This window comes from Pan troglodytes, chromosome 3 (assembly GCF_028858775.2).
Source record: "Pan troglodytes isolate AG18354 chromosome 3, NHGRI_mPanTro3-v2.0_pri, whole genome shotgun sequence".
NCBI classification, from domain to species: Eukaryota; Metazoa; Chordata; class Mammalia; order Primates; family Hominidae; genus Pan; species Pan troglodytes.
In genome coordinates, this window is record NC_072401.2 from 166362006 (window position 1) to 166434094 (window position 72089).

Genomic DNA, 72089 nt, shown 5'->3' on the forward strand with positions numbered 1-72089 from the left:
TAAAGGTGGAAAAATGAAATCAAATGACTTTAAAATAGTATCATCTAACATTCAATTCTCAATGTTGGGCTGCGAATTAAAGATGATACATTCAGCCTAATGTCTAGCACATAGTAAGTGCTCAGAAGATGTTTATCATCGTTATTCTTCCTCAATTTTTTTTTTTTAGAGATAGACTCTAGCTCTATCACCCAGACTGGAGTGCAAGTGGCATGATCATAGCACACTGCAGCCTGGAACTCCTGGACTCATGTGATCCTCCTGCCTTAGCCTCCCAAAGTGCTGGGATTCCAAGCATGTGCCATCATACCCAGCCAATCATCATCATTATTGTTATTAACATTCAAAGCATCACCCTACTGGAGAATCATTTGTATTCCCATCCTGTGAGTTCTCATTATCATTGGGTTCTTCAGAGGGAATGCATCATTATCTAAGTCCTTGATTCTTTATCAGTTTAAAATAAGACAGTAATAAAAATGCCCTCCCTTTAATCAACAGTGTTGATCAGCCAACAAGTGTGACAAATGACCTATTCCCCTGGATCTGCAAGGAGATGCCTCATGATTTAGGATCACTAACTTCAACACTGATTATTTTGGGTTCCCTGAATGAAGAATATTGATGTTTTATTGTTTTGTTTTTTAAAAGGTATATTGAATAAATTGGGATTGTTCTTTTATCTTAGTTGTTCAGAAGACTTTACAGTCAGCTATTGCAATTAAGACATAACATATATACATGTGCACACATACACACACACACACACACATTCACTAATACTTATGTATCCTAATTGGCATGTCTTCTAGGAGTCATTTATTCAAAGAAAGGGACTGAGGCAAACGTAAAATAAAAGAGTAAGAGTGCAAACCATCCAGAGATACCAGGAAAGATTGCAGTATGGCAAAGCTCTGGGTATTACCAGGCCCAGGCCAAGACAATGTCTGATGACTGGATTTAAAACTGGTAGCTGCTCTATGGCTTATCCTTCACCTGTTGGATAAAATCCCTGTCTGACCTGAAACGACTATGTTTATCATGGCATCATTCAAATGCCAATTCAAAGACTTCTCAAACCTAAGGGGTCATGTTACTACTTCTATAATACTGCCAAAATTTGTTTGGACATCCCTTTCTGAAATAACCATCAAAAATAACTTATGAGTCACAAGAAATAATCATTTTTTACTTTAAAGTCACATCTTTTTTCTATGTTTGTATTACCTAGATTGATCACTGACTTTGTTCATCTTTCTTGCTGTTTACAAAACAAATAAAAATTTACCACCAGTTAGTTGACTACAAGTATTTTGCAACCTTTCACAACAACTCAAAATAATAGTTCCAAAAAATATTTTAAATAATGACAACATGGCCAGGCATGGTGGTGCACACCTGTAGTCCTAGCTGCTTGGGAGGCTGAGGTGGGAGGATCACTTGGGCTTGGGAAGTCCAGGCTGCAGTAAGCCATGATTGCACCACTGCACAGCAGCCTGGACAATAGAGCAAGACCTTGTTTCATAAAAAAATAATAGTAATTTAAAAATAAAGATAAAAGTGACTACACTATTCTAATATTATACAGCCTATAAAGAATACAACTTTAGGCCAGTTGCAGTGGCTCATGCCTGTAATCCCAGCACTTTGGGAGGCTGAGGCGAGCAGATCACCTGAGGTCAGGAGTTCAAGACCAGCCTGGCCAAAATGATGAAACCCCATCTCTACAAAAATTAGCTGGGCATGATAGCAGGTGCCTGTAATCCCAGCTACTCAGGAGTCTAGGGCAGAAGAATCTCTTGAACCCAGAAGGCGGAGGTTGCAGTGAGCTGAAATCGTGCCATTGAACTCCAGCCTGGGTGGACAGAGCAAGACTCTGTCTCATAAAAAAAAAAACAAAGAATACAACTTTGGAGAAAAATGCACCCAACAGGGCTGTTAATAAAAATAATAGTTACTAAAATAGTCATATTACATCTCTTAAACACCTTGAATGACTTATTAAACAATAGTAAAATAAATTATACTTATTAGATTGGCTTTCTACTGGTGATTCTCTGTCATACTGTCTTCTAAGGTACCAATGAGTTGCATATGGAAACATAAGGCATCACAGAATGCAAAATAGAGCAGCTATTCCTAAATTTCTTTAACAGAATGCTAGTTCCTTGAGATGCTATAATGCTATAAGCATTGTGATGGCATATAAAATTTGGAAATACTGCCTATTATGTTCTCCTCTTGGAGAAATACAATGCATATAGGCATTTCTAAAGGCTCTGGGAAGTACTGCAATAAAGAACACTGCTATCTTTGTTTCACTAATATTTTACAGACTTATTTGGTAATAATTTCCTTAATTCGACGATTTTCTCCAAGATGGCCAAATAGGAACAGCTCCAGTCTACACCTCCCAGTGTGTGCGACGCAGAAGATGGGTGATTTCTGCATTTCCAACTGAGGTACCAGGTTCATCTCACTGGGACTTGTCGGACAGTGGGTGCAGCCCACAGGGCAGAGTGGGGCATTGCCTCACCCGGGAAGCACAATGGGTTGGGAAATTCCCTTTCCTAGCAAAGGGAAGCCGTGACAGATGGTACCTGGAAAACTGGGACACTCCCACCCTAATACTGCACATCTCCAACAATCTTAGCAAATGGCACACCAGGAGATTATATCCCACACCGGGCTCAGAGGGTCGCATGCCCACAGAGCCTCACTCACTGCTAGCACAGTGGTCTGAGATCGAACAGCAAGGTGGTAGCAAAGCTGGAGGAGGGGCATCCACCATTGCTGAGGCTTAAGTAGGTAACCAAAGTGGTGAGGAAGCTCGAACTGGGTGGAGCCCACCACAGCTCAAGGAGGCCTGCCTGCCTCTGTAGACTCCACCTCTGGGGGCAGGGCATAGCTGAACAAAAGGCAGCAGAAACTTCTGCAGACTTAAACGTCCCTGTCTGACAGCTTTGAAGAGAGCAGTGGTTCTCCCAGAATGGAGTTTCAGATCTGAGAATGGACAGACTGCCTCTTCAAGTGGGTCCCTGACCCCTGAGTAGACTAACTGGGAGACACCTCCCAGTAGGGGCAGACTGACACTCATACAGGCAGGTGCCACTCTGAGACAAAGCTTCCAGAGGAAGGATCAGGCAGCAACATCTGCCATTCTTCAATATTTGCTGTTCAGCAGCCTCCGCTGCTGATACCCAGGCAAACAGGATCTGGAGTGGACCTCCAGCAAACTCCAACAGACCTGCAGCTGAGGGTCCTGACTGTTAGAAGGAAAACTAACAAACAGAAAGGACATCCACACCAAAACCATCTGTACGTCACCATCATCAAAGACCAAAGGTAGATAAAACCACAAATATGAGGAGAAATCAGAGCAGAAAAGCTGAAAATTCTAAAAATCAGAGCACCTCTCCTCCTCCAAAGGAACACAGCTCCTCACCAGCAATGGAAAAAAGCTGGGTGGAGAATGACTTTGATGAACTGAGAGAAGAAGGCTTCAGATGATCAGTAATAACAAACTTCTCCAAGCTAAAGGAGGATGTTCAAACCCATCGCAAAGAAGCTAAAACCCTCGAAAAAAGATTAGATGAATGGCTAACTAGAATAAACAGTGTAGAGAAGTCCTTAAATGACCTGATGGAGCTGAAAACCATGGCACGAGAACTACATGATGCACGCACAAGCTTCAGTAGCCGATTTGATCAAGTGGAAGAAAGAGTATCAGTGATTGAAGATCAAATGAATGAAAGGAAGTGACAAGAGAAGTTTAGAGAAAAAAGAGTAAAAAGAAATGAACAAAGCCTCCAAGAAATATGGGACTATGTGAAAAGACCAAATCTACATCTGATTGGTGTACCTGAAAGTGACTGGGACAATGGAAACAAGTTGGAAAACACTCTGCAGGATATTATGCAAGAGAACTTCCCCAGCCTACCAAGGCAGGCCAACAATCAAATTCAGGAAATACAGAGAATGCCACAAAGATACTCCTCGAGAAGAACAACTCCAAGACACATAATTGTCAGATTCACCAAAGTTGAAATGAAGGAAAAAATGCTAAGGGCAGCCAGAGAGAAAGGTCAGGTTACCCAAAAAGGGAAGCCCATCAGACTAACAGCGGATCTCTCGGCAGAAACTCTACAAGCCAGAAGAGAGTGAGGGCCAATATTCAACATTCTTAAAGAAAAGAATATTCAACCCAGAATTTCATATCCAGCCAAACTAAGCTTCATAAGTGAAAGAGAAATAAAATCCTTTACAGACAAACAAATGCTGAGAGATTTTGTCACCACCAGGCCTGCCTTACAAGAGTTCCTAAAGGAAGCACTAAACATGGAAAGGAACAACCGGTACCAGCCACTGCAAAAACATGCCAAATTGTAAAGACCATCAATGGTAGGAAGAAACTGCATCAATTAATGAGCAAAATAACCAGCTAACATCATAATGACAGGATCAAATTCACATATAACAATATCAACTTCCAATGTAAATGGGCTAAATGCCCCAGTTAAAAGACACAGACATGGATAAATTCCTGGACACATACCCCCTCCCAAGACTAAACCAGGAGGAAGCTGAATCTCTGAATAGACCAATAACAGGCTTTGAAATTGAGGCAATAATTAATAGCCTACCGAAAAAAAGTCCAGGACCAGATGGATTCACAGCCAAATTCTACCAGAGCTACAAACAGCAGCTGGTACCATTCCTTCTGAAACTATTCCAATCAATAGAAAAAGTAGGAATGCTCCCTAACTCATCTTATGAGGCCAGCATCATCCTGATACCAAAGCCAGGCAGAGACACACACACAAAAAAGAGAATTTTAGACCAATATCCCTGATGAACATCGATGCAAAAATCCTCAATAAAATACTGGCAAACTGAATCCAGCAGCCCATCAAAAAGCTTATCCACCATGATCAAGTGGGATTCATCCCTGGGATGCAAGGCTGGTTCAACATACACAAATCAATAAACATAATCCATCATGTAAACAAAACCAAAGACAAAAACCACATGATTATCTCAAGAGATGCAGAAAAGGCCTTTGACAAAATTCAACAGCCCTTCATGCTAAAAACACTCAATAAACTAGGTATTCATGGGATGTATCTCAAAATAATAAGAGCTATTTATGACAAACCCACAGCCAATTTCATACTGAATGGGCAAAAACTGGGAGCATTCCCTTCGAAAACTGCCATAAGACAGGGATGCCCTCTCTCACCACTCCTATTCAACATAATGTTGGAAGTTCTGGCCAGGACAATCAGGCAAGAGAAAGAAATAAAGCGTATTCAATTAGGAAAAGAGGAAGTCAAATTGTTCCTGTTTACAGATGACACGATTGTATATTTAGAAAACCCCATTGTCTCAGCCCAAAATCTCCTTAAGCTGATAAGCAACTTCAGCAAAGTCTCAGGATACAAAATCAGTGTGCAAAAATCACAAGCATTCCTATACACCAATAAATAAAATACCTAGGAATCCAACTTACAAGGGGTGTGAAGGACCTCTTCAAGGAGAACTACAAACCACTGCTCAAGGAAATAAAAGAGGACACAAACTAATGGAAGAACATTAATGCTCATGGATAGGAAGAATCAATATTGTGAAAATGGCCATACTCCCCAAGGTAATTTATAGATTCAGTGCCATCCCCATCAAGCTACCAATGACTTTCTTCACAGAATTGGAAATAACTACTTTAAAGTTCAAATGGAACCAAAAAAAGAGCCCACATTGCCAAGACAATCCTAACCCAAAAGAACAAAGCTGGAGGCATCACGTTACCTGACTTCAAACTATACTACAAGGCTACAATAACCAAAACAGCATGGTACTGGTACCAAAACAGAGATATAAACCAATGGAACAGAACACAGCCCTTAGAATTAATACTACACATTTACAACCATCTGATCTTTGACAAACCTGACAAAAACAAGAAATGGGGAAAGGATTCCCTATTTAATAAATGGTGCTGGGAAAACTGCCTAGCCATATGTAGAAAGCTGAAACTGGATCCCTTCCTTACACCTTATACAAAAATTAATTCAAGATGGATTAAAGACTTACATGTTAGACCTAAAACCATAGAAGAAAACCTAGGCAGTACCATTCAGGACATAGGCATGGGCAAGAACTTCATGTCTAAAACACCAAAAGCAATGGCAACAAAAGCCAAAATTGACAAATGGGATCTAATTAAACTAAAGAGCTTCTGCACAGCAAAAGAAACTACCATCGGAGTGAACAGGCAACCTACAGAATGGGAGAAAAATTTTGCAATCTACTCATCTGACAAAGGGCTAATATCCAGAATCTATAAAGAACTCAGACAAATTTGCGAGAAAAAAACAAACAACCCCATCAACAAGTGGGCGAAGGATATGAACAGACACTTCTCAAAAGAAGACATTTCAGCAGCCAACAGACACATGAAAAAATACTCATCATCACTGGCTATCAGAGAAATGCAAATCAAAACCACAATGAGATACCATCTCACACCACTTAGAATGGCGATCATTAAAAAGTCAGGAAACAACGGGTGCTGGAGAGGATGTGGAGAAATAGGAACACTTTTACACTGTTGGTGGGACTGTAAACTAGTTTAACCACTGTGAAAGACAGTGTGGCAATTCCTCAAGGATCTAGAACTAGAAATACCATTTGACCCAGCCATCCCACTACTGGCTATATACCCAAAGGATTATAAATCATGTTGCTATAAAGACACATGCACACGTATGTTTGTTGCAGCACTATTCACAATAGCAAAGACTTGGAACCAATCCAAATGTCCAACAATGATAGACTGGATTAAGAAAATGTGGCACATATACTCCGTGGAATACTATGCAGCCATAAAAAATGATGAGTTCATGTCCTTTGTAGGGACATGGATGAAGCTGGAAACCATGATCCTGAGCAAATTATCGCAAGGACAGAAAACCAAACACCGCATATTCTCGCTCATAGATGGGAATTGAACAATGAGAACCCTTGGACACAGGGTGGGGAACATCACACACCAGGGCCTGTTGTGGGGTAGGGGAGAGGGGAGGGCTAGCATTAGGAGATATACCTAACATAAATGACGAGTTAATGGGTGAGGCATACCAACATGGCACACGTATACATATGTAACAAACCTGCACATTGTGCACATGTACCCTAGAACTTAAAGTATATAAAAAATAATAATAATAATTTCCTTATTTCAAGTAATAACAGTTGACTTCCCATAAAGCTAGTATTTTGTATAACACACTTTGGGAAACACTGGATCAGAATCTCTAACTTAAAAACTAGAGGTTGAAATAGCTCTGTATAGAAAACTAAGTAAACCTTTTCCTCTTCATCATACATCTCTCATCCCTATCACTTTTTGTCATCCATAAAAGGCATAATAATCACACCTCCCTTTGACTTCAAGTCACTGGTACTCTTGGTGGATATATGAAATTATTTTGGGAAAAAAGCTTATAATCTAAAAATTGTAAATGAAAAATAATTTCATTACTACCCTCTGGAGCATAGATTAGGCTTAGTGACTTGCTTCCAGGGAACATAACACGGAAAGTGGGAGGAAAGTACCTTTACAGTAGAGAAACCTCAGCCAGGTGATCCAGGTTAATAATGTCAGTAATAAGTCAGGTTGCTATCATGGACCCCTGGTATGAGATGATGAGAGCACTTCACCTCTGTAGTACTCTTCACCTCTGTAGTACTCTGTAGTACTGTCACAGATAGAGGGAGACTAAGGAGATAGGCTGACTAAACGTAAGGTGGCATCATGGATGGTATCCTGGCACAGAAAAAAACACTGGAGAAAAACTAGTAAAATCCAAATAAAGCCTGGAATTTAGTAATAGTGATGCACCAATGTTGGTTTCTAGTTTTTGCAAATGGTTACGTAGGATGATAAAACAGGGGAAACAGGGATGTGGAGCATATGAGAAATCTTTGTACTTCTTTGTAAGTTTCCAGCAAATCTAAAACTATTCTTAAATGTTTAATTAAAAATATCAGTAATTGCATCTACAATTTCTGAGTATATAAATCAGGTCACATTAAAAGGGTAACTACAAGATAAGAGCATGAATCTGAATCCAAACTTCCAACTTTGAATCCCCGTTCTACCACCTGCTGACTTCACAATCTTAAGCCATGTCTAAATGTACTCATTTTTAAGAATGAATAACATTCTTAATTCATAAAGACTAAAAGAGTTAATGATGCAAAGTACGTGAAGCAGAGCATGGCAGCTGTTAAGCATTCCATTAGCGATAAATGTTATGATTGTTTCTTTTTATCATAAGTTTAGAAAACCTAAGAGTGCTAGTTGACAGTAAACAACATAAAAATAAGTGATAACATGACAAAATAAACCAACTAATATAAATTAAACTACTATAGTAGAGTGTAAAAACAGTAGGGTAAAACAAAGGTAGAAAGTAAAATCTCTCCGCTTCATTAATCAGGCACTATTAAGAGTATTATACATGAGTCTGAGTGTTAACAAGAAAATTTCTTGAAGGACAATCAAGATGCTCAAAACTGTGCCATATAAAGAGACAGTTGGAAGACCTGGCAATGTTTAGGCTGGAAAAATAGAAAACTAAGGGAAAATGGGATACAACTTTACAACATGAAATACTGGCCTGGCACAGTGGCTCATGCCTGTAATCCCAGCACTTTGGGAGGCCAAGGCAGGTGGATCCCTTGGGCCCAGGAGTTTGAGACCAGACTGGGCAACATGGAGAGACATCATCTCTAAAAAAATTAATTAATTAATGTACCTGGGCCTGGTGGCACATACCTGCTGTCCCAGCTATTTGGGATGTTGAGGTGGGAGGATCACCTGAGTCTATGAGGTTGAGGCTGCAGTGAGCTGAGATGGTGCCCCTGCATTCCCGCCTAGGCTACAGAGTGAGACTCTGTCTCAAAGTAAATAAATTAATAAAATAAAACATAAAATATTTTCACATTAACACCGTTCAATATTTATGTAACAACTTTAAAGCCAAACTTGAAAGAAAATTAAATAACTTATTTATACAAAGCAACTACTAATACTTAACAGTAAGAAATATTGCCACTCAGATGATGCACATAAAGAACATAAAAAAATTAACAGATCTGCTTTCTCTGGAATATTATATTCTATTATAATAAATAAACTCACACTTATGTGCATATAATATGCATCTTTTGCTTTTTTTATTTATGTTACTCATTAACATACTAAGATGTCTTCAAGAGGATGGTACACAAGATGTATTAAAGTGATGACTTTTTAAAAATTGAATTTCTTAAGCTCTGCCTTTATTAAAAATAGAGCAACAAATGTTCCATATTTTAAAACCCTAAAGCATATTTAAAAACTGGGGTAAGATTATATTATAAAAATAACTGCAAAATTGTTCCCACAATTCTTCTCCTATGCTATAACCTTTTTCTTTTCTTGATATTACACCCAGCATGGTACTTCACTCAATTAGAAGTTAAATAAATATTTTCCATGAAGCTTTGAAACATTAGGATTTATCTGTAGCACATGGATGCAAGTATCTTAAATTCTCCTCTAGAAATGGGAATTTATCAAATAATGATGATAGATACAGAAAAAAGTAAACCCAGGATTCATCTCTATTTATTGTGCTTTATTAAAGCAGAAAGTATTATTGAAAATTGTCATCCTGCCAAACTAAGCTTCATATGTGAAGGAGAAATAAAATCCTTTACAGAAAAGCAAAGGCTGAAGGATTTTGTCACCACCAGGCATGCCTTACAAGAGCTCCTGAAGGAAGCATTAAACATGGAAAGGAAAAACTGGTACCAGCCCCTGCTAAAACAAACAAAAATGTAAAGACCATTGACACTATAAAGAACTACGTCAACTAATGGGCAAAATAACCAGTTAGCATCATAATGACAGAATCAAATTCATACATAACAATATTAACCTTAAATGTAAATGGGCTAAATGCCCCAATTAAAAGTCACAGACTGGCAAATTGGATAATGAGTCAAGACCCATCAGTGTGCTGTATTCAGAGGAGACCCATCTCATGGGGGAAGACACACATAAGCTCAAAATAAAGGGATGGAGGAAGATTTGCCAAGCAATTGTAAAGCAAAAAAAAAAAAAAAAAAAAGCAGGGGTTGCAATCCTAGTCTCTGATAAAAGAGACTTTAAACCAACAAAGATCAAAAAAAGACGAAGAAGGGCATTACATAATGGTAAAGGGATCAATGCAACAAGAAGAGCTAACTATCCTAAATATATATGCACCCAATACAGGAGCACCGAGATTCATAAAGCAAGTTCTTAGAGACCTACAAAGAGACTTGGACTCCCACACAATAATAGTGGGAGACTTTAACACCCCACTGTCAATATTATACAGATCAATGAGACAGAAAATTAACAAAGATATTCAGGACTTGAACTCAGCTCTGGACCAAGTGGACCTAATAGATATCTACAGAACTCTCCACCATAAATCAACAAAATATACGTTCTCCTCAGCACCACACCACACTTATTCTAAAATTGACCACATAATTGGAAGTAAAACACTCCTCAGCAAATGCAGAAGAACGGAAATCGTAACAAACAGTGTCTCAGGCCACAGTGCAATCAAATTAGAACCCAAGATTAAGAAACTCACTCAAGGAAGAATGTTAGTGCTGACAAAAGTTTCATGAGGTTGGGTGTGGTGGCTCATGCCTGTAATCACAGCACTTTGAGAGGCCAAGGTGGGCAGATCACTTGAGGCCAGGAGTTCGAGACAGGCCTGATCAACAGGGTCAAAGCCTGTCTTTACAAAAAATACAAAAATTAGTGGGGGAGGTTCAAAGATGGCTAGATAGGAACAGCTCCAGTCTACAGCTCCCGGCATGAGCGACGCAAAAGATGGATGATTTCTGCATTTCCAACCAACTTACCAGGTTCATCTCACTGGGGCTTGTCAGGCAGTGGGTGCAGCCCACAGAGCAGGGTGGGGCATCGCCTTACCTGGGAAGCACAAGGGGTCGGGGAATTCCCTTTCTAGCAAAGGGAAGCTGTGACAGACGGTACCTGGAAAATCGGGAAACTCCCACCCTAATACTGCGATTTTCCAACGGCCTTAGCAAACGGCACACCAGGAGATTATATCCCACGGCCTGGCTCGGAGGGTCCCACACCCATGGAGCCTTGCTCACTGCTAGCACAGCAGTCTGAGATTGAACTGCAAGGCAGCAGTGAAGCTGGGGGAGGGGCATCTGCCATTACTGAGGGTTGAGTAGTTAAGCAAAGCGTCCAGGAAGCTCTAAATGGGTGGAGCCCACCACAACTCAAGGAGGCCTGCCTGCCTCTGTAGACTCCACCTCTGGGGGCAGGGCATAGCTGAACAAAAGGCAGCAGAAACTTCTGCAGACTTAAACGTCCGTGTCTGACAGCTTTGAAGAGAGCAGTGTTTCTCCCAGCATGGAGTTTCAGATCTGAGAACCCACAGACTGCCTCCTCAAGTGGGTCCCTGACCCCTGAGTAGCCTAACTGGGAGACACCTCCCAGTAGGGGCCGACTGACACCTCATATAGCCAGGTGCCCTCTGAGACAAAGCTTCCAGAGGAAGGATCAGACAGCAACATCTGCCGTTCTGCAATATTTGCTGTTCTGCAGCCTCTGCTGGTGATACCCAGGCAAACAGGGTCTGGAGTGGACCTCCAGCAAACTCCAACAGACCTGCAGCTGAGGGTCCTGACTGTTAGAAGGAAAACTAACAAACAGAAAGGACATCCACACCAAAACCCCATCGGTACATCACCATCATCAAAGACCAAAGGTAGATAAAACCACAAAGATGGGGAGAAACCAGAGCAGAAAAGCTGAAAATTCTAAAAATCAGAGCGCCTCTTCTCCTCCAAAGGAATGCTGCTACTCGCCAGCAACGGAACAAAGCTGGACGGAGAATGACTTTGACGAGTTGAGAGAAGAAGGCTTCAGATGATCAGTAATAACAAACTTCTCCAAGCTAAAGGAGGATGTTCGAACCCATTACAAAGAAGCTAAAAACCTTGAGAAAAGATTAGACGACTGGCTAACTAGAATAAACAGTGTAGAGAAGTCCTTAAATGACCTGATGGAAGCTGAAAACCATGGCACGAGAAATACATGACGCATGCACAAGCTTCAGTAGCTGATTTGATCAAGTGGAAGAAAGAGTATCAGTGATTGAAGATCAAATGAATGAAAGGAAGCAACAAAAGAAGTTTAGAGAAAAAAGAGTAAAAAGAAATGAACGAAGCCTCCAAGAAATATGGGACTATGTGAAAAGACCAAATCTACATCTGATTGGTGTACCAGAAAGTGACTGGGAGAATGGAGCCAAGTTGGAAAACACTCTGCAGGATATTATACAGGAGAACTTCCCCAACCTACCAAGGCAGGCCAACAGTCAAATTCAGGAAATACAGAGAACGCCACAAAGATACTCCTCGAGAAGAGCAACTCTAAGACACATAATTATCAGATTCACCAAAGTTGAAATGAAGGAAAAAATGCTAAGGGCAGCCAGAGAGAAAGGTCAGGTTACCCACAAAGGGAAGCCCATCAGACTAACAGCAGATCTCTCGGCAGAAACTCTACAAGCCAGAAGAGAGTGGGGGCTGATATTCAACATTCTTAAAGAAAAGAATATTCAACCCAGAATTTCATATCCAGCCAAACTAAGCTTCATAAGTGAAGGAGAAATAAAATCCTTTACAGACAAACAAATGCTGAGAGATTTTGTCACAACCAGGCCTGCCTTACAAGAGCTCCTGAAGGAAGCACTAAACATGGAAAGGAACAACCAGTACCAGCCACTGCAAAAACATGCCAAATTGTAAAGACCATCAATGGTAGGAAGAAACTGCATCAACTAATGAGCATATTTTCTTCTTTCATTAGTTTCAATGAAGGGCAAGTCACCACTTTACCAGGATCATCCCCTTCCTCTGTGCTCAGATCCCATCCCCACCTGCCTCCTTACAGAGCTCAGGTCATTGCACTTTTTCTTTCCACCCTCTATCTTTGACCTCTATTGAATCTTACTGTATCCTCCTCATTAGCATTCAGGCTGGTTCTAGTCTCTTCTAGCTTTTTTCATAAAAGTGTCCCTTTGTCCATGTCATTCTCACTCAATAATTCATTCGTTCAATAAATATTTACTGAACCAACTATGATATACCAGACACCAGTGACCCAAACAGACAAAACCCTATCCTCATAGAGCTTATATCTTAAAAGGGGAAGACATATGGCTTGAATAAAATAAGCAAACAGGCCAGGCAAGGTGCCTCACACCTGTAATCCCAGCACTTTGGGAGGCCAAGGCGGGCAGATCACTTGAGGTCAGGAGTTTGAGACCAGCCTGGCCAACATGGTGCAACCCCCTCTCTACCAAAAATATAAAAAATTAGCTGGGTGTGGTGGTGCATCCCTGTAATCCCAGCTACTCAGAAGCTGAGGCAGGGGAATCTCTTGAACCTGGGAGGCAGAGGTTGCGGTGAGCCAAGATTGTGCCACTGAATTCCAGCGTGGGTGACACAGTGAGACTCTGTCTCAAAAAAAAAGCCAACAATCATATGGACTAGCAGATAATAGTACTGTGTTTAAAAATTAAGTAGCAGTAGGAGAAAAGGAATGGTATGAGAGAGCACAGTTTTAAATGGGGTGTTCCAGGAAGGTCCATTGAGAAATAATTGAGCAAAGCCCTGGAAGTTGTGAGGAGTGGAGACCTAGGAGACATGGAGACCAAGGAGAAGAGCGTTCCAGACAGAGGATCTTCCTCTTTATTCTTTACGTTCTCTCTTCCATTATCATGGTTTACATACTACCTAAACGCTGATACTTTAAAATATATATATCTGATTTCTCTTCTGAGCTCCAGATCTATATCTCTGCCGCCAACCTCCCATCTCAATTTGGATGTCCTCTCCTGTATTGGTGTCCTGTCACTTCCATAACCAATTACCACAAAATGAATGGCTTAAAGCAACAGAAATTTCCTCTCTCACAGTTCTGGAAGCCGAAAGTCGAAAATCAAGAGTTTGTCAGGCTGCACTCTCTCTGGAGCTCAGCAGAAAATCCATTATTTGCCTTTTCTAGTTTCTGGTGACTCCAGGTATTCCCTGGCTTGTGTCTGCAAAACTTCAGTCTCTGCCTCCATCTGCACATCACCTTCTCTTCTGTTTCTGTGTCTTCTCCTCTTCCATCCTTTTATAAGAACACTCGTCATTGGATTTAGGGCCTGCCGAGATAATCCAGGCTTTTGGCTTCTCAAGATCCCAAAGTTAATTACATCTGCAAAGACCCTTTCTCCAAATGAGGTCACATTCACAGATTCTAGGGATTAGGATGTGGATGTATCTTTTCGGGGGCGAGCTTTCAACTCATACATACTTAACATTTGTTACCATGTTTAAATATGAAAACTTGATCCCCACCACCCAGCCTGCCCTGCTCTCAATCTTCTCCTCCTCCAGTGCTCTCTCAGCAAATGGCTCTACCAGGTTCAGATGTTTATGCTAGCCACCTCTCGTTTATGATGTCTCTCTTTCCCTTACTGCCTCACTTCCAGTAACCTCTCTCCTTCTCCCCTTCCCTCCCTCCCCTGCTTCACTGCGGCTGTCCTATCCTAGATCACCATTTTCTCACAAAAGCATTCTATCTAGTCTTCTTGCTTCCAACTTTGCTGCTATTCCAAATCATCCTGATTTAGTGGCTTTTGCAGGACACATTCCTGCAGGTGGCTTATGAGACCCCACTCCCACCTGCTCCCCGCAGGGATCTGGAGACATCTACTTTCCCAGGCTCACTGCACAGCCCTCCCTTCCACCCATGGCTTTCAAATCCTCAAACCTGCCATTCCTAATATAACACCTTTGGCCCTTCATTTGTACCAATCTCTCCAACAGAAACACTCTTTCCAGCCTTTTTTCCAAAATTATTTCCTACCCATCTTTAGACTTCTCCTTCTGAAAAACTGATTATTTTCAATTCCACATTTAAGTGAAGCCATGCAGTATTTGTCTTTCTGCATCTGGTTTATTTTACTTAGCATAATGTCTCCCTGATCATATATATATATATATATATATATACACTTACATTTTTGTTTCCATATCTTGGCTATTGTAAATAATGCTGCAATGAACATAGGAGTGCAGATATTTCTTCAAGATCCTGATTTCATTTTCTTTGGATATATACCCAGAATTGGAATTTCTAGATCATCAGGTAGTTCTAGTTTTAATTTTTTGAGAAACCTTCATAATGTTTTCCATAAAAATTTTATCAGCTTAAATTCCCATCAGTAATGTACAAGGGTTCCCTTTTTTCTACACCCTTGCCAACGCTTGGTATGTCTTTTGTTTTTTATAATAGCCATCCTAACAGATGCGAAGTTATATCTTATATGGTTTTGATTTGCATTTTCCTGATAATTGGTGATGTGGAGCACCTTTTCATATGCCTGTTGGCCATTTGTATGTCTTCTTTGAAAAAATGTCTACTCAGATCTTTTATCCATTTTTTAATTGGGTTGGTTTTTTTCTATTCAGTTATATAAGTTTCTTATTTATTTTGGATATTAACCTTTTGTCTGATATATGGTTTGCAAATATTGCCTTCTATTCTGCAGATTGCCTTTTCACTCTATAGATTGTTACCTTTGCTGTGCTGAAGATTTTTAGTTTGATGCAATCTCATTTGTCTACTTTTGCTTATCTTGCCTGTGCTTTTGGTCTCATATTCAAAAAAAAAAAAAACACTGATCATTTATTACGTAAATGCAATATCCTTGGAGTGTTGCAACTCTTTATTTGTTGAAAACTTCATAAATCCAAATAAGTCTTTTCCTAGAAGCAGTACTGACATTCAATTTTTTTTTGTTATACTTTAAGTTTTAGGGTACATGTGCACAACGTGCAGGTTTCTTACATATGTATACATGTGCCATGTTGGTGTGCTGCACCCATTAACTCGTCACTTAACATTAGGTATATCTCCTAATGCTATCCCTCCCCCCTCCCCCCACCCCACAACAGGCCCCGGTGTGTGATGTTCCCCTTCCTGTGTCCATGTGTTCTCATTGTTCAATTCCCACCTGTGAGTGAGAACATGCGGTGTTTGGTTTTTTGTCCTTGCAATAGTTTGCTGAGAATGATATTCAGTTTTCAAGCACACAATTCTTTTTTGTTGCCATTAATGGAAGACATCCAAATCGCATCCCCTCAATGGGCTGTTGATGCCAGAAAGGCCTACAGACTAATAGGCCTACAACCTTCTTTTTACAAACAACGAAGACAGCTGAGAGGCAGAGTTTCTTGCCCCAGAGCACATAGTATTTTTCATTTCAGTGCCTGAATAAGATCTCTTGACTCTTAATATAGTGGCCTCCCAGTCTGCCTAGCTGTGTCTCATTTGAGAATGTGTGGGAAAAAATAGCCTACCAAAGAATTATGTTGCAAATTATGTAACTATTTGTGAATCATTACAGATTTTTCTCATAAAATATAAGCAGTAAGGAAAACTAGTATATAAAAAAAGAAAACTAGTATTTATTGAGCCCCATGTCTACAATCTTTCTAGGTGAATTTCGTGTGCTCTTTCACTTAATTCTTATAAGAATCCTGTAAGTCAAATATTATTACTCCCATATTACAGAAGAGGAACTAAGAACAGAAATTAAGAGAATATAGTAACTTCTCAAAGCAATACACCTTGTAAACGGCATAATTCCTATTAGAATCCAGCTCTGTCTCAAAGCAAAATGTAATCCCTTTCCTCTAAACTAAAACAACAAAAAAAATGTTTTTAATGTCCACAGCTACTGACAAACTCTTCTGCTGCACCACTTGTTACCAATGGCAGGTATCTGAGTTACTGGCAACGTACCCGTACGGGTCTGCAGTAACCTCAGTTCTTGCCTCCTCAGAAGAAAGAATTCAGCTGAGAAGCATAGGGCAGAAAAGGAGACCGAGGCAAGCTCCAGAGCAGGAATGGAAGCTTATTAAAAAGGCTTTAGAACAAGAAAGAAAGGAAAGAACACATGGAAGAGATCCAAGTGGGTGACTTGGAGAACAAGTGCGGTGTGTAACCGTGATCCTAGGACTTTATAGGCTGCCATCTTACACCCTTTTCCCATGATTCTTCCCTTAGGGTGGGCAGCCCATATATCCAGTGCCCTCCTTACCTTTAGGACGTGAGCACGCACGGTGTGTTTAGGAAGTTATATCCATTCCCATCTGAGGCTTTCTTCCCTCACCCGGCAATGTGCCCCCAGAAGGTCATACTCCACGATTTTGTCTCTTAACACGCATGCCCAGGAAGTTGCTCCTCCTTGGTGCCTGCATTCAATTAACACTTTAATGTTAACAGCTGTGGATCATCAGGAGCGTGTCTCTCCCTAGCTCCAGCTGCTGGCAATGTGGTAATTGTCAAACCATCACCTGGCATTCCTACTGAGTCGGGGAAAAGCACCCTCTCCTATCTCGCTCATGCCTACCTGTAACACACTGACTGGTCCAAAAGCGTAAGGCCTTTCTCCAAAAGACTTCTTTAATTTTTATACACAAGTAAAGTACAAGGACTTCCTGAATTGTTAAGTTTACTAAAATTTAGTGTTTATAAATTAAAGTGAATGCATTACTACAGTTTGCAGAGAGCTCTAATTCAGTGTTCTACTAAAGGTGAACTAGTATACCAAGCTCCGTCATGCACGCCCACATAAAAATAGGGAGAATTCCGACCATTTTATGTTATTGGTTTATTGGCAAATCATCTGCATAGTTTTCATATGATCATGATGCCTAGCTGCTGTTATTTTCACTTATGAACTCTTTATCATCTCTGGATGTTAGCAACAGAGGCTAGAGTATTGGCTCCAGAGTCAGACGACCTTCTCCTGTGCCCCTGGCCAACTTGCTCAACATTTTTATTTCCCAGTTTCCTTGCAGGGTTATCTCTCATAGAATCAAAGGAAGTACATATCAGGCACTTAGAGCAGTGGGTGGAACATAATGGTTTCTTAATAACTGTTAGTTATTATTTCAACTTAGTTTTGTGAGACTATTTGGTTAAGTCAATGGTCTCTAGTAACGCATATTTGCATAGTTTGGTCTTTCATTGTCTACTTACTGGAATTTAAGACCTGTATTATTAATCATCCATGACACCACTGTTAAACAGATGATTTTATAATCCCCTTAACATTTGCTTGTACACTGATATTATCATAAATGTGGTCTGTGAATTTGTACTATGTAATAATTTGTAACATGTTACCAAATGGAATTCAATAAAACCCTTGTCATTTTTTGTTTTATATAGAACTGTTTTTTAAAATGTAAAGGCATAAACTTATTTTCTCTTAAATATAAATAATAATGAATAATTTACATATTTTGGTATGAAAAGTTTTTACCTAGTTCTTTCTTGTTTTATTTGTTTTTTAACATTTCTCTTTCTTTTGGAAAGTGTCAATCAGTGCTCTAGGTGAGCCATAAAGAATTTTGCCCCAATAAGTGAAGGAGAGTCAAAAAAATTTGCAAATCAAAAAAAAAATCTATCACATCAAACTTCCAAAATTATCATACTATCACTCGGCCTTGTACTGTAGGTGTCTTCCCACATGCATCTTAACTCCTCAACAAGATTATATTTGCTGGAGGGCAGAACCCCTGCATGAATTGTGTTGATGGATGGCCTCTTGTGCCATTGAGTGAAGAGTCTTGCATTTAGGAGTTTCTCCATAAGAAGTAAGAAGGAGGATTGGAGCTACTCCTTGAGCGTATCCTTTAATCACACTCCATTAGATATGAAAATGATTTCTTTCATGATTGGGCTTTGGTTGGAAAATTGCTGGAATCAAAACACTGTTATAGACTTTTAGATATGCTATGTGTTTGAACTATTTCTCTGATAATAGCAGCAGCACTGGAAATTTAACTATGAATTATAAACAGTTTTCCAACACCGGAACTTAATAAGACTTCTTAAATGGCACAAGTCCAAAGTTAAAGGTCACAGAGAAAATGAGAGTCTGACAGGTACTAATGCCCACGAAGGTGGACTAGCATCATAAGATGTCACTGCCTTTCACTATACCAATAGCACACTCCACCACTGATTGGCAGGAGTTCTTCCACTACTGGGAATTGATTTAAGTCACTCGAGATCTTTATTTTGACGATGATTGACATCTAAAGTGCCTCTCTAGCAAAAAGTGTTCCTACTCTGACCTTCAAAAATTTATGTCACAAGCTCCAAGAAAATGTGCCAGATGGTGAGGACCCACAGAGAATTTAAGGCAGCTAAGCTCATCCCTCCCCTTATTAAATGAGCATTCAAAATTTGGGAGGGAGGGAAACACCTGCCAAAGATCAAGACTGCATATTACATAAGCATAAGAAATAACTCTTTGACTTTCTTTTACACAAACCACAGTCATGTTTGATAAGGACAATCACATGAGAAACTGGGGAGGACCAAAGCTAGGTAGCTGCTTCAGCTTTAAAAGAAAACAATGTACCATGAAGGAAGACTAGACAACATTACCTCTCATATTGCTATTTCACTTCATTCCAATATGTAGGAGGTCACTCATTCTTCCAAAGATGAATGTGGCCTTTATCTGTATCTATATGGGGAGGGGACAGTGACAGAAAAGATAAGAGCATTGTATGGAAGAAATAATTCTTTTTGTACAATATGGAATTATGTGTTTCCAGACAAATTTTTGCTTGTTACAAATACTTGGATTTTTTTATTTGTTCTACGTGCACAGAGTTATTACAATTGCCATTGAAAGAAGTTCAATTTAATTTGATAGGTTCATTCCTTAGTATATTAAGCACCACAGGGTACAGAGATGGGTAAGGGATGTTTATTTGTCAAAGAGTTTGTAATCAACAAGGAGGTGAGGAGTGTTGAAGAGTCATCATACTACAAGGTAGGCAGAGGAAAGTGTCCCTAGAGTCCAGCTGCCAGATGTTCTCGTTCCTGATCTGCAATTCACCAACCCTATAATCTTGGGTGGGTTATGGAATCTGGCAGTGTCTCCTTGTCTTCATCTGGAAATAGGACAACAATAGTTAGTGGAACACAGGTTTTGTCTGAGGATTAAATGAGTGAATACAGGCAAGTTCTTAATATGATGACTAGTACATGAGAAACACTGAATTCATGTCAGCTATTACTATAATTAGAGTTACTCAATTTAAGCACTATGGTGTTTCCTAGGAAAAGACATTGCATGTAATTTAGAGGATTAGAAAATGTTTGGGAAAACAAAATGTGGCATTTGGAATTAGTCTCTTAAAAATCAGCATCATTGGATGGGGAGCAAAGGGAGGGAGAGCATTAGAACAAATACCTAATGCATGCGGGGCTTAAAACCTAGAGGACAGGTTGATAGGTGCAGCAAACCACCATGGCACATGTATACCCATGTAACAAACCTGCACGTTCTGCACATGTATCCCTGAACTTAAAGTAAAATAAAATAAAAATTTTTTAAAATGGGTATAATTTTAAGAAGTGTGGAGGGAACTGCATAAAGAACAGTGTGGAAGTCGGAAACCTTGTAGCGTAGTATACAACAGCAGAGCAGCACTTATTCACAGGACTATGAGGTACTTGCACTGGAGGAAGGAGACATGAGTCTAAAGTGTTGAAAGTGTTAATGGAAGAGTCCACATTTCAGATGGCAGGATTTTAACAGAAAGTCAGTTGAGAGAGTGGGCTATTTTCAGGGCATATGAAGCACAGATATTAACAAGAGGTGAAAATCCCAGTGCCTCTTCCAAAGAGAAGGCAACAATGGCTCACTAATATAAGTCTACATTCGGTGTCAGGAGAGTGTGTCTTGGGAGATGAGGAAACTTGGACTTGAATGAGTGTGAGCTGTCAGTAAGAGAGCCACAAACGCAGTCAGAAATGTTCCAAGGTGACCCAAAACAGCTGACCTGAACACCAAATTGTAGTCAGAAAAATTCAGTTGGTAGTCCTTGCTTTTACAACTTTTAGGAAACTGAAGAGCTAGGTTGTTAAATAACTCTCCCATAATCACATATTTCATTGTTTATAATAGTGAAATCATAATTTGTGATTTCTGAATCATTTTTTCATAAGATTTCAAAGATTTCCTTCGTAAGAATAAAGTAAAAACTATTCACCAGTTTCTCCCCAGAATGTGATTTCCTACTTGAATATCACCACAGATGGGGTTCTTAGATACCTGAGTCACACTGTTTCTTGTTAACTGATTATTCCATGACACTTTTCACCTTTGAAGGGGCACTGTCCAAAGCAGAGGATAACTATAGCTGATCTGATTGGGTCCTAATACAGCTCTGTAACCCTCAGGATTACCACAGATGACAATAAATATATACCCTTTTTTATAAATGAAGAAATAAGTATAAAGAAAATAAATTGCCACTTAAGTCACACATCAAATTGATAGGCAAAGGGGCTGTGTGGCTTTGTTCAAGCTACCGAAGCCAAAAGCACCATCATTTATTTATCTGCAAAGCCAGGATAATAAGGATGTCTTCTTCATAGGGTAATTGTAAGGGTTAAATGAGATAGTCTACATAAATGCTAAGCACAGTGCCTGGCCATAAATATGCCCTGCTATTTTGACCTGTTATTTTGGTTTGATTTCTCTATGCAGTTGAGTAGAACATATGTGACACATAAAATTCTCACCAGAAAGAAGCACAAGCTAATTGTTTACCTACTAAAAAGAAACAAAAATGAGTACAAGCGCTGCAGAAATCTAGGAAAATTTATTTTCTAGTTCAGGCATTGATACGTTCTTACATTTGCATGTGCTACATCATAAGCAATCAAATCAAAAGGATTTTTCAGAAAAATAAAACTACTTTATAAATACAAAAAAACCTCTTCCTGATCTAAGAGTTTTGTAAGGTTGGATGATTCTATGTCGAGTGCATATTTGTGTACTATATTGTGACTAAAATTTACATAGGTTGTTGTCCACCTTCTTCATTCAAATCACTCTATATCACTTTGACTTTGGAATAAATATAACGCTAGAACTACATTTTCCCTCTATTTTAAAGCAGTCTCTTAGAAATAACTCTCAGTTTTGCATCATTCAAATTTGTGTCTTAACACTATTATAAATATAACTTAAAGTAAGATTTTCTCGCATACAATAACACTACTAGTGTTGTTGATCTATATAAAGTGAAGAATAAAAATGACAGAGTATTATCCAACTGAAAGTACCTCTAATTTAGAAATAAGGTGTGATAACATGTTATTTAACCATGCTAGGGTTTAGCTACAGATGAAATCATGTATATAAAGCTACTGTCTCCACCAGAATCAATATTGTTAAATGCCTGAGTTTCCCATCCTATATTTTCTCATACACATTGCTTTAACTGTAGGCAACATTTAACACAATTGCTCCCGCTATTTATAGCCAAAAAGTATGGGACCATCCTCAAGCAACTCACTCTACTTGGTGACATTTCCTCTTTCTTCACATTCTCCCAATATTATTAATTAAACATTTTATTTTGAGGTCATTTCTTACATAATTTGTAAGAAATAATACAGAGATCCCATGTAACCTTTACCCAATTTTCCCCAACAATAACATGTTGCAAAATCATAGTACAATGTCACAACCAGGATATTGACATTGGTATACGAAGACCCGGAACATTTCCATCTCCACAGGGACCCCTTATGTTGCCTTTTATAGCCACACCCACTCCTCTTCCACTCCCGTCCTCTCCTTAAGCCCGATAGCTACCAATTTGTTCTCCATTTCTGTAATTTTGTCATTTCAAGAATTTTATACAAATAGAATCCTATAGCATGTGACTTTGGTAGTTGACATTTTTACTCAAAAAAATTCCCTGGAGATTCATCCAAGTTGTTGTGTACACCACTAATCTATTCTTTTTTAAAAAAAATTTATTGATACATAATAATTATGCACATTTATGAGACACGTGATATTTTTATACATGCATACAACAAGTAATGATCAAATCAGGGTAACTAAGATATCCATCACCTCAAATATTAATCACTCTGTGTTGCAAACATTAGAAATCTTCTCTTCTAGATATTCTGAAATATACAACAAGTTATTATTAACTGTAGTTACCTTACCATACTATTAAACACTAGAACTTATTTCATCTATCTAGTTGTATTTTTGTACCCATTAGCCAAATTATCTTCATTCCCCCAGGTTCCAGAGGAAAAGAATATTAAAAATGGAGTTCTTTCAGTGATTTTGAGGATTCTGGAGTTGGCTGCTTAATGTGATTAGACTCAAAAATGCTAAGGACTGTATTTCTAATAGTATGGAGAACAATGGTAGTCCTTGGCATGAACTGTTTAGAGAGTTATGCAAAATAAATGCATTTGACCCTCCTGATTCACCACTCGCGAGAGGCAAGGAGTTTAGTGACTCTATACCTAATAAATTTGACCATATGTGGAGAACCAAGGAACATAATGAAACTGGTTGGTTGCTCCTAAGTTCACTGGACAAAGTGATGAAAGAAAATGATGAACTCAGGGATTCTGTCTCCCAGCTTCAGAAGTAGATACTGAGCCTTAAATCTGCCAAGATTGCTCTGAGTGTGAGTCTTATCATCTGTAGAGAAAAAGTTGAAATTGTGGAAAAACAGACAGAAGCTCTTATCATACGAGTAGTTGACCTGCAATGAAAGGTACATGCACAGCCTCGCCAGGTGTCTACTGTTAAAGTGAGGGCATTCATTGGAAAGAATGGGACCCTGCAACTTGAAATGGGGATGTGTGGGAGGACCCTGATGAAGCTGGGGACACTGAGTTTGTAAACTCTAATGAATCTTTTTTGCCAGAAGAAACAACATCCTCATTCCTATTAGTGGCAATATCCCTTCCCCGACCCACGCTGCCATCAGCCTTTGCACTTTTGTCTGAGGAGATAAACCCTAGGCTGCCTGAGGCAACAGTGATGGCCTCCCCTGAGGCAGTTGCCAGGCAAAATAATGTTGATTCTCCCTAGGAACTACCCCCAGCACCCCTGTTTGTTTCTAGAACTATAACTAGACTAAATCTGAGGTGAGGTTGACAGTGTGACCCACGAGGAGGTTCACTATACTCGAAAAGAACTGCTTGGGTTTTCTAATTTATATAAACAGAAATCTGGAGAACAGGCATGGGAATGAATATTAAAGATGTGAGATAATGGTGGACAGAACATAGAGTAGGATCAGGCTGAATTTATTGACTTGGGCCCACTAAGTAGGGACTCTGCATTTAATGTTTCAGCTTGGGAAGTTAAAAAAGGTTCTAATAGTTTATTTGCTTGGTTAGCTGAACTATGGATTAAAAGTTGGCCCACTGTGAGTGAGCTGGAAATGCCTCATCTCCCTTGGTTTAATGTAGAGGAAGGGATCCAAAGGCTTAGGGGGATTGGGATGGTGGAGTGGTTAGTCACTTTAGACCTACTTATTCCAGCTGGGAGTGTCCAGAAGATAAACCCTTGACCAAAGCCTTGCAAAATAGATTTGTGAGGGCAGCACCTGTATCTTCGAAGAGCCCTTCTCTGTAATTGCTCTTCTCAGTATGTCAGATTTAACGGTGGGAACAACAGTCACTCAACAGGGGCCAACTGGTAGTACTCAACCATCAAAGGCAAGGTGGGCATAACTACCATAATGGACGGCGGAGGCAAAGTGGCTATCAGAATAGTCTGACTCGTGTAGAGCTCTGGCATTGGCTAATTAATCACAGTGTTCCTAGAACTGAAAATGATAGGAAGCTTAGTACATTCCTACTTAATTTATACAAGCAGAAAACTTCTAGGTCAAATGGACAAAAGACTAATTTGAATTATAAAAACAGAGAATCATGGCCCATCAACCAAATTCCAGAATTGAGCCAGTTTACAGACCCAGAACCCCTTGAATGAAGCAGAGGCTGGGTCCCCTTGAGGAAGGACCCCACTACAGTACCAACAATTTATGCAGTGAATCTTTCTGCCATCCTTCCCCAAGGAGACCTTTGGCCTTTCACCTGGGTAACTGTATAATGGAGAAAAGGAAATGATCAGACATTTCAGAAACTACTGGACACTGGCTCTGAACTGACATTGATTCCAGGGGACCCAAAACGTCATTTTGATCCTCCAATTAAAGTAGGGGCTTATGGAAGTCCGCTAATTAATGGAATTTTAGCTCAGGTCTGACTTACAGTGGGTCCAGTGTGTCCCTGGACTCATCCTGTTGTCATTTTCCCAGTGCCAGAATGCATAATTTGCATAGACATGCTTAGCAGCTGGCAGAACCCCCATATTGGCTCCCTGACTGGTAGGGTGAGGGCTATTATGGTGGGAAAGGCCAAATGGAAGCCATTAGAGCTGCCTCTACCTAGAAAAATAGTAAATCAAAAACAATATTGCATCCCTGAAGGTATTGAGGAGATTAGTGCCACCATCAAGGACTTGAAAGATGCAGGGGTGGTGATTCCCACCACATCCCCATTCAACTCTTTCATTTGGCCTATGCAGAAGACAGATGGATCTTGGAGAATTACGGTAGATTATTGTAGGCTTGACCAAGTGGTGACTCCAATTGCAGCTACTGTACCAGATGTGGTTTCATTGCTTGAGCAAATTAACACATCTTCTGGTACCTCGTATGCAGCCATTGACTTGGCAAATGCGTTTTTCTCCATTCCTGTCCATAAGGCCCCCAGAAGCAATTTTCCTTCAGCTGGCAAGGCCAGCAATATACCTTTACTGTTTTACCTCAGGGGTATGTCAACTCTCTGGCTTTGTGTCATAATCTTATTTGGAGAGACACTGATCGCTTTTCACTTCTGCAAGATATCTCTCTGGCCCATTATTACATTGATGACATTATGCTAATTGGATCCAATGAGCAAGAAGTAGCAAACACACTTATTGGTGAGACATTTGCATGCCAGAGGATGGTAAATAAACCTGACTAAAATTCAGGGACCTTTTACCTTAGTAAAATTTCTAGGGGTCCAGTGGTGGGGAGCCTGTCAAGATATTCCTTCTAGGATGAAGGATAAGTTGCTGCATTTTGTACCTCCTACAACCAAGAAAAAGGCACAATGCCTAGTGGGCCTACTTTTATTTTGGAGGCAACACATTCCTCATTTGGGTGTGTTACTCTGGCCCATTTATCCAGTGACCCAAAAAGCTGCCAGTTTTGAGTTGGGTCCAGAACAGGAGAAGGCTCTGCAACAGGTCCAGACTGCTGTGCAAGCTGCTCTGCCACTTGGGCCGTATGACCCAGGAGATCCAGTGGTGCTTGAGGTGTCAGTGGGAAATAGGGATGTTGTTTGGAGCCTTTGGTAGGTCTTCATAGGTGAATCACAGTGGAGGTCTCTAGGATTTTAGAGCAAGGCCCTGCCATCTTCTGCAGATAACTACTCTCCTTTCGAGAGACAGCTCTTGGCCTCTTACTAGGCTTTGGTGGAAACTGAACGTTTGACTATGGGTCATCAAGTCATCATGTAACCTGACCTGCCTATCATGAACTGGCTGCTTTCTGACCCATCTGGCCATAAAGTGGTCATGCACAGCAGCATTCCATCATCAAATGGAAGTGATATATATGTGATTGGGCTCCAGCAGATCCTGAAGGCACAAGTAAGTTACATGAGGAAGTAGCTCAAATGCCCATGGTCTCCACTTCTGCCACCCTACAATCTCTCCCCCAGCCTGCACTGATGGCCTCATGGGGAGTTCCCTGTGATCAGTTGACAGAGGAAGGGAAGACTAGGGCCTGGTTCACAGATAGATCTGCACGATATGCAGGCACCACCTGAAAGTGAATAGCTGCAGTGCTACAGCTCCTTTCTAGGACATCCGTGAAGGACAGCAGAGAAGGGAAATCTTCCCAGTGGGCAGAACTTCCAGCAGTGCACCTGGTTGTGCACTTTGCATGGAAGGAGAAATAGCCAGATGTGCGATTATATATGGTTCATGCGATGTAGCCAATGGTTTGGCTGGATGGTCAGGGACTTGGAAGAAGCATGATTGGAAAATCGGTGACAAAGAAATTTGGGGAAGAGGTATGTGGAAGGACCTCTCTGAGTGGTCAAAAACTGTGAAGATATTTGTGCCCCGTGTGAGTGCTCACCAATGGGTGACCTCAGTAGAGGATGAGTTTAATAATCAAGTGGATAGGATGACCTGTTCTGTGGACACCACTCTGCCTCTTTCCCCAGCCACCCCTGTCATTGCCCAATGGGCCCAAGAACAAAGTGGCCATGGTGGCAGGGATGGAGGTTATGCATGGGCTCAGCAACATGGATTTCCACTCACCAGGGAAGACCTGGCTATAGCCACTGCTGAGTGCCCAATTTGCTAGCAGCAGAGACCAACACTGAGCCCTCAATATGGCTTAAAATAACAGAAATGTATTGTCTTACAGATCCGTAGGCAGAAGTTCAAAATCAAGGTGTTGGCAAGGCCCTGCTCCCTGCAGAGACTCTAGGGTGGATTCTTACTTGCCTCTTCCAGCTTCTGCTGATTCTGGGTATTTCCTGGCCTGTGTATGCATAACTCCAATCTCTGCCTTATCTTCACATTGTCTTCTCCTTTGGGTGTCTCTCTCAAATCTCCCTTGGCCATTCTCTTATAAAAACACTTGTCATTGGATTTAGGGCCCATGCAAACATCAGGATAATTTTATCATGAGATCTTTTACTTAATTATGTCCACAAAGACTATTTTCCATCTAAGGTCATGTTCATAGATTCTGGGTGTACAGGCATGGACATACCTTGTTGGAGGCCACCTTTCAACCCATTACAGAGGTTGAACAACATCCTCAAATCCACACAGATACTAAGAGTCAAATTCTAGGTGTCTCACCCCAGGGTACATGCTCTCAATCACTTCACTATGTTTACCGGCTCTCTGACAAGCCATGTGTTCATCAGTGAAAATATTTATGAGTTAGAAAAATACGTGCTATTTTTCTGTAAAACATAAAGCACCTAATATGTGATATGCACAAGGCATTATGAAAATGCTATTTTTAACTTTTGTTAAAATACACAAAGTTCAAAACCATTGAGTATAAATGATATATATTGTTTTTAAAGGGATTTATTTCATTTAGAAAATATTGAAATGACCACATCATCTTTCTCAGTTTTAGCATTTTATACTTCTGTTAACTCACTACTATCTAGTTGGTTTAAATACAAATGGACAACGCTGACAATTGCAGTAACTTATTCATCCCCATTCAGGTAGTTTGGTTTATCTCTATGGATTTAATTATTATAATGTCCAATCAGAATACTGCAATAGCCTATCCAAAAACTGGAATTGAGTTCCTGTGTAGGTGCTATTAAATGCTGTGGCCAAACTATACTCTGTGAAGAAGCAAAGAAGGAATGACTGACTGATAAATTTTCTCACCAAATCTTTTATCTTTTACTTTATTTTGGTTACAAATTAGATAAGAAGATACTCTGGCTGTTGAAACTGTTTCTTGAAGTTTTTTAAGATACTCTAGCCCAATGGCTCTTAAGTGATCCATTAGTTTGGAAAAATAAAGAAAACGTAATAGTCTTTTGACTCCATTTGTCTAGAGGAGAAATTCATTCTCTGCATGATTGCATAATGATAGAACATTATCAACCTCACTCTTTAATGGTCCATAACAAAATAAGCACTAAGAGGGCTGATAAGCATAAGACCCATCCCACCTCCCAAAAAAAAATTACAGCTACCTGCTCTGAGCACCACTAAAGCGAATGAGAAAAATAGCCCTTTTTTCCAGAGGAATAAATTTATGTGATAGACAGCCAACCAGAATTCTTTTGGCATGGGGTATCCTTCTTTTAAATATCTTGTTATTGCTTCGGACACAGAAAACATATTTGTATGCAGAAGGCATACAGTAAAAGAGTCAAAAACAAAGGGTAAGACTGAGAGATACTGTCAACTTTCAAATACAGATGCTGCAAATAAACTAAATACAGTTCAGATACAAATATAGAATCTTTTAATCAAATTAGGGAAGGTCATTATCTTTCTTACAAAACTGTAGAGCTTACCGAACCTTTGTTACTTTGCTTCAACGGGTGAGCCATTTTTTTTTTCTTTCCTGTGACAGATCAGAATATTCTTACCAGATGTCAAAATTTTAACTGCCTTTTTTTTCCCAGTGGTATGTGCCCAAAGCATCTTTTTTTAATTGTCCCCTTTGTCTACATAATAACTTGATACAGAGAAGAAAGCAATGCATTAGCAGCAGTTATCAAGAAATTTACATGGCCATAGATGAAGTAGGAGAGACACAGGAAGCATAGATAAGATATAATTAAATGCCTAATATGTGTTAAAGAAAACCTTCTAAGAAGCAGTAGTAAATAAAAGATTCATAAGGAAGAGGTGGACTTGAGCTTGGCCTTGCAGTTTTGGTAGAATAAATATAAGAAAAATGGAAGGCTTTCCAGCACAAGGAAGGGTACGAGGTGGAAATGTACATGTCTGTGTTTGCTCACTAATTTATCAGAATACCTAACATAAGGCCTGGCACACAGTTGGCACTCAGTAAATATTTGTGGATTGTTAAATGGTGAATAATGAATGCAGATAACATTGATGTTGGAATAGCCCTGCATCTTAAAGACTTCTTGAAGCTACTCTGAGTGCTTTAACATGACACAGTAAGCCACAAAGTGCACCGTTACTAACTTCCATATGTTCTCCAGCATACGTAGACCAGCTCATCCTCAAGAATGGTGGTGACATTGTGAGAATGTGGACACAGCCAGACTTTTCATTCTTAAGTTAAAATTATTACAAGTCTTCCGCTGGGTGTGGTGGCTCAAGCCTGTAATCCCAGCACTTTGGGAGGCCGAGGCTGGTGAATCACCTGAGGTCAGGAATTGGAGACCAGCCTGACCAGCATGGTGAAACCCCGTTTCTACAAAAAATACAAAAATTAGTTGGGCATGGTGGCCTGCGCCTGTAGTCCCACCACTCTCTCGGAAGGCTGAGACAGGAGAATTGCTCGAACCCGGGAGGCAGAGTTGCAGTGAGCCGAGATCGCACCACGGCACTCTAGCCCGGGCAACAGAGCGAGACTCGTCTCAAAAAAAAAAGAAAAAGAAAAAAAGTCTTCCACTGGGTAGCCCAGGTGGGACTGGAGCAAGCAGTCAGTCTGGAATTGGGTTAGGGGGGATTTTTTGGAGCATCCATATTCCAGCCTTCATCTTGAATTCCACTACCCTTAGCATGTGTCCAGTGAGGTAGTATTGCTATATTAAAATCACTGTATCCAACAGAGGCTTTCCATGAGTGATGGCCGACTGGAGCTATTCTCTTCAAACTAGCATTCAAGTTAAGGATAACATTAGTTAAAGAACTATGAGCATAGTTTAATGAGACAGCCGAAGTTTCTATCTGCACTGGTGCTAGGTAATGCTCAAGTTCCAAGCCAACCACCTGGAATGAAAGCATTGCTCATGGACTACCGCAAACATTGTGCCTGCTCTTCCTTTCTGATGCCATCTCTCACCTTTGGCAGGATCCACAGAGGAATGGAATGTGCTTTTGGCACTATTCCCAATTGAAAAGTCATGGAATCGACCTAGGTGTCTATCAGTGGTGGACTGGACAAGGAAATTTGTGGTATGTATACACCATAGAATACTATGCAGCCATCGGAAAGAATGATGTCATGTCCTTCACAGCAACATGGATAGAGCTGGAAGACATTAGTATAAGTGAAATAACTTAGAAACAGAAAACCAAATACCACATGTTCCCACTTATAAGTGGAAGCTAAACAATGGGTACACATGAACATGGGATGGAGATAGACATTGGGAAAGCCAAAAGGGGAGAGGGGGGGAAGGGAGTGAAGGTTGAAAAACTACCTACTGGGTACTGTGTTCACTATTTGGGTGATGTGCACATTAGAAGCCCAAACCTCATCATTATGCAACATATCCATGTAACAGACCTGCACATGTACCTCAGAACCTAAATTTTTTAATGTGCTTTTGAGCACTTATTGCATTTATTGGATAAAGGCTTGTATGTTTATGCTCCTTGATTTTAGAGCAGATGGTTAATGGATTTGTTAGTGTGTGTTATATGTAGGCTCAAATGGCTTTCCCTAAAAGTAAGCCAGAAACTGAATGGAATTCTTTTATTTATCTGTGGCTGTTGGTAGATAGCACTACTCATGTGCATCCATAGTTCCTGAAAGAAGTCTATGATCTCTCAGCTAGTTTGTAATTTCTCTAATACTTTTTAATTCTACTTTTTATACATGGTAAATATTACTTATATTAAAATATTATCCATTCTACTTGGCTTCCACAAAGTGCCATCCAGCAAAAGAATGACACCTAGCATGCTCTCTTGTCTTCTTCTTCCCATTCCTTTCACTATCCATGATCAACAGTGCTTTTCTAAAGATTTATTAGGCAAAAAATATAGGTAGGAAAACAGCATGACCTGTACACCTCCTTTCCCACCTGTGCCTATTGGTATGAGTCAAATTTACTATAGTATAATGCTTTTCAAGTGCTAGTATTGAGGACAGGATTAACATCAACACAATAGACTGTATTTTATCACTATATCCCCTTGAACCTAGTTCAGCCTACTGTATTTCTGATCTCATGAGCTACCAAACTTTTATGTGAAGTCCTGGCAAAAAATTGGGATAAAAACCTCAATGGAAAAAAACAAGAACATCCCTGGTGTCAAATAAAGGAGAGGAGTAATCAGTATTTATTTTATATTTAAATGTTTCAGTGTATATGACAGAATGGTACTCTCTTCCCAAATATTAATTTTACACTTAGGTATGCATACATTGTGGAATACATTTTGTCACACTTCAAAATTTTTTAGGATTATCACTGAGATGTATGTGGGTGGGGGAAAAGAATATATAGATAGTCTCATAGAAGATATGATGAGTAAGTTGGTCTGAAAAGAAGCACTTACCTGACAAGCAGCCTAGGAAGGATGTTTATGAGAGGCTTCTCATTATCATATCCTTGACCCAACCGCTTCATTTCTTACTTTGAAAACTCATCACCTACACGGCAAACATTTTCTGTTGAATTTTCTTGTCTATATTCTTCCCTAGGAGGCCCCAACCTGTGAGGGCTCTGTTCTTTTTGTGTTGCTTTTCCATAATTCATATTTTTATCTTGATAGCCCTCATCTGCAGTTTTTTAAAACCAATGGTGGGAAGCCACCCAGAAACAAAACACAGTAGACATCAGTAAGACATCTCATGAGCAAAGTAGCCCTAAAATGAATAAGTTCAACCACTCAAGGTCGCCATTGCTCCACTTAAGTGTGGAAGCATTTTTTTTTTTTGAGATGGAGTCTTGCTCTGTCGCCCAGGCTGGAGTGCTGTGGCACGATCTTGGCTCACTGCAAGCTCCACCTCCCAGGTTCATGCCATTCTCCTGCCTCAGCCTCCCGAGTAGCTGGGACTACAGGCGCCCGCCACCACCCCCGGCTAATTTTTTCTATTTTTAGTAGAGATGGGGTTTCACCAAATTACCTAGGATGGTCTCAATCTCCTGACCTCGTGATCCGCCCACCTTGGCCTCTCAAAGTGCTGGGATTACAGGTGTGAGCCACTGCGCCCAGAGGAAGCATTTTTTTAAGTACCTTTATGTATGGGAAAATATGCAACATCAGGTCATTTGGCATCCACAAATGAAACAAATTTACAATACAAAGTTATCCACCTCCTCAATTCATCAATTTACTGTTGTATCTCCAGATCAGTTCTTTCAATTATAACCAAATATCCATAAAGACTGGTATTACATATTGACAGCACTTCGAGTTTGCTGTCTTAAATTTGTAACGGACAAAGGTACAGGTAGAAACGACAAGAAGCTTCTTAACTCTAACATACGACATTTTAAAATTACTTCAATCAGCTGAAAACCAGTTTATAATGCCCAAGATATGACATATTTTAAATGCAAATTATTTAGAAATGACCTTCTGTTTTACTGTACTTTTAACCATTACTGGTCTTTGTAAGCAAGAAATGGATTAATAACTTCATTACAAAGATGGTAGGTACTACATCTTATTCATACTGATATCTCCAGCCTAGTCCAGGCCCTGATATTCAATAATACTTCATTGAGCAAAATCATAAATTAATGAATACATGAATGAATGAAGAACAAATGCATAAAATCACCTGCAGAAAATTAAATAAGATACACATTAATAGAAAGCTCTACATTTGCAATAATTTTAACATATTAAAGCGTTAAATTGCTTTTAACACTCTAGTAATATATTTATATCAAAGATCCCATCTAGGACTACAGATGGGGATCCTTGCCTTAAAAATAATTTCACTTACATTACTCAACAAATGTTTCTTCAAAAAGATGATGGCAGAAACATCACAAAATGGGGAATTTTGCACAATTGCACTGACACTGTGTAAGTAGTTAAGATATTTATCCAAGGCAAAAACAATTATCATTAGAGCAAAGAGAAATGTTCATGTTTAGGGAACTGGCTAGAATGAGCTAAGTTACACTAAGTAACAAACAATCCCAAATCTCAGTGGCTTAGAACGACAGAGGCTTATTTCTCACCTATATGCTATGTCTTTCCCAGAGTGGCTGAAGTTTCTGCTTTATAGCATCCCATTCTAAGACCTTGTTGATAGAGCAGCCACCATCTCCTATATATCCAGTCCTTGAGTCAAAGTGGAAAGACAGCTCTGAAGACTCTTGCACCAGCAATTAGATGCCAGTCACCTGATCCACAGGAAACCCAATCTTACAATCTGCCCAGAAGAGAAAGGTAGCTAAAATATTTCATAATGACTACCACATTTAGAATGTAAATTCTTGCTGATTACCATTCAAACTATAAAATCCTATATAATTCCTAGAAGAATAATGTACTAAAAATATGTATTTGAACACTGCCAACTTCATTTTCCTGGTTCGTAGGTAAGTAAAAGGAGCTTTATGGTTCAGGATAAAATCATGTGCCTTCTGGTGTGCCTCCAAGGTGGCAGACTGAGCCCAAGCAGGATCTCTGCACCCACCCAGGTACAGCTCACTGGAAATATCGCAGTTGTTTGCAGAACACCTAAAAGGAACACAGAACTGCGAACACTGTACTTAGGGGACATAACTTTTTGCAAGTTATAAGGAGCAGAGATACTAGAGGGCAAAGATTTAACAATAATGCAGATGTCAATGTTTTCCAAATGGGAGAATGATGTGTGTGTGTGTGTGTGTGTGTGTGTATGTGTGTGTGTGTGTGTGTCTGCTTACACTTCACCTGGCGGCACTTCCCAAGGAACCAAGAGAAATTGGGTATAACCCAGTAAAGAGAAAGAAGAATAAGGTGGTCTTAGGTTGTAAATTCCAGAACTTCTGAAAGATTTAAATATTGAATATCTGATCTCTTTGCAAGAACCAACAAAGATTTACGAGGAGAAAGTGTGAAGGGGACAGCATTTCTAATGAGTTAATGTTCTGAGCCGACCCGCCTACCCCCATGAAGAGAACAAGGGGCCCCATTTACTGCTCCTCCCACCTCTGCCTTCGGAGGAGATTCTGTCTCTGACCAACTAGTTCAAGGACTCTTGCAATCTGAAAAAGAAAATGGGCAGAAAACAATTGAACCTAAAAATATGAAAGAAAAGAGAGGGATGCCTAAGGAGAAATGGAAAAGTAAGTAGAAGAGAAGAAAACAAAAAGAGAGGCCAGTTAATGGAGAAAGAGAAAGAAACCGAGAGAAGAAAGTACGCTGTGGGATTCAAAATGATAAGAGGATTTATTTTGTGAGCTTCTGCTTATGTGTTGAGGGTGGAGGGTCACACACAGATGAGAGGCTCAAACAAAAATGATATGAAAGGGAATTGAGAAGAAGCGGGAAAAGGAGCATGAGAAATATTCCCTGGGTTTATGAATTGCATTCCCTTTATTGTTTTCCAGAGACTGAATGTTTTCATTACTTTTGGTTATTTGGATATGCTTAGATGAATAGGACTCTGTAAGGTTTTCATTTATCTTTAAATACACAGTTAAGAAACTGCTGTAATTTATTTAGAAATGTATGAATGAATACATCATAATACATTTAAGAAATATCAAAGAATGTTGGTCTTTGGTCAACTGAAAAAAAAAAAAGGTTGATTGTCAGCATCCTTTTAAAGGTCCTCTTTTCATAGACTGAAAATAGCTTCCAGGCTTTTTTGCGATGCTGTCATTGGCCTTCTTCACTGCTTTTGGACCCTGGGTCAGGTATCAATGTATTGTCATACGGGTGCAAACACACCCTTCAATACAGTGCGTTGTGACCAACCACCAATTCCTTTAAGCCTTTCTCCTTTTAAGTGAGCGTGATGTTAAACTGTGTCAGTAGAGGGCGCTGGAGGAAGAGTCCAAGAAAAAGAGGCTTTCATGATTTGCGGCGCAGGCAGAGGAGTTGAGTGTCAGCCATGCTGGAGCCTGACCAAACCACAGGACCAGGACACAATCCTCGGCAACCTTGCAGCCTTGGCCCGGGGATAACCTGTCCTCAGCCCTGAGCAGCTTTCCCCAGACCCCTGCCCCAGCGCATCCCATGCACTCTGAAGGCCCTCTTGTCCTGCAGCCACGTAGCACTGCACCCCCATTGCACCAGCTGCTGTTCACCTGTTCCCAGCTGCAATCCCGAGGGTTGCCTAGTGTTTGCACACAACTCCATACCAGCTAACTTTCTCTGCTACCGAATGGCCAAGGCAAACCTCATCCAAGAGCTCTGAACACCTTCCAAATGTTTCCTCCCTCAGCCCTAGGCTACTACCAGTAATTTTCTTAGATCTATGGTTACTTTTTTATTAGAGTTTGAAATTATTATACTAAACTTTCCCTGTTAAACCTACTATGTGGTTTCTCTAGAGCCCAGATTGCTACAGGCTCTGATGTAATTTGCTATACCAAACTCCACACCTAATACTGTTTCTTGTGCAAAGGTGTAACTGACTCATTCACTTGGAAACATCCATTTTGTGAATACTGAAAAATGAGCAGATAAAATAACTTACATCGAGCCACAGGAGTCTGCAGTCGATCCAAAACCAGATCTTCGATGACTAAAGAATTCCCTTTAGGCCGGATGTGGTGGCTCACATCTGTAATTCCAGCACTTTGAGAGGCCAAGGCAGGTGGATTACTTGAGGCCAGGAGTTCGAGACTAGCCTGGCCAACACGGTGAAACCCCATCTCAACCAAAAAATACAAAAATTAGCTGGGCATGGTAGCAGGTACCTGTAGTCCCAGCTACTTGGGAGGCTGAGGCAGGAGAATCACTTGAACCCAGGAGGCGGAGGTTGCAATGAGCTGAGATTGCGCCACTGCACTCCAGCCTGGGCAACAGAGTGAGTGAGATTCCGTCTCAAAAAAAAAATTTTTTTTCCTTTAATCCACTGCTGAGTAAACAGTTGAAAAATAGTTATAGATCTATGGGGAAACATGTTCTGTGGGAGGCAAGACATGGAGATGAAATGACATATCCAAAAATGTAATTGAGGGTGAGCTTCAGTCTAGATCTTGTGATTTTTCACTCGTCCTGGGCCTAGATAACACCAGCTACATCACGTGCAGGTCTGTTTATTAACATGCAGCAAGTTCTAAAGGAACACTCAAGATCTGTTTCTTCTCTAGACATCCTGCCCTACTGCTTCAGAGATGTAATGTTTCACTGTGAAAGTTAACCACTAAACAGTTAAAAGGGTTTTCCCTACCCACACCATGACCACACACACACACAGAAAAAAGTTTTGGTATATCTGACTTCTGAGTTGCATTTATTCCTATCTCCTATCATTTCATTTTTTTCTTCTTATTTGTAAATGCCACCACTGCTTTTGAAAAACCAGGTTATAATTTACTATATTTTTTAAAAGTCTTAATTATGGATCTTGCAGCCTTCTTAGTCCATATCTTGTGAGCAATTATTTGAGTTTTCTTTTTTTCTATTTGTCATGTCACATACCTAAGAGTAGAATTTACATTAGTAGTTCTCAAGCCCATGAGTCCCAAACTAAGAAAAGAGAATCTATGGGTTATATCAGCTTTTGACAGGTAAAATAACATCCTGTTGCAAATATCTTTAATTCAAATTTGTCATGTTCTGGAGGGCTCATCTCTTTCAAAAGTGCAGAACTCAGAAGGCCAAGAAATGGCAGTAGAAGGTGTGATCTTGAGTGTGAAATATCTGTGCAATTACTACATTAAATATTCATGCGTTTCAGAGCAAATGAAATTTCTCTCATAATCAACTTGCAGTCACAAACTAGCATGTATCTTATTAATCTCTTAACAGGAATGAGACCAAATATAAATTTGAACCATACTAGCAGTTATTGTCTGATCTGCTTTTCCTTAACTTACTAAAGAAAAAAAAAATCAACATATGAGAAAAAATGATATGAGACTTTGTTAGAAAACACTGGCTGAGTCAAACCTTGGAAGATACTATCAATTGAAAATATCTGAATGCATTTTCAGCAAGACTTAACGATATTACAAAATGACATCAAGTTACTTGAAATGCATCAGATGTAAAAGTTGAAAAACTTATTGCTAAGAATGTCAAAAACTGAAAAATAATATTAAACGAAGTGGAGCCATGCCTAATTCCTATGTTAATACATTTATCATCAATCACCAGTTTCAGATCAACTGCAAATCTTCTATTCTTTCAAAGGTCTCTATACTTCTGATATTTTTAACTTTCTGAAACTTTACTGTTGTAAGTTTCAATATAGCCTGTAGGTGGCCTGTTTTGAAGAAGTTTCTTTCTATTCGCTATCCTCTCTTTGGTATATTCATGTAATCTTTCTCCCCCAAAGCCTATTTCCTTACATCATTTTGAAGCAAAGATTTGGCATTCTTTCCAACTACCTTAAACTCCTCTTCAACCCCCACCCCCGACATTGCTATTATCATGATCCTAATACAAGCTCTTATCTTCTTTTGCTTGAATGACTCCAGTAGATTCCAGACTTGTCTTTCTGCTTCCCCTCTGATCTATTCTTCCATATTGCCTCTAAAGTTGTTTGCAGTTAATGATTCTGGAATAAGTATGTATTCATTTTGAAAATAATGACATTGCATCTTCACCTCACATTAAAGACTCAACACCTGATGTGTTATACACTTAATGTAAAAGACAAATCTGTAAAGCTTTCAGGGGGATATGGGAAACTATCGTCAAGGCCTTAGGATAAGAAAAGCTTTCTTTAGTAAGTCATCAAAAGCAGAAATTAGACATATCTTAGTTTATTAAAATTAATAACTCATCAAAAAGTACATATTAATAAAGTTTAAAAACACCCAAGAGTGGGGAAATCTATTGCAGCCCATAAAACCAGCCAACATTCAGGTCCAAAGTATGTAAAATCTTCTACAAAGCAATAAGAAAAGACATACACAACTTTTTTAATTAAAAAAAAGGACAGAAGACTTGAACAGGCACTTCATGAAAAAGAAATCCAATGGCTAAAAAATATGAAAGTGTGTTACATATTATATATAATGCATAGATTATGATATTTATTATAGAATCATATGTATGATTATAAATACCTCATTAGTAATCAGAAAATGGAAATTAAAATCATAAGGAGATTCTGTCACACACCCACAGATTGGCAAAAATTAAAAGTCTGACAATAACTAGTGCTAGCAAGGATATGGAGCATCAGGAACACTCAAATACAGCTTGTGTCAGGGTGAAATGGTTCCTGGCACTTTCGAAAATAATTTGGGTCTCTTTCACTTAATTTGAGGATATGTTTATTTTATGACCCTGAAAATTTGTGTTTCTAGAGAAACTTGAGTTTCTACTGATACATGTACCAATAGTAAATTGTATAAATACTGTACTTATAAAATGGAAACCTACCTGTCAATGAAAATGAATCAACTATAGCTATCCAAAGCAAGTAACAGCATTAATCAAAAGAAGCAAGACACAAAAGGACAAATATGGAATGACTTCATTTACATAAAGTTCAAAAACAGGCAAAACTAAACGATAGTGTTTAGAGGTACGCACCTCTGCAGAGGTGGTAAAACAATAGAGCTAATCAAGGACTTGATCATCATCATAAGGTCAGGATTATAGTTTGCATTAGGCTTAGAGGGGAGGGTATGAAGAGGAAGGAACTTCTGGCATGCAGGCAACATCCTGTCTCTGACCTGGGTGGTGGATATATGGGTATCTGTTTCATAATTCTTAAATAAACAGTACCTTTATGTTTTGTGAACTTTTCTCTATATGTGCTAGACTACAATAGAGTATAACCAAATTTTTAAAAATTTGTCTAGTAGACAAATGTGAATAGAAATATACAAACCTAGCTGGGCACGGTGGCTCACACCTGTAATCCCAGCACTTTGGGAGGCCAAGGCAGGTGGATCACCTGAGGTCAACAATTCGAGACCAGCCTGGCCATCATGGTGAAACCCCATCTCTACTAAAAATCCAAAAATTAGCCAGTGTGGTGGCAGGCACCTGTAGTCTCAACTACTTGAGAGGCCAAGGCAGGAGAATCACTTGAACCTGGGAAGCAGAAGTTGCAGTGAGCTAAGATTGCTCCACTGCACTCCAGCCTGGGCACAGAGCAAGACTCTGTCTCAAAAAAATAAAAATAAATATATATATACCTATTTTTAATAGGCCCAGTTGGGTCAAGTGTGTTTTCAGTTAAGGAAATATTTGTACCATTTTTAGTAGTCATTTGCTACCTTACAGTCCCTGTTGTCATGGACTGTGTCTGCTGCTTTTGTGGGTTGTGAAGGCTTCTTCCGTATCTCCAGATTTGGTTCTCAACAATTTTTTATTATGGACTCTATGACCATCCCCACTGAAAATGATATTTAGATCGAACCCACATATCCTAAGTATTTAAAAAAAGATGGATGAAAATCAAATAAGTGAGAAAAGTCTGATCATTTGAATTTTCAAACTCAAGGAGAGAGAATGCAATTGGCAATATCTTTCTGATCATAGTGGGAAACCCCAGACAAGTGCAGGCTGCCGCCCTGGCTGGGATGAGAGCTTCAGAGAAACCACTGGTCCTGTCTCCCAGCTGTTACTAACCCAGGTGACTCAGATCACCTGCTTCATTTTGTTCTTTTCAATTTTCTCTGGCACAGCTATTATAATGTTTAAAGAGAAAATGAAATATCTTACTTGGGGAATTTTACATATTTGGCTATTCTATTGCTCCAACTACTGTTACCTTGTACTTGTATAGCTTATTATTATTCACTTGTTCAGTGTACAACATTGAGTTGCTAGTGAGACACAGGTACTGTGCTGGGCACAGCTCTACAAGAAGTCACTTGTCATGCACAGCACTGCATTCTTTCATGGACTCTTCCAGCAATGTGATGGGGGAGGCAATGGATAAGTGGTTATTTTTATTATTACTAAAATTAGACTTTGTATCAGTTGTCTTTTGCTGTAAACAACCTACCCCAAAACTTAGGGGCTTAAAGCAGCATTTTTTTTTTCCAGCTCCAATTTTGTAAATCAGCTAAGCAGTCTCCTCTAATCTGGTCTAGCTGTGCTCATATTGGCCAGGCTCTTTAGTGATGCAGCTAGCACCTAGCGGACTTAGGATGGCCTTGCTTATATGCCTGGCCAGGATGATAGGGAAAATGGGTCACATGTATCTCATCATACTGTAGGCTCACCTGGGCTTCTTCACCTGGCAGAGTTCCAAGAGCAGCCAAAGGGCAAGCCAAACTGATAGAGACAGGAGGCAGAGAAATTCTAGGAGGGCAGGTCCCTGGTGAGGGCCTCATCCTCAAGCTGAAAAGCCCGGTACCGTGACCCAAAGTGAGAACTTACATACCTATTTTTTTGCTTGAATGTTGCCTTTTCCAAAACCACCCATGGCCAGCCATATTACTGTCCTCAATTTGTTTGTGTGAATTCATTTCTCCTGGCTGGACAAGAACTTGGGTGCCATGAGTGTGGGTGCAAAAGTCTGTCACATTGACCCTCCACTGAGCTGCTAATACTTAAGCCATCTGCAGATGGCAAAGCTATAAGAGCACTGTATCACTCCTTCTGGGGCTTCAGAGGTCATGGGCAACCCCGCTAGATGCTGCTACGGGGCAGACATGGAGTTTTGCTCCTGCTGGCATCCAAAAGCATTCGCCCTGGCTCCTGTGCCCACTCACCTGTGCTCCCCCTCCTGAGAGGGGTGGAACGCAGTGGGACAGAGCAAGTGAGTGGAGTCCAGCCCTGACAGCACTGAAGCAGCCGGCAATGTTGGCCAGGCTGGTCTCGGAATCCCGACCTTAGATGATCTGCCCATCTCAGCCTCCCGAAGTGCTGGGATTACAGGCGTGAGCCACACGCCCAGCCTACCCTGGTAAATCTTAAGCTCACAGGAGACAGGGTAGGAGGGCATGAACACAGGCAATGTAATATGACTCAGCTGGTAGTTAGGAACCATTCTCTAAGCCTCAACTTCCTCCTTTGTAAATTAGAAATAATTTTTTTTAGCTCATAGATTCACTGTGAGAATTGAATTCAATAATATGGTTGAAAAACTTTAATGTTTTATTCAAATGTAACAAATTAATAAATGGGTCCTAGAGGTGGGTGGCAGAGGGTCATAAGCACAAAATCTAACATGTATTAAGATGGGATAGGAGTGTTGATATAAGTAAATGAATACATAAATACATAATATAAGAAATGTCAGTTACTGAAGTTCTGCCTGAAATTACTTCTGAAAAAACAGTGTAGATATTGTATTCAAGGACATATTATAAAATAAGGATTAAAAATAAGACAAGTTGCTGCAGTAAACAAAGTTTCTCAAACGTGTTTCTGAAGAACCCTGGAGACATGAAAGTCAGTTTCTTTCCTTGATCTCTCCTTTATAAAAAAATAAAATAAAATAAAATAAAATAAAAGCAACTGCTAAAAAAAAAAAAAAAGTGGTAGATTTTTAAGCCCTGGAGTGCACAGATGCCCGTGAGATATGAAATGAGAAAGCTAACTGCTGAACCATATTCATATATAGATTCTATTATTTATATGTATGTTTGTAAATGCAGACAAAAAGATCTAGAAACCACACTAAACTTTTTTTTTGAGACGGAGTCTCGCTCTGTGGCCCAGGCTGGAGTGCAGTGGTGCAATCTTGGCTCACTGCAAGCTCCGCCTCCCGGGTTCACGCCATTCTCCTGCCTCAGCCTCCCGAGTAACTGGGACTACAGGTGCCCGCCACCACACCCAGCTAATTTTTTTTGTATTTTTAGTAGAGACAGGGTTTCACCATGTTAGCCAGGATGGTCTCAATCTTCTGACCTCGTGATCCACCCGTCTCGGCCTCCCAAAGTGCTGGGATTACAGGCGTGAGCCACCACACCCAGCCGAAACCACACTAAACTATTAATAGTGGTTACCTCTAAGGGGAAGAGTAGGGCTAGGGAAAGGTAGGAAGGAAGACTTTCTTTACATGTTTATATTATTGAAAAATTTTGCAATCAAACCCTTTAAGATTTCAAAAAAATTTTTCTTTTTCTTTTTTTTTTTTTTTTGAGACAGAGTCCCACTCTGTCACCCAGGCTGCAGTGCAGTGGTGCAGTCTAGGCTCACTGTAACCTCCACCTCCCAGACTCAAGTGATTCTCATACCTAAGCCTCCCAAGTAGCTAGGACTACAGGCATGTGCCACCACACTGGGCTAATTTTTGTATTTTTAGTAGGGACGGGGTTTTGCCATGTTGGCCAGGCTGGTCTTGAACTCCTGGCCTTAAGTGACCACCCACCTCGGCCTCCAAAAGTGTGGGATTACAGGTATGAGCCACTGTGCCTGGACTATGATTTCAAAAATTTACTATAACATATAGCCTTATAAATCACAGTTATAATTTTCTTACCATTGGGAAAGAATGGAGGGTAAAGCCTTGAAGACTAAGTGGGAGCTGGTCAGAACACCTATATGGCAGAGGTGTTCAAGTTTCACACGTAATGATGTAATCTGAATAGGAAAAACAGTGAAATGAGATATGAAGTTCTCACCATGGGATTTGGTATTAGTTCATCACATCAGTATGAAACCCCTCAAATCCCTTGCCATTCCAGCCACGGTTCATACTCTGCACTTCAAGAAATACGAGCTTCAACTATATCTGCAGGCTAGATAAACTTTGAGAATGCACAAGTTTAGATCAGGAAAAGCCCCAAAACAGAATCCTCATATTTAAGAGGTGAGCATAAAAAGAAAAGTTAGCGAAGGAGTCTAGGACACCACACCTGGTCTGAACTGAGAAGGACACTCTAAAGTTGCAGGAGAAAAGTTCAATGCAATTGCCATTGAAACCAAGGGAGAAAAAAAATTAGAAAGAGAAAGCACCAGTTAAGAAAGAAGAACTAGGCCAGGCGCCATGGCTCACACCTGAAATTCCAGCACTTTGGGAGGCTGAGGCAAGAAGTTTGCTTCAGCTCAAGAGTTGGAGACCAGCCTGGGCAACATAGTGAGCCCTCGTCTCTATTAAAATTTTAAAAAAGGCATAATCACAAGGATCTGCCTTCCAATTGGCTCCAAATCCCAAGCAATGACATAAAATAACAACTTTGTAAAAGGACTATCAGTAGAACCATAATTTTAAGAAATTCCTGAGAACAATTAGATTGACATCAAATGCATGGAGAAACAAAACCATGCCCCATGTGCACACTGAAGATGATTTAACAGATTTAACAAGGGTTAACAGATTAATCAAGGTCGAATAGGGATTATTTCCAGGAAGCAAGCATAATAGATGCCTCCCCCTTTTCTTATCTATATTATCTTAGTTCCATAATAAATAAGCAGCATTTTGTGATATTAAGCTATATTTTTAATTAAAGGAATGTATTCATTATCTGTTGCTGAGTATAAAATTACTCTAAAACAGAGTAGGTTAAAACAATACTTATTTATTATCTCATAATTTCTGTAGGGCAGGAATCTGGTCATGACTTCTCTGGGTCCCCTGGTTCATGGTCTCTCACAAGGCTGTAATCAAAGTGTGGGACCAGGGGTTGTGGTCTCATCTGCAGTCTCAACTAGGGAAGGAGGTGCTTCCTGGTCACTCAGTGGCTGTTGGCAGCATTCATCTCTTTGTAGGCTGCTGGACTGATGGTTTTAATTCTTTACTAGTTCTTTTCTAAAGGCAGCTCTCAGTTCCTTGCTTGGGGGCCCCTACAACATAACATCACGCTTTATCAAAGTGTGCAAGCCAAGAAGGCAACAGAGAGCATCTGCTAGCAAGAAAAAAGTACCAATATTTTATAACCTAATTATGGAAGTGACATTCCCTCAATGTTGCCATGAATAGCAGAGGCAGGAATCATTGGCAGCTATCATAGAGACTGCCTACCACAAGGAGTCCTTCTTGCCCAAATTATTACATTTAGATCCATCTGACTCTAAAACTATACCCAAGTGCTTCAGTTTACAGATGAGAAAACTGTGACTCAAGCAATTCCTTTACTCACCCAAGGTCAAGTCTAGAGTGAGAACCAAGATGTCCTCAGCTCCATTTTAATTTTCATTACCTATATTTCAGCTGCTTCTAAATCCAAGCACAGATCCTACATCCCAAGAGAAGGAGGGTTTGCCTGTGGACAACCCTCCTTCTGAAGATTCACCAACAGCATGAAGTCTCTATGTTACTGACATCGTATTGAATCACATAGTAGCTAAGTGACTGTTTAAGGTTTTAGAGTAGCTCCCTTACCTCCCCAAAAATGTACCTCCCAAGTAAAAATAATATTTCGTGCATCTTTATTTTCCTTTAAATCCTAGGAGCTTCCTACCCACAGGAAGAATTTAGTGAACAGTTTGCTGACTGACAAAAGTTTAAAACTTCAAGGAAGCATAAATGTTAGAGAAAGAAACATGGTATAGCTTGCTACTGAGGGTCATATAACATCCTCAAATTGTCAAATAAAAATTTCCTTAAGTAATTTTTATGGGATAATATGTGGTCAGTGAATTAATAAGAGCAAGGGTCAGCATTGCACACATAGTAAAGTTCAGTATGAGGAAATGTAAAGACCTAAACTAATTCCCACCTCTCAGTCTCTGGCCCTGGGCTAGTTAGCATTTCTACTCCTTGGGGCCTTCATTTGCATGAGGAGGGCCTCAGCTCAACTTTTAAGAGTGTCAAAGATATATAAATGACAGTGAAACATTTGGAATGTACAGACCAATGAAAATTTGTAGTAAACATTCAATGTTTGAGAAGAGAGTAATCACAATTATTTTTATTATTTTTCCAGTGCCCCAATCCACTCCCTTTTCCTCCATACAAAATAAAATCGATCTCTAAATAAACTGCAGAGGAGGAGGTTAAACTAATCATCCTTTTATAACAAACCTACTCCCTCTGTAACAGCACTAATCCATTCATGAGGACGGAGCCCTTATAACCTAATCACCTCTTAAAAGTCCCACCCTCCCCAACATTGCTGTGTTGGGACTCAAATTTCCAACATGTGAAATTTGGGAGATATATTAAACCATAGCACTTGGATATCTATGTGGATAAAACAGGTACTTGCAAACTTCTCAGTAAAAACAATAGCTGCACATTTTGTCCAAGGCATTATGAATTCCTCCACATTATAAATTTGCCTCCAAAAAGAAACGAGAAGGTAGGTTGTAGGAAGATAAGCCGTTTCATTTTTGTGACACTCTGGGAAAAAAAAAGAAAATATAATTATAGCTTCCTCAACATTCAAAGATGAAGAAAATGTTCTGGCATATATTTAGTAATTGGTAGACCTGCTGTCCTAAGCACTGGTACAGCAAGCAATACTAAAACAACAGCTTGTTGCTGTTAAGACAGGTGATTTTAACATATGGGCAGGTGAGGATAGCAGTACAGCAGTATGTAAGCAATTAATTCTAATGATACTACTGATGGAAAAGTCCAGAAACACATCAGCGATGTAACTGAAGTTTTTACAACATTTATACTTCTATTTAAAAGATAGATTTATTTCACATTTGTCTCTACAATCTTATCAAGGGAGACTGGGTTTTTATTCCAAGATGTGAACTAGTTCTTATATGCTTTGCAAGATTTGAACAGACAAAGTTCTGATTTCCTACATTAGTACGTTCATGATAAGCAAATTTGTGATTAGCTATTGGCAGCACAGACACCAGACACACCCTTCTTTACCTTGGGTTGACATTATGCTTTGATATATTTTTAATGGCTTGAATTCCTTATTTTTGGAAAGGCTTAAAGCAAAAGACTAGGAAAATACTATTAATGCCAGGCCTTTGTCCTCCCTCAGAAGATTTGTCTCTTTCCATTCAAATAAAGTAAAGAAGATTCTGGTTTCCCTCACCAACATCCTTGTAGGTGCCTGAAGAAGGGTAGACCCAAGGTGGGAGAGAGATTGTAATTTCTAGGAATTTCTTCTCATAAAAAAAAATGCATCAGGATTTAAATACTCCTTCCTCAACAAACACAGGTATCCAAGTGCTATGGTTTAATATATCTCCCAAAGTTCACATGTTGGAAATTTGATCCCCAACACAGCAATGTTTGGGGGTGGGACTTTTAAGAAATGATTAGGTTGTGAGGGTTCTGCCCTCATGAATGGATTAGTGCTGTTATGGAGGAAGTGGGTTTGTTATAAAAGGGTGAGTTCAACCTCCTCCTCTGCTCACTCTCTCTCTCCTTCCCTCTCCCCTAGCCCCACGTTATGCCTTCCACCAGGTTATTAAGCAGCAGGAAGGCCCTCACAAGATGCTGACCCTGTAATTTTGGACTTCCTAGCCTCCAGAAATTGGGAGGAAATAATTGTATCTTCTTTATAAATTTCCCAGTCTCAGGTATTCTGTTACAGCAGCACAAAACAAAGACACCAAACACAATTTAGCTTACAAAAATTTTGCACTCAAATTGATGCCCTAGGGAAAAATCAGTCAAACTAACAGATGCTCAGTCATTTTAGTGATCTTTTAGAATATTGGAATTTAACAGCAGTTTATTGTCATCACCAATAACAACAAAAATGATGAGACTCAAGGTCTGGTCTTTAAGACAAAATTATTCCTACTACATTATCCATAATATGACAATTGCAAAAAAATAAATTGTCAAGACTAAGTAAGAAATGTTTTCTAATAAAGGTAGCTATTGTGTTAAATGAGATTAATAGGGGCTTTGAATTTTAGAAACATTGAATTAAGTAGCAGGTGATGAAAAATAATTATCCTAATTAAGCAGAAAAAAAAAATAAAAGCACACACAATGGTCTTCTTTACTCCTGAAATGCCCTGATGTGTAGCACTAAAATCCTCATGTGATTTCTATGCTATCTTCTGAAAAAGCAAGAACTCTGCTTAATTCTCTATATAACATCAAATAATAGTTTCTCCCTGATTAGTCTCTTCAATTTTGCAACCAAAGAAAGATATAAGTGAAGATAAATTTCCCTAATGATAAGAAGTGGACATTTAAGAAGAAAGATTGAATAGAGGCACATCAATTTCAGAGAAATCAAATATGTGGGCTTGGGAATGGGTCTCTAACTCATAAAATCTCCTCAAAAACACACATTGGGTTGCAGATTGACTGATGGTTCTGGCAGTTTTTGAGTCAGAGATTTGAGGCTATGGTGAGGGCTGGATGGCATACTTATACTCTAGATTGCCTAGAGTGAGGTCGATGAAGGATCATGTAGATGAGCTTTGCCCTACCTCTTATTTCATTCCCATCTGTGAAATAACTGAAACCCCTTCTGAGGACCTCAACAGAATCGGAATGTTAGAAAAAGTGCTTTTGGGTAGATTTCCAAGGTAAATAAAGATGTGTGACCATTAACTAGACATGGTATATATTTTATTCTGATATCTAACCTTTTATTGTAGTTAATACATGTTAAATAGCCTTAGAAACATTTTTTTCCTGAGAAGATAACTAAAATTTTCTAGGTGTTGTGCATCCCAGGTACTCGGTTAAGTGCTTTCACATTTGACGTGTTATCCAATTTAGTCTTCATAACCCTGTAGGGTGGGTGTTTCACTCTTATTTTACAGGTGGAAAACCCAAGTCTCAGAGAAGGGCAAAAAATAGAAGATTGATAATAATTTCTTAAGATAGACTATGAATAAGGCATGAGCAGATTATCACCAACATCTATAAAGGCAGTCATTTCAAACACAACTAAAAGATTTTTCATTTTTCACAAGATCATGACTAACAGAAAGTATCCTTTCTAAGTAGCAGGCTGTTCAGTTCAGAGTAAAGACTGTCACAGCTTTCAGCATCTACTGACGACAGTTCCCATGATTCAATTTCTTAGATCTCTCTGTACTTCTTAGAGGGTAAAGGCTCTATGCCCGGGCTAGACTGTCTGGATTTGAATCCTATCTGTACACTGGAGGTAAATCCTAGTGAAAGACTGGCTTAATTACCTAAGGAAAATTACTCAACATTGGAGTTTGTAGTAGGCCATTAAAAGGCAAACAGGATGATATCCACATTGCTAAGTTTAACTAGAGCCTGACATCATTCTGCAAAATGAAAAGTGAGCCATGTGCATACGGCTGCTCATAAAAGGACTCTCGGGGACAAGATAGACCATTGTCACAGCTTCTTCACCCAGGCAGCATACAGTGTCTCTCAGTGGCAGTCAGTGCTCTTCAGAACATTGGCTGAGTTTCCAGTATGGGCCAACCCTTAATGTGTGAAGTCTTGTGAAACCGACCTTGTGCGTTCTTCTATCTCTCAGCCAGGGGTCAGGGTAGAGGCAACACTGCTCTAGCATAAGTTTGTCTAGTCTCCTTCGGCTACTTCTATGGTATAAATTGTGTTTGCTTCCTACATTTTTCAGTCTTTCTCTTTTGAATCTCAAAACTCTGTTTTGGAAATCAAGAAAATGAAACACAGACTCTTTCTTCTTTTAGTTATTTTTTTTAAGAGACAGAGTCTCACTCTGTTGCCCAGGCTGGAGTGCAGTGGCATGTTCATAGCTCATTGTAGCCTCAACCTCCTGTGCTCCAGCAATCCTCCCATCTCAGCCCCCTGACTACCTGGGACTATAGGCACACACCACCATGCCTGGCTTTTTTTTTTTTTTTTAATTTTTGTAGGAACAAGGTCTCTCTATGTTGCCCAAACTGGGTCTCCAACTCCTGGCCTCAGGCAATCCTCCTACCTCAGCCTCCCAAAGTGCTAGGATTACAGGAACAAGCTACTGTGTCCACCCTTTTCTTTTAGTTGCCTTTATGACATTCCCACTTCTTTTTGGAGTAGCAGGGATGCGTCTGATAGCCTCGGGGAAAATAAATTGGGAAAAAGCAGGGCTCAACAAATAATGTCTCAAGATATCATCTCAGTTTGTAACTATATAAAATAGGCTGAAATGTAAGTTTCTGAGGCTAGAGTTAATTCTAATCTTATTTATATGGGCAAGAAAAATAAAAGTGTCAGATTCACTCAATTATATACATTTTGCTTGTAGCTGCTCCCTTGCAGTTCCCTTTTTTAAAAATCTCTCCCATCATTCGTACACTCATGCATTCCAAAAGTGCTCTGAAATGAAGGTTTTGGAATTTGCTCTGTGGTAGTAGAAACTCTAGCAATTGAAAGACAGTATCATATCCTTACCTCCACTCTGATCACAATACACACCACCACTGCCCAAAGTTTCTTCCATCTCCCACATCTGTATCAAATAATAGAAAATCTGCTTTATAAACCAAACACAGGCAAGTTCTAAATTCCAATAGACAAAATTATCTCAAATAATTAAATTCACATTATACATGTGAAGAGCGTTCATGTATATAACGGAGTGTTGGAAGTATGTCATAATGCATAAAATATTGTTCACTGCTGTTGGGAATTACTCTACTGCTTACAAGTCATCTTCCTATACAATATTTCGTTAAACACAATAGCTCAATATCTCATTCAAAAGAAGTATTCCAATGGAAAAAAAAATGTTGGTGGCTTGTACTTGTTAGGGAAAGCTGACCTTCTCTCTTATATTGAATGCTCACAAGAGCAAATACACCTGACCTTTCACCCAGTAAATAAGCCACATGCCCAGCTTGGGAAAGTTGGCTGTGGGAGGTTTGCAGAATAATGTAGCCAGTCCTTTACATGCAATCATGTCTCTAGGCATCCCTTTTATCTAGCCCAAATGTTCCCATTATTTCTGTGATGTCATTCATCCAACTGGGCACCTTAATTTTTTCAACAATTTTTCCTATTCAAGTTTCACCAGTGGAGCTGCTCCTATGGGTGACATAGCATGTGGCACACTGAACATCAAGACCTACCCATCCCATTTGCCAGCAGTGGCAGGAATGTCCGTCATACCTGCAAAAGCCAAGTAATCAACAAGTAATTCGGGAGGACCCGCAGTCATTTAGGCAGCGCCCACTTCCATAGGCTTCCATAAAGCAAGACTTGTGAAAACTTTCCTGGAGTCTTAAAAATCTAAATTATTTAAGCAAATAATACTAAAGTAGAAAAAAAAAAGCCTGTAAATCTTTTTGTCAGAATATGGTGTCAACATGGAATCAAGCTTCAGGTCAAGCTAATGATTCTTGCTGAACAATAATGATTGCTCAATAATGATTGTTCAACAATAATGGTTGAACTATTGTTCAGCTAATGATTGCTGAACAATAGTTTACAGCACAACTATGTGGCTGATATGCCAAGACTTACTGGAGTATAAAAACACCTCCATTATTTTCCCTGTGTTATTTTACCATCTCCAGTATCAACGAAGAAAATCACACCAAGTAAGAGATGCTGGATTACAGTATTTCTACAGACATCATCTTATTGAGCCCTGGAAGCCCCAATAACATGAGGTAGATGAGTAAAGTTTAACATATAGCACAGTTCGTGTACAGATCTTGGATAACAAATGGTGATAGGAATGGTAACTGATGAGGAAAAAGATGACGAGGATATAAAGCAAAATGATAGCAAAGGAAAACACAGCATTTCTGTTCCTCTTCACTAAACCAGCCCCACTACTTCCTTTAAAACTCACTTCAAGGATGGGCGCGGTGGCTCATGCTTGTAATCCCAGCGCTTTGGGAGGCGGAGGCAGGTGGATCACCTGAGGTCAGGAGTTTGAGACCAGCCTGCCCAACGTGGTGAAACCCCATCTCTACTAAACATACAAAAATTAGCCGAGCATGGTGGTGGGTGCCTGTAATCTCAGCTACTCAGGAGGCTGAGGCAGGAGAATTGCTGGAACCTGGGAGGCAGAGTTTGCGGTGAGCCAAGATCACACCATTGCACTCCAGCCCAGGCTGACAACAGCAAGACTCCATAAAAAAAAATTTAAAAACTCACCTCAAACAATATCCCTAAACCTAACCAACTTAGATTATCCTTTAATTGTTCATTGCCTCAGTATTCATGTATTCTATTTCTATTCCACCATTTGTACCAGCTATTTTACTTTATAATTTTTTGAAAATTAAATCAGATCTGCATATGTTGGTTTTCTGTCTCTTAGAACAGAAGCTGTGACTAATATTTTTAATGCAATCAATTAAACCTGGCTCAGAGCTCTGTACATCTTGGATGCTGCTTAGTTATTAAATTCAACTTTATAATTATATACACATGAGCACCTATTTAATGTGAATGACAACAGGCTGGAAAATGCAAAGATAAATAAGACATAATGCCTTACCTCACATTCCTGAAACTTAATATTTAGTAGATAAGAGTGACTTGCGAACAGTTAACAAGAATAGATGGTAGGATGCCGTCGTTGCTCATGTAATTAGCTAATCTATGCACTAATTCTAAAAACAACAACAACAACAAAAAGTTTGCTACGGTGATTACAAAAGAAGAGTAATTCATTTACACTTAAAAGAACAGGTAAAACTTTGAAGTGAACAAGGTGAAATGTTTTAGGAGGACAAAATGAGAGGAGAGAGCATCAGACCAAGCCTGAACAAACACATGAAATGCCAAGAGTGCAAATTTCCCTCAGGAAATATCAAGATATATAGCTGTGTACTATGCAAGTGCAGGAAAATGTAATACACGCCTGAAAGTTTAATTGGAGTCATCACAGGAGATGTTGGGGGTCATACTGAATAGTGGACTTTATTCTGTTGGCCACTATTCCCTAAACTATTTTCCAATAAATTCTAGTTTCAAGAGACTATTTTTTATTTAACAGTTGTGTGGTGAGAAATTTTGGGGAAATGGGCATACTATGCTCCCTTCTTGAGAACGTTTTATGCACGTTAGTACAGTAAAGTCTCTGAAAAGTCCAATGGTAGAGTAATGTATTTAACTCTCAATTTCTCAAGCTCTATGATTCCTGCAATTATTTTCTCCTTCTTTGATGACATCTTTAATGCCTTGTAGATTTGGTCTTCAGGAGAATATTGAGAAAGGAGATATGAAGAAACCCGTCAGGCAGGCTGTTAGGGTGATTCCTTGGTTGAATTTTTTCAAACAAAACAACAGCCTGAAAAATCAAGCTTCATGCACAGATAAGGGAACTTGCATAGGTGGGCTTGCCTAACACATGCCCACGGCTACACAGATAAGAAAGTCTACATGGGTAACCTGCTCAGACATGTCCGCAATGGAAAATTCTATCCCTTAACACATGTGCAGTAAGGGGAACAAAGGAATAATGGAGTAACACAAGCTAAGGGTCTGCATGTGCACTAGGAGGACAGAGTGGAGCTACACAGTTCGCAACTTATGCAAATGAGATGCCCAGCCCTCATTGGTTTTTTATAAAAGCCTTGCATTCAACCATAAAAATGGCAGTGACAACCCTCTTCCAGGTCCCCTCTCCACAGTAGAGAGCTTTCTTCGTTTACTTATTAAACTGTCGCTCCAACTTACCCTTTGTCTACAAGCTCCTTAATTCTCTTGGTCATAAGACAAAAAACTCTGGGTGAAATTCACCTCACAATGAGGGACTGCTACATTGTGGTGCGTTGGCAAGACTGTAACAATATGGCTTGTAATATGCGGCTCTGGGCAAAGAGGATCAATAATTTACCTGGATGTGAGTGACAGGGTCTGGCTCATGTTTAATAAATGTTTGTAGGTTGCCCATTGAAAAAAATAAAAGGAATTTTAAGCAATGTAGAATCATTAATGTGAGAGCCTTGAAACCAAGCCACCAACAAATCATTCCTGCAAGGGGAAAGTAGGATAAGTTAGTACCACTCAATTCTTTATTGTGATAAAATATACATAAGATAAAATTTGTCATTTTAACCATTTTTAAGAGTACAGTTTGGTAGCATTAAATAGGTTCACATTTTTGTGCAACTATTGCAAGAATCCATCTCCAGAACTCTTTCATTATTCCAATCTGAAACTCTGTACCCATTAAACACTAACTCTCCTTTCCTCTCTCCTCTCAGGAGCTGGCAGCCACCATTCTACTTTCTGTTTCTATGAATTTGACAGAATTCAAAATTGTAGGTACTTCATGTAAGTGGATTGATACAATGTTTGCACTTCTGTGTCTGCCTTATTTCACTTACCATAATACTTTCAGGACAAGTCAGTTTTAAAAGAAATTACTTAAGGTCCATGAAAGAAAATAAACAGCCACATATTATAACAGGCCCTAGTTAGAATTACTAGTAAAAAGCCAAATAATACAAATGTAAAGCACTAAATATAAAACACTGAGGGATATAAAGACATTAAGGCTTTCCTCAAGAAGGAAATACTCTCAAATAAAGGGCAGAAATGGAAAGAGCTGAAGATACATCTTCCCCTGGTATGTGATTCCTTGGGAGCTGGTGTCACAGCTTGTCATTTTCTGAAGACTAATCAATGTCAGGCAAGGCCTTCAAAAGGCTTTGCTTATGTTTAAACATCTAGAATATGTCAGACCTCACCAAAGCCATTGAAGCTACTGCAGAAGGTCCACCCTAAACAAGAACATAGACCGAGGATCATGCTTTCATTTGTTCCAAATGGCTACCTTTCAAATCACAAACAGCAAAATGTACCCTGACTAGCACTCAAATATCAAAGGCACAAACATGATTGTTTTGTTGTGTTGCAAAACTCTCGCAGGGAAAGGAACCAGAAAAAGTAAGTGTGCTTGTTGTAAAGAAGGAAAGCTGAGAAAAGAGGAAGCTATTAAGGTATATCTTTTTAAATATTCTCCATGTCTCCCAAAATCATATTATCAAACACAAATCACTTCCCACCTAGACCAATTGCAAGATTGCTCCTAGCTGGCCTCCTACCCTGATCCTAAGACCCTAATTCTCATCACCGAATTCTCCCACACCAAACCATTCTTCACAGGAGTTGCCAAATGATCTTCCCAACTAAAGCATCACCATGGTAATTGTCCTTCTCCAAAATCTCTAATCCTCTAATGGGTCCCCGTTGCCTACCAGTTAAGTTCAACATTCACAGTCCTCCGTCATTAAACCTTTTTTGAGAGACAGATCAAACAGCTGGGAATCAGTCATGCCTTCTCTGCTTCTGGAAAACTCCTCTTAGTGCACATCATAAGTTGCCATTTGTTGTAGATATTTTTATTTGTAGCCTCTTGAGAAGATAGCTGAGTTAAGGGAAAAGCTGTGGAGTCTGCATGCTGACATATTCTACTTCCTACCTGTGTGACCCAGGCCTAGTTGTTTAATTCTCTGTGCCTCAGTTTCCTCAGCAGAAAAATAAGAAAATAACAGTGTCTGTGTCACTGGATGCACATATGGATATGTGAGTTAATATGGATGAAGTGCTTAGAACAGTGTGGACTCTGAGCAGTGCCTAACCTTGTGCTGTCTAGCACAGTATCATACAATACAATATGGACTACTCAACAATGTCTCTGGATGAAAGAATCCATTGAAATTAAAAAATAATGTGGCCAAATGGAAAGGTTCTTGTGTTGAACACAGGAAATTCTATTAAAGTTGAAAATTTCCAAACTCTTTAGGGCTCTCATTGTTAATGATCAATTGTAGAAATAAAATTCTAATTGTCATTTTCTCACTTCTAATAATAAAATTCAGCCAAACGAAAGAAAAAAGAAAGAAAGAGATTGATGGGAAAGAAAGTTAAGTCATCAATAGATGTCTCTTTTGTTCATTCGCCTTCTTATGCAAACACCACCCTGCCTCTTTGCTAATCCTTCCATTACAGAATTTTGAACAACACTCCTCCAAAGATCAATCATTCTGCTTCCTTACCATAAAGTCTTATTATTTCATGAAGACACAATATCCCCCTCAAACTTTTCCAGCAAGAGTGGACACACACCAATGCATTAAACAACAAAAATAAAATAGATTCACATACATGTTGGTGCCGAAATATAGCCAAGCCATCACCTTCCTTTAGTCATTCCTGGCTTTTCTACTTGTTGCTGTTTACTTTTAGGTTTCCATTACGAATTTACACCAACCTCTTCCATCATGGTTTCTCTGTCCACTCACCTCGAGAACCCTCCCTCACCTTTTTGGATTTTATACTGGCTTTCTCCAACCCATTCCTTGCATTTTACTCTTAGGCCTTCATTAATATGTTCAAAACTACCATTTGAACTGGGAAATACAGAAAAGTGATCTGCAGTAAGAAAAGAAGAGTAAAACAGATTCACCGAGGGGACTTCCTGCATCTCCACAGCACTCTAGTTCCTGATTGCCCTCTGGAGACTATGAAGAGCCCCTGCTCTTAGAGTCCCAGGAGATCCTAGTGTCCTTCCCGTTTAATTCAAGTTGGTTCAAATTAAGTTTCTATTATAACAGAACAAATCGTTTTAGGTGTTTTTTTTAAAAACATTTGTCTAAAGTCAGAAAAAGTCACAGCGCTCATGTTAATGTGGTCTTCATTTAGGGCATGAAGTAAGTCTCTTACTGTCTCTGCCTCTTTTTTTACTTTAGCAAAATGAGAGACTACATTTAATTTCTTCCCAGAGCTATGGGGAGAACAACTAACCAATCAGCATGCAGTGTCTTGAAGAAGCATAGTGAGCATCCCCAACACGCTGTGGCACAGTATTCTCCTATGCACACTAATGAGTACTGTAACTAGAACGCCTCTCAGTAGCTCTTTAACCTAGGGGGACAACTCCCACTAGTACTGGATTCCAATTGGACTCTGTCTCCTCTAACTCTGTGGAAAGAATCCTAGAGGGTTCATGGATTATCTGAGCAACTCAAGCTAAAGACTTGGGTGATTGAACCTAGATTGGGATGTTGAGTGTTAGAGACCCAAGTAATTACATATCCACAGGCTCAACTAACTTGGCAATCATGGTGCCAGCTAGAGTAAACAGCCTATTTTATGTTCTTTCACCAGTCACTTTCTTCTCTCTTATGTTGTTGATGCATCTATTTTCTAATTTTGAACCATAAAGGCTTAATTCTTAATAAGCATATATTTATTTAGAAACATTTTACAGATGGCCTAATTCTTAAATCCCTTCACTTTCTCTTAAAGAGTAAGCTTTTGTAATATTTCCATCTTGACTGTCTGAAAATAAAATTGGGGTACACCACAACTAACGCTCCTTGCATGGTCTCTCTCCAAATTTGATTGAATGATAATCCAACCCCTTATAAAAATCCAAAGAATCACATACAAAAAAATGAGACTCCATTTGACTTCATAATCGACCAATCAAAATTAAGTTCCCTTTCTCTGATTTATCTTTCAAGGAGGATTTAGCAATCTTGGTAAAAGAGCCACAAACTTAGATTACAACTGATTTGAGAGTCTCCATGTAGCTCCCAAGTAACAAAAATATATGATCTTTGGATATTCACTCTAAAAGGAAAAAATACAATGTAAAAGAATTGGGAGCCATTTCCAGAAGTCAGCAGTCGCCTCAGCTGTCAGACCTGTGCTTGCTACAGGAAGTGGTAAACACAGTGTCTTGTGGTTCCTGGTGTTTGGACCTTGCCTGTAATAGTGGGAAAAGAAAATGTCATTGCCTAGCAATAACCGGGCTGCAGTCAGTGCTTCAATCTAGAGGTCAATTCCAATGACACTTGTTCATCCCACCCAAGTATTCCAGTCTTTGTGATGCATTAGAGGGTTGGTCTAACTGTAAGAGAAGCACAACTGATGTTTCTGATTCCTTATGCATTGCAGGCTGGACAACAGGCTGGACAACATTATTCACTAAACAGAATAGTGAGACGTCACCTGAGCCAGTCAAACCTGAAGTCAAGACTACAGAGAAGAAAGAACTATTTGAATCAAAACCCAAATTTCAGGAGCACATCATTCCAGCCTCTAACCCAGCAGAATCAATAAAAAGGCCAAGTCCAGGTAAACCAATGACAAATTTGGAACTAAAAAGTATCTGCCTGCCTAAAACAAGCATTTGATAAACTGTCATAAGGGAATGAATAAGATAAGAAAGAAGACAGTGAAGAAATCAAGATTGGGACCTCATGTGAAAATGGAGGGTGTTCAAAGACACCTCAGGGTGCACAGAATCTAGAGAAAGCCTGTGTCTATCATTCTGGAGCACCTCTTTTCCATGAGGAGATGAAACTCTGAAACTATTGAAGAAAATAAAAGAAACTTCAGATTTTAATATGTTCTTAGCCCAAGAGGGCTGTGCAAAAAGGATACACACGTAGACCATGGAAAAAAAATGCTGGGAACAAAGTTATTCCATGTAGACATGCCTGGCATCAGGCAAGAGGTCACAATTTCCATAGATGCTAAAAACTCACTTCCAGAACTTAGTTGAGTAGAAGCAAATAGTACGTTATTAAATGCGTACACTGCATTTGAATGTGGCTCATGCCTATGATCCCAGCACTTTGGGAGGCCAAGGCCGGTGGATCACTTGAGCCTAGGAGTTCAAGTCCAGCCTGGCCAACATGACGAAACCCATCTCTACCAAAATACAAAAGTTAGCCAGGTGTAGTGGTGCATGCCTGTAATCCCAGCTAATTGGGAGTCTGAGGCATGAGAATCACTTGAACCTGGGAAGCAGAGGTTGCAGTGACTGAGGTTGCACCACTGTACTCCAGCCTGGGCAACAGAGCAAGACTCTGTCTCAACAACAACATCAACAACAAAAGCAACACATTGTATTTGAAGAAGAGAAGAAATTTCATCAAAATGCAAAATTATGGATTGTGATTGTTGAAAAGTGAAGTTAGGTAGCTATGACTGCAATGCAGACAGAGAGCACAGTAAGAATAGCTGGTCCTATGCAATAGGCACACCTTGAATTGCCTGCAACCAAAAAGCAAGAAAAACAAACAGAAGATATAACAGATTGAGTGACTGAGCTATTGCCTATTTCAGAATTCTTAATAATGTGTGGCAAAGTGGTATCTTGCTGCTGTAATCTTTTGTTTTGTTCTGTTGTTGAATCTGGCATTTCAGGATCAACATCAGGTTCTTAAAAGCCAAAGTCAGTTCACCTTTTTGTGCCTCCCATCGTTCTTTTGAGTTACGTAAGATTGATTATTCATTTCTCCTCGCTGATAGAACCATAGTTGTGTCCTATACTTGGAGAAGCTGGAAAATAGCTCGCCAACATAATTGCAGTATTTCTTAGTATAATATTATGTTAGGCAGAAAAACATTAAGGAACATTTGTTTTTGTCACATCTCTATTATCTCATAATTAGTAAGGCAAGATGAAATGTCAATTTTTAATCCTTTTTTATGGATTTGTATTCCTATAATATATGAAAATCTTTGAGGAAGAGATGAAGCTCTGCATTATTTTTTCTATGTGGGAGGGTTTTTATAGGAGGATTAATTCTGAGGTAGTATAGTAGGTGGTTAAAGGGAAATACATGCACTTATTAACAAATCAGAGTTTGTTTACAACTAATTGAATTTAAAAATTATATCAATACTTATATTGCTTGCCAAGCAGTATGATTTAAGAGTACAGGAAACAAATAAGAGTAAAAAGGTATCAATTTGGTTAAAATTTACCATTTTATAAGACTAAGAAATAATGTAGAAAAAAACTTTTTCCTAATTAATTGTCTTTCGGTGGTGTTATGGCAAAACTGTAACTTTTTACAGCCTAACCTCTTGTAAAGCCTTTAATTAGTTACATGTAAAAAAAATTATCTACCTCTGGCTTCTTGGATGGAAAACTATATCTACAAAATTGTAGACTTAAAGGTTCATGGAAATACATTATGGTATCGAAAAGTGAAATGGATGAACTTTATGACAACTATGATATATTCAATAAAATAGCTTAATTATTTTTTTAAAAAGGATCTTAATAGGGTTTGAGGTAAGACTCATGCCACTGCTAACTGATGAAGGTTGTATTCCATAAAAACCCTCCATCCTTTTTCTTATTGATGGATGGCTCCAAAAAATTCTGTCCCTCCAATTTCTCTCATGTATTGTGCCCTCTGTGAGCAGCCATATTTGTTAAAGCTGAAATGTCATGATGATGAATCACAACCAGACCCTCTATTTGGGGCTAGATACCTGAGCCAATCTGTTATTATGTGCAAATTATCTTCTTGCTGGATCTGGAGAGATAAATAAGATGCAATTGCACATGGTTTTATATCCTGTTTTAACTAAACGAACGTATGGCCCAACAAGAATGGGGGTCAGACATCATGGGACTCAATGGAGCCTGTGATTCTGGAAGTAAGCCAGCTAAGGCCCCTCTGAGCCTGCTCCTGCTTTCCTCTGGATTTTTGTATGCACAATGATACCTAAAAAACACTGAACACCGTCTGACTTAAATTCTATTTCATATTTGTTCACGTCATGCTTGAACTCTTAGCCTGGTCCTTATCTCTTCAAATTTGCCTGCATCTAACTCCAAAGATGATTCTTTGAGTTCATTTCAGACGATGCCATTTTAGTCTCCAGCAGGAGCCCTGGGGGAACTCACCATGTCTAATTTATCTTCAGTGAATATCAAATCATATTCACCACATAAAGGTTAGGATGACTTTATCAGTTTTATTAAAGCTGTAAATTTTCCTTTTAAAACCTGCCAAAGCCTATGTTTCTAGAATCCTCTAACAACAAATTAACTTTTTTTCCCTTCTTTCTCTGCTTAGTCCTTCAGCCAGTCTGACCAATGGGATACTCCATGTAGAGCATGTGTGAAAATTGTCCTGTAATTCAAGACAGCAGAGTGGTATTTCTGTTCTTCTACCTGGATTCACACTTGGCACAGTGTTGTAGCTCAGAAAGAAAAACTGCACATCTAAGAACCACAGTTCCAGGCAAGGTGTTGGAGGCTTTGGTCTTACAGACATGAAAAAGCTGCTTTGAATCGCTTGACGTTTTCTACTTAGGAACCCCAAACTTGTGCCTTCTGTTCTCGCTCCTTGTTAAGGCCTCCTTCTAAAGCCTCTGTGTAACATGATCTCAGCCCTCCCGAGCCTAGATTCCCCCATTGCCTCACTCCTCCCACTGCCCTCACTATGCCTTGTGGGAGCCTCTCCAGAGGACACTTTCTCCTGAATGCAGAATGTACCTTCACATCTTTCAACTTTTGCTCTGAATATTCCATCCAACTACATTCTCTTTGTCTTCTTTATCATCTGTTGAAATCCTATAGATCTTTTAGGGACCAGGCTGAATTCACATGCTTCATTCCCCTCCAATGCATCTAATCACCTTTCCTCCTTTCTCCATACCTTTTAGCACTTTGCATCCCTTTTCCTTGTCTATCTCTCTCTCTACTTTGAATGCTCATGATCATCCTGATACCCCCAGCACCTGTCTCTGTCTTTCCAGTACTAGGCATAGCAAACAAATTGCTTAAAATGCTCACATTAGGCTGGGCACGGTGGCTCATGCCTGTAATCCAAGCACTTTGAAAGCCAAGGCAGGTGGATCATCTGAGGTCAGGAGTTCGAGACCAGCCTGATCAACATGGCGAAATCCTGTCTCTACTAAATACAAAAAATTAGCCAGGCATGGTGGTGCATGCCTGTAATCCCAGCTACTTGGGAGGCTAAGGCAGGAGAATCACTTGAACCTGGAATGTGGAGGTTGCAGTGAGCAGAGATTGTGCCATTGCACTCCAGCCTGGATAACAAGAGCAAAACTCAGACTCAAAAAAAAAAAAGAAGAAGAAGAAGAAGCAGCTCACATTAGAAATAAAAAGAAAGAGATGATGAGTTACAAGGTGAGGCATAGAATTTACATATGGATTATGGAGCTGAAAAAGAGATGGAAGTCAAGAAGTTTGGTGCATGTTCTAGGAATAAACCAAATACCAGTGGCTGTATCACAATAATGTCTTGAGGCTTCTCCACCCAGATGACACTCAAAGACTTAATATTTTATTTATTCAATTAGCCAACTAGTAACCTTTGGCAAGTTGAGGCCATTTTATAAAACCTGAACAATATGTTCATCGAATCTTTGTAATTAGGAAACTATACTTCTAAAACCAAAATAAAACTCAGAAGACTCACTCACTGTTGCGTTTTCCAACATTACTAAGGAAGTAAGAAAGAAAATCACTGATAACGATGGAAATGTTGGTCATGGAGAAAATTCCTTCTTTTTTCCCAGTCATGAATGACAACCCTGAGCACAAAGATCATGGAATCTGTGTATTTCCTTAGCACCTAGAGTACTACCTGAGACATGACAGGTCTTAAGTATATGTAGAATAAATGTTTTAGGAGAAAAATTGATAAACTGTTGTTCTTAATTAAGTGTGGGTGGCAAGGCAGAGAGAGAAGTGTAGAGCAACCACCAGTTTGGAGCTGGAACAGCAGAGCGGATGTTGGAGCTGTTGATTAAAGGCATTCGTAGCAGAAAAAGCATGGGTTCTACAGGAAAGACTGTTGGTTTGGCTTTAGATATGTATTGAACTTATGAGAACTTTGATCCCAATAGAGATGTCTATTAGCTAATTGATTACTCAGGTCAGGAGCTTAGGAGACAGGTGGCAACCAGAAATTAAGGCATAGTTCCATGGTTGCAGACTGCTAGCTCACAGGCTTGTCTAGCCAGCACAACATATTTAAATTTTTGTGTCACTTGAAAACTTTAACAAGCAAGAAGTCTCAACATAAAATTCCAGATTTTCAGCTTCTCTTTAAAAAGCTGAAGATCTAGTAAAGTTATACCTACCTTCCCTCAAGCTAGCAAAGAGCGAGAACTGAGAAGTGGCTGTCCCCTTACATGGAAATGTCCCCTCAGTCACCATAGAACCTTCATTTCATGTTGTTTTCCCCATGCCAAGGGTTCCAGGTACCATTGCCATCCTATTTGTGTGGTTATTCTTAGAGGAGAGCTAAGAAAAATGAAATCTTTCTCTATCACATCTATCGAAAGTGGGAAAATTAAAACTACCGAGACTAGAAAAAAAATTCTTATACTTATCTAACATCTTTGTTGTGTTGCCAATCTAGCTTCTAAAGGCATTCGACATTGTGACCTCTGACATAGTTTCAAGAGTTGTTTGAGTTACTGTCGTGATATTCAGCTTTGAGTTTCATTGCCCAGAACCTCAGCAGCAGACGGTTCTCTCTCAGAAGAATACAGTGGTCTTGAGGTCAAGTTCTGTTCTTCATTCAGCATTTTCCTTGATGCCATTGCCAACCATTTTTACATCCTTGTTTAAGCTGGTAGTTTATTCACAATAAAATTATATATATTGATGTTTTTCTGATTATATCAATGATGAATGCAGGTTAAACTGTTACTTGCTGGGGTAAATAAGGAAGCAGTAACAGTGAGCTAAAATTAGGTCATGCTTATTTTAGTAACTATAGGACTTGTGAACCTGTAAGAAATGTCACCTCTCTATGTGGCACAGACCTGTTTACAGAATTCTAAAACCCCTTAGATCAGTCTTCATTGCCTACTCCCAACCTTGATTCTTAGATACTTAAATAATAATAACACCTTCTTCTAGAATCCTAAAATAAACTATCCTACCATTCTGGAAAAATAAATTTTAAAAGCCTCCTTGAGTTTAAGAATGAAGCACATCTTGCATAAGGAGGAATCACCAAATAGCTTTGTTTAATAGATACGAACAAACAACTTACTCTACTTGGGTTCAAGACTATAATTCTGCTGCGAACTTGCTATCAGTCCTTGGATAAACTAATTAACCTTTCTAAACCTTTCTATAAAATGGGGGTTAAATAATAGCTGAATAATCTACCTCTTAGAACTGTGGGAGCTAATATGTAAAGTTCTTTATAAAAGCATATGACATTTTTCAAATTTTGATTGTCATTTCGTTTTCTGGAGATAACAAATGACATATGTTGAATCTACTTTGTGTTCAAGCCAACCTTTCGTCAGCTTCCCTTTGGTTTATTAATACTACTTTTATTGTTGAACTAAAACAGAGGCTTTTCTTGGGTGTTTGATAAGAAAATATTACCAAGAAAGTTGTTTTTACATTGAACCATTCTTTCAAATGGTCACTTTTTTAGCTTCCCCTTGTTATCTCTTAATACTGACTTTACATCTAGTATTTTGATTATTTTCCTAAAAAGTCTTCCCTTCAGAGGCTGGGAGCTAGTGCAGCTTACTAAAAGATTAAAAATAACTAACACTGCAAATAAAGTTCTGTGCTGTCACCCAGGTGCTAGGAATTGGAATTGCAATGGTGCCCCCTTGCGAGGATGTTCTGTCAATGCACCTCACAGACGAATGGAGGCGATGTGTTTTTAGAGGGGGATATTCTCAGCACTAATTTGATGTAGATGAATTCTGCGGCTCTTTATAAACGTAAGAAGCTCCCAGGTATGGCAGACGTTGACCACAATTCTCTTAACTTAGACAACAATGCAATTAGAAGTGGACTTTTATTATAGTATTTCTGGAGTTTTCTTTGTACTCGACTGTGTCTGTAATTGGTTGCCAGGAAACAAAGTTTTTAAAATTATATTTCAATTTGAATTTCAATTAACTTTAATAAATACATATATATGAATCCTCACTTGTCTACATGTTAGAGGGAATAATAGGCACTAATAACTATTACTTGTCCACCAAGTACAAAGCAATGGACTTCATATAAGTTTTTAAAAATATAATTTGTTATATCTATTAGATATTAACTTCCCATTTCACATAAAAAGAAACTGAAATTCAAAGAGGTTATTCAAATTCATGTAATAGTAAGTGACAAAGCTGGAAATCAATAAATCTTTGAGTCCTGTTAATTAAAGCAATAAAAAATATATATAAATGTGTATATGTGTATCTACTATATAGATAGTCCTCAAAAAAATTGTCATCTAAAAAGTGATAGTAAATTAAAAATCCCAGCACATCGTGTTGATTGATGTGTATAAGGTACTTTGGAAGCACTTGACCCAGACTGAGGAAACCAGGGATGGCTTCTTGCTAGAGATGACACCTGAGTTCAGATAGGAAGGATGAGGAGGAGTTCTGTGGGTAAAGTAGGAAGAAGGTAGGTTGCTCCTTTCTCAGGCTAAAGCCCAGATCTGTTCTATTCTGTGATTAGTACGATGAGGTGCAGGCCCATCTAATAAACAAAAATATGAGTCTTTTCCAAAGGATCAAAATTTGTTTCTCTCTTACATGAGAGAAATCCAGTGATGGATAATCTATGGCTGTTCTGGAAGATCTGTGGTGTTGTTAGGAACCAGCCTCCTATCTTTCTATCGCACTACCCACATTTAAGACTTCAAGTCTAAGGGCTCCTGAAAGGTATGGAGCTCCAACCGCCACCTCCCCTGTTCAGTCCTCAGGAGGAGGAAAGGAAAGTGGCACAAAAAGAACACCCCCCAACACCAAGTCTACAACCATTTCGATGTCTTCTCCTGAGTTGCAAGCAGTACATCCACTGTCATATTGTTGGCCAAAGTACAGATATATGGCTATACCCAGTTGCAGGGGTGGCTAGAACTGTCTTTTATTGTATGCTGCAATGTGTACTATTAAAAAGTAGGAAGAAGAAAAAGGAAGAGAATAAATGAATAGGCTAGCAGCTTCCCCCAGACTCCAAATCCCACGCTTCTACACACTAGTATTGTCCCAGGTAAAATTTTTTAGGTAATTAATAAAAGAGAATAAATGAATCACAGCAAATAAATGTCAAAGAAGAAGAAATATTTTTCAATGATCAAATGAGATATCACAACAAGAAAAACTTAGAATATGTTTGTATTTGTCTCTCTCCCAAACAATAAGAGCAACATTGAATACCTGGAGTATATCTGCCTAAAAAATAATGTCTCAAACTTAGACATTCATTAGTAAACAAGAGGTCCTTCATTATCCAATTTGAGAAAGTATCTAAGTAAATTATTAAAAATCTGTTAATGTGAGGCTAGGTTTTTGGTGGCAACCTCAAAAACACCAATAGCTTACGTTAATATAGCTGTTTTCGTTTTAAAAAAAAAAAGTCACTTTCACATAATTTTATTCTTTTTCAGAGATTTTCCAGAATATATTACCTAGTCACAACTTTTAAGCATTCTTTAAATCTTAAATACATGCCTGATAACATCTAATCGAAAAACGCAGACCCACTGGAAATTTATCCAAAAAAATCAATATTTATATTTTCAGGATAGAAATCAAACTGCCAAGCCATCCCTGATGTTGAATTACACCTAAAACACAGAATCTGAAAACATGCATGTGCTAAATGTATAATCATTTAAGTCACTAATGAGGGCAGGACTGCCTGCAAGGTGTCTAAAACCTGCTTTTTGACATTGGAAGCGCTGTGCGATTTTATGCCTGGCATGAGGTTCTCCTACGTGGCCTGGTTATTCACAGCTGGAGGCGGTATCTCTCCTCAATTTATTCCTGCTTCCTGAGGGGAAATGTGTTAGTTGGCCTGAGAGTCAAACTGCTGAAACGTTTTTCTTAGTGACAGATACTTTTAATAAGGTAAAAATGGCTACACATTTGCATTAGTTTTCTATTGCTGGGTAAAAATTACTAGAAGCATGGAGACTTAAAATAAAACTGATTTATTGGCTCACGTTAATGTGTTAGAATTTTAGGACAACATGACTGGATTCTCTACTCAGGGTATCCCAAGGCAGAAATAAGGTATCAGCTGGACTGAGTTCTCATTTGGGGGCTCTGGGAGAAAATCCAATTCCAAATTGATTCCTGGTGTTGACAGAGTTCAGTTCCTTGCAGTTGTAGGATTGAGGTTCCCATTTCCTTGCTGGCTTTCAGCCGGGGGTCACTCGGCTCCTAGAGGTCACCCTCAGTTCTGTGCCACATGATTCCCTCCATCTTTAAGACAGCAATGATGTCTCACATCCTTCTCACACTTCCGGTTTCTAACTTCCTTACTGTGACAAGCTGGAGGAAAGTGCTTTTAAAGTGCTCATGTGATTAGGTCAGGCCAGCCCACTTGATTTTCATCATCTAATCATGAGAATAAAATCCATCCTATTCTCAGTCCCAGGGATTATTCAGGATGTGTACCGGGGTGAGAAGTCTTGGAGGCTGTTGAGAATCTGCCTGCATAGCAGCTGCTCAGAACTTGGTTGGGGAGGGAATTCTAGGCTGAGAATGGCAAATCTCTCTTGGGATTTTAATTCTAACACTAATGGCAAATAGTAAATTTTCCTAGATAAACCACTGCTGAAATGTCTCATTCCTGTGTTGGCAAGTATACATTCTCTACTTTTTCTGATTGCTCTGAATTAAATGAAGTTTAAAATACCCTAGAAGGACTGAAAGAGATTTGCTTGAGATGGGTTGTCACCTGGGGCTTGGGTCTAATAACGCAGGAGATTGAGTTGTTACCAATTTCCAAACGGTATCTCAAAGAGCAGTTAAATATCTGATTATCTGATTATTGGATAAATGTCATTCCCAGAGTCCTCATATGGCACCATTTGATAAGCCTGCATAGCAGGTAAAAGAAATACTTTTGTTTTAGTTTCCTTAAGGCACCCACCAGAGCCCTGAGACTAAGCTTCTACACCATGAGACCACTCCCTTCTTGAGTCTCAGTTTCTGTTTGTAATTTTTTTTTTTTTTTTTTTTTTTGAGACAGAGTTTCACTCTTGTCACCCAGGCTGGAGTGCAACGGTGCGATCTCGGCTCACTGCAATCTCTGTTTCCTGGGTTCAAGCAATTCTCCTCTCTCAGCCTCCCAAGTAGCTAGGATTACAGGCACACGCCACCACGCTTGGCTAATTTTTTTTTTTTTTTTTTTTTTTTTTTTTTTTTTTTTTTTTTTGGTAAAGATGGGTTTCACCATGTTGGCTAGGCTGGTCCTGAACTCCTGACCTCGGGTAATTCACCCTCCTCGGACTCCCAAAATGCTGGAATTACTGGCGTGAGCCACTGCACCCAGCCTGTGATTTTCATTCACTGATATTTCTGAACATGTGCATCTACAAAACTCGAAACTCAATAAACGCATAACAGACCCCTTTTAAAAAGCTACCCACTGGCCAGGTGTGACCTGCCTGACCAACATGGTGAAACTCTGTCTCTACTAAAAACAAAAAAAAATTAGCCGGCTGTAGTGGCTCACACCTGCAATCCCAGCTACTTGGGAGGCTGAGGCAGGAGAATCGCTTGAACCTGGGAGGCAGAGGTTGCGGTGAGCTGAAATTGTGCCAATGCACTCCAGCCTGGGCAACTTCATCTCAAAAACAAGAAAAAAAAAAGAAATTTGAATGGATATGGCAGTGAATAGATCATCTCTAAGTTAGAGTATTCTGTATTTGGTTGTAATTTCTATTGTTCTGGCATATTAGATGTTGCCTCTTTAATCTGTTGTATTTTTTCATGCAAAACTGCTTCAATATTACATCATAATAATTTGCTCAGTTTTCCCAAGGATTGAAATGAGTGCTTTATTCTTCAACAACATATGTTTTCTGGGAAAATATATTATTCTTTTGCCTACTATTTTCATTGGTTAAAAAATACATGTAATGTTTTAAACAAAAAAAACTTTTTAAAATATGTTGTTTAAATTAATTTAAACTTTTAAAAGAAAAACTATAGCTAGAAAGCAAATATATAGAAATGTTTTAAATATTATTAATAAAATTCAAAAACACTCAAGAACATGGTACTGTGTTTAATATAATTGCTTTACTAAGATCTAATTCACATGTCATACAATGTGTCATTTAAAGTATATAATTGAATGGATTTTAGTATATTCACAAAATTGTACAACTATCACCACAATTTTAGAATACTTTCATCACCCCAAAAAGAAACCCCATATTTCCCCACAAACCGCCCTGCCATAGGCCACCACTAGTATGTTTCCTACCTCTGTAGATTTGTCTTTTCTGGTCATTTCATATAGAAAGAATCACACAGTAGATGGTTTTTGTGACTGGCTTATTTCATTTAGCAACATTTTCAAGGTTTGTTCATGTTGTAGCAAATATTCAGTACTTTCAATGGTACCTTTTTTTTTTTTTTTTTTTTTTTGAGACAGAGTCTTGTCCTGTCACCAGGCTGGAGTGCAGTGGCATGATCTCGGCTCACCGCAACCTCCACCTCCTGGGTTCAAGCAATTCCCCTGCCTTAGCCTCCCGAGTAGCTGGGACTACAGGCATGCACCACCACGCTCGGCTAATTTTTTGTATTTTAGTAGAAACGAGGTTTCACCATGTTGACCAGCATGGTCTCGATCTCCTGACCTCGTGATCCACCTGCCTCGGCCTCCCAAAGTGCTGGGATTACAGGCATGAGCCACCGCAGCCGGCTGGTATCATTTTTATCTAATAGATTATTCTTGAAATTTCATGATGTGATGTTGGTGAAGTGTTCCTCTCTATATTACTAGTATCCTGGTTTTACAAAGGAATTTGGTAACATGTACCTAGAGTCTGACAAGGACTTCCTCCTTAACTGGATACTAGTCAGGCTCCTCTAAGCACTCTTCTTGACCAGGCCTCATCCTTGACCGACTGAGTCCAGTTTTAGCAAGAGTCCTGAGAAGCCAGTTTAGCAAGAATGCCTCTATCATTGATCAAGTTCCTCATTTTCCCCAGATGTTGATATCTAATCAAGTTCCTCAGTAATTTTTCACTCACTGATCCCACCCTGCCTAGTGGCCATCAATCCCAGGGTGTCTTGGCTGTATTTAGAATACAGTTTTGTACTGAAGTCTCTCTCCTGTACTGCAGTAACTTGACAGAATAAAACCTATCTTGCCATTTTTAAAAAATGTCTGTTGCAATTTCTCTTCGGCAAGTCCAAAAAATACTAAACAAGTTTTGACTAAAAATTTTTATCTCTGGAAGTTTGTCTTAAGGAAATAATTTGGAGTCAAGTAAAAAGATTTATTTATGAATTTGATGGTAGTGAATAAAATAGCAAAGGAATGGGAACAGGTAATTGGTTCTTAAAATATTCAACACTAGGGGAATGAGTGAGCAAACCCACATGTAGCAACCCAATGATATATACTGTATTTATTAACAGATAGAGTTATGGAGCTATAGCACTATAAAAATGTTGCTAAACTGCTTGGCATAAATTTGTGGACACTATAGTTCAAAGCATTTAAGAAATATAAATATGATATTCTTATCTACAAAACAGTGGCGTTTTAAAAAATTGAAGTTATTCAATACAAAAAAAATGTAAGAGATAATAATTATATATAATGTGTGGACCCAGTTTGAAATCTAATTTAAACAAAATAAATGTAAATAATATATTTGGAGAGGAATAAATGAATTTTGAATATGAACTGGCTACTACATTATGTAAATGTATTTTACATTCTATGTTACAAAAAAGTTATTAATTTTTAGAAATGTAAAATGAACTAGAAGCGAAATATCATGTTATCTGAGATTTGTTTTAAAATTCTCCTGCAAAGAAAAAAATTAGATGAACAGTTAAGGAAATCTGTTAGTAGTTGTTCAATTTAGGTATTCCAGTTTTCTATTGCTTTTTAACAAACTATCCAGAAACAGGGTCTTAAGATAGTAATGATCCTTATTTTGCTCAATAATTTGGAAGTTGACTCAAATCAGTTAGGCAGGTCTCTCTCAGGGTCTCTCCTGCAGTACTGGAGACAGTACTGGAACTGGGTCCTTCTTCACTCAAACAAATAGGAGCTGCAAGAGCTGAAACTCTTCAAGTGTGTCCCTTCCCTCCTCCTCTTCTCCCGCCTTCTCTCTCCCGCTCACCCCCAAATGGTTTCTCCACTTTGTCGCCTCAGGGAAAACAAACTTCTTATATTGTAACTAAAGGATCCCAGAGTAAGTGTCCCAAAATAAACCAGCAGAAATTATGTGTTATTTTTAAGCTAATTTTTGAAGTTATGTAGCATCACTTCAGTTTTACTCCAGACACAAAAGTCCACCCAGGTCAAGTGGAGGGATCCACCTTTTGATGAGGGCGTGGCAAGGTCGCATTGTAAGAATAGCGTGTGAGGCGAAAGTTACTGTTCCAGCCATCTTTGTTTGTTTTGTTATGATACAGAGTCTCCCTCCCTTTGTCATCCAAGCTGGAGTGCAGTAGCACGATCTCGGCTCACTGCAACCTCCGCCTCCCGTATTCAAGCGATTCTCCTGCCTCAGCATCTCAAGTAGCTGGAATCACAGGCGCAGAGCCACCACACCCAGCTAATTTTTGTATTGTTAGTAGAGACGGGGTTTCACCATGTTGGCCAGGCTGGTCTTGAAATCCTGACCTGGAGTGATCCGCTTGCCTCAGCCTCCCAAAGTGCTGGGATTACAGGTGTGAGCCACAGCGCCCAACCCCAGCCATCTTTGAAAAATAATATTGCCACACGAGGTGATGAGTATTTGAAATTCGTCACAATATTCTTTTAAATATTTTGACATTTTTACTTTTAACTTGGGGAAAAAAAGACTAAAGGGAAATGTACCAAAATATGCATAGTAATTCCATTAAATAATTGTCTAACATCTTTTTTTTTTCAGTTCTGTTTAATTTTATTTCTCCATTAGAAAGCATATTCCCTCTGTTAATGGGAAATTTCCACAAGCTAATGTTTACATATCCTACTTTTCACCCCCTAAAATTCAAAACTCACTTCGCAAACATAAAAAGGCAACACATACAGGCCAATTGGAGAATGTGTAGGACAAAGTATCCAAGGACTGAGGCAGGTTTCAGAGTGGCTACTCTGACCAATTGCTTTCATCAGGCTTACTGGCTTCCACTTCGGCTTCACTCACATCCATGCATATTGCCAGTTGCTTTCAAGCGAACATGTCCGGATATTGAGAAGGTCAGAAAATGCTGTCTAGCTCCTTCAGGTGCAACCCGCCGAATGCGCTGGGGCTGAACAGACGCTCCTGATCTTGGGGTTGCGGATCCTCAGCGGAGGAGTCCTGGGCCAACTCCTCAGGCTGCTGCTGCCAGGGCTCCTGGTGGCCACCACCGCCCTTCTGGTTCTCGTGGATCATGGGGTCCGCAGCTCCCGCGTACACGTGACTTTCTTTTCCTGCTCCTGCTCCCTGCTCGGGTTTGGTCCGTATTTTCTTCTCATCGTCTCCTCCAGCTTCAATCACTGAAGTCTCTATATCCTTCGCATCGTCTTCTTTCTGGAGCTCATCGAACAGGAAACCCAGGCCAAGGTCGCCGGTGTCTTCGTGGCTGGATCTGGGCTGGAACGCCACCTGGGAGCATGGTCGACGAAGCCGTGCGTCTCCGCAGATTCTGCGCTGGGGTCCTCTGGCTCCTGGTCCAAGTTCCGGCACGTGGACTTCGGGTCGGACGCCTGCAGGGGACAGGGAGTGGGCTGCTGCTCAGGTCGCCTCCGGTGGCTGTGTGTGTGTGTGTGTGTGTGTGTGTGACACAGAGAGAGAGAGAGAGAGGAGAGGGGGAGAGAGAGAGAGAGAGAGAAAGAGAGAGGAGAGAGAGAGGAGAGAGAGAGAGAGAGAAAGCGCTAACCTCTTAAATTAGCTATAACATCATATTACTTCTGTTACTTAATAAAAATAAATAATTTCAAAGAATGATTCTCTTAATTCCTTCCCAACAGCTGAACATAGCCAGGATATCCTAATATTCTAAAAATAAACCACAATAAACATCAT

At 39.4% G+C, this 72089-nt stretch overlaps 1 pseudogene; it reads left to right on the forward strand.

Annotated features, from left to right (window-relative positions):
* The first annotated feature begins 25421 nt into the window (after positions 1-25421).
* Positions 25422-58388, forward strand: LOC100613071 (cysteine and histidine-rich domain-containing protein 1-like; annotated as a pseudogene).
* Positions 58389-72089: the final 13701 nt, after the last annotated feature.